The sequence below is a fragment of the Mesoplodon densirostris genome, chromosome 7 (genome assembly GCF_025265405.1).
Source record: "Mesoplodon densirostris isolate mMesDen1 chromosome 7, mMesDen1 primary haplotype, whole genome shotgun sequence".
Taxonomy (NCBI): Eukaryota; Metazoa; Chordata; class Mammalia; order Artiodactyla; family Ziphiidae; genus Mesoplodon; species Mesoplodon densirostris.
In genome coordinates, this window is record NC_082667.1 from 111833496 (window position 1) to 111905584 (window position 72089).

General features: G+C 40.4%; 1 protein-coding gene across 7 annotated transcripts; it reads right to left on the reverse strand.

Annotated features, from left to right (window-relative positions):
- Positions 1-10677: 10677 nt before the first annotated feature.
- Positions 10678-46690, reverse strand: DDX6 (DEAD-box helicase 6). 7 transcript variants are annotated; one of them, XM_060104005.1, is made up of 14 exons: positions 46530-46690; positions 42798-43272; positions 40069-40132; positions 38995-39099; positions 29657-29786; positions 28286-28432; positions 27060-27154; positions 25501-25623; positions 24889-25017; positions 23361-23477; positions 19808-19871; positions 16962-17063; positions 16274-16480; positions 10678-15266 (listed from the first exon to the last, which is right to left on the reverse strand). In XM_060104005.1, the coding sequence occupies exons 2-13, from the start codon at positions 42995-42997 to the stop codon at positions 16305-16307; spliced, it is 1452 nt and encodes a 483-aa protein (XP_059959988.1). In that variant the 5' UTR covers positions 42998-43272; positions 46530-46690; the 3' UTR covers positions 10678-15266; positions 16274-16304. The 7 variants fall into 7 exon arrangements, with proteins under 7 accessions (XP_059959988.1, XP_059959990.1, XP_059959991.1 ...); XM_060104007.1 differs by lacking the exon at positions 46530-46690 and adding an exon at positions 46034-46108; XM_060104008.1 differs by lacking the exon at positions 46530-46690 and adding an exon at positions 45818-45906.
- Between the last annotated feature and the right edge of the window lie 25399 nt (positions 46691-72089).

Sequence of the window (72089 nt, forward strand, 5' to 3'; positions counted from 1 at the left end):
ACCTTGTTGGTTATCTATTTTATGTATAATAGTGTGTATATGTTAATCTCAAACTCCTAATTTATTCCTCCCCCCAATTTGCAGATTTTGAACTATCCTTGCATCCTGGGATAAATCCCACTTGATCATGGTGTTTGATCCTTTTAATGTATTGTTGAATTTGATTTGCTAATATTTCGTGGAGAATTTTTGAATCTATGTTCATCAGTGATATTGGCCTGTAATTTTCTTTATTGTGGTATCTTCAGAATTTTATTTTTTACATGGATCATACAGTATGTACTCTTTTTGTCTAGCTACTTTTACTCATCACTGCTATTTTGAGATTTGTTCAGGTTGTTTTGTGTATCAATAATTCATTTTTATTGCTGAAAAGTTTTCCATTGTTTGGGTATATCACAATTTGTTTATCTATTTACCCATTGATGAATATTTAGGTTGTTCCCACTTTTTGGCTATTACCAATAAAGCTGTTGTGAACATTCATATACAAGACTTCATATGGACAAACACTTTTGTTTTCCTTGTGTAAACATGTAAGAGTAAAATGGCTGGATCATATGGTAGGTGTATGTTTAACTGTTTTTGAAAACAGACTGGCAATTTCTTAAATAGTTGTACAACTATACATTCCCACAAGCAGTGTAAGAGAGTTCCAACTGTCTTTTAGATATTAATATTAGTCATTCTAATAGATGTGTAGTAGTAACACATTTAATGTGATTAATGAAAATGTTAGGTTTACATCGATCATTTTGCTACATATTTTCTATTGTTCCATCTGTACTTTTGTACATTTAAAATTTTTTCAGCCTTTTTTTGAATGAACTGAGTCTTATTTATGATTCCATTTTATTTCTTTTTTTGGTTTATTAGCTATAACTCTTTGGTTATTTTAGTGGCTGCTTTAGTGTTTACAGCATGCATCATTAAAATGATCACAGTCTACTTTCAAGTGATATTATACCACTGTAAGTGTTGAATAAGAATCTTACAATAGTATGCCTCCATTTCCTCTCTTCTGACTTTCTGCTATCATTAGCATATATTTTCCTCTTACATGTGTTATAAATCCCACACTACATTTTTATTATCTTTGTTTAACTATCAATTACCTTTTAAAAGTATTAAAATACTAATTAAAATATCTTATATGTTTACCCATGTAGTTACCCTTTACAGTGCTTTTTATTTCCTTTGTGTAGATCCATATTTCCACATGATATCATTTCATTTTGGCTTTTCCCTTTAACATTTACTACAATGTGGGTCTGATGGTGATGAATTCTTTCAGATTTTTATGTATAAAAATTTCTTAAGCCTTTATTTTTGAAATGTATTTTAATGGGTATAGAATTCTAGATTGACATTTTTTTTTCTTTCAGTGCTTTCAAGGTGTTGCCCTACTGTCTTCTGTCAACAATTCTTTCTACTAAGAAATCTACATCATTTTTATCTTTGTTCCCCTGTACATAATGTGTCTTTTTTTCTGGTTGCTTTTAAGATTTTCTCTTTATCATCGGTTTTGAGCAATTTGATTATGATATACCCTGTAGTTTTCTTCATATTTCTTGTCCTCAGAGTTCATTAAGCTTCTTGAATCTGTGGGTTTATAGTTTTAATCAAATTAAAGATTTGGGGACCATTATTTCTTCAAACATTTTTTCTATTCCTCCCTCCTCATCTCCTTTGGAGACACCTGCTACACAGATATTAGGTCACTTGAAATTGTCCTATAGCTCACCGAAACTCTGTTCTCTAAAATATTTTTGAATTTTGGATAGTTTCTATTGCTATATCTTCAAGTTCATTAATCTTTCAAATCTGCCATCATTCCCCTCCAGTATGTTTTTCATCCCAGTAATTGTAGTTTTCATCTCTAGAAGTTTAATTTGATTTTAAAAAAATGTTCTTGACTAGCTAATTCTAATATCTGGGTCAGTTCTGACTTATTGATTATTCTCTATATTATGGGTCCTATTTTCCCTGCTTCTTTGCCTGCTTTCTTGTTATTAATCAGCTGCCAGACATTATGAATTTTACTTTGGGTGCTGGATTTTTTATATTTTTATAAATATTATTGAACTTCTTTTCTGGGAAGCAGTTAAGTTATTTGGAAAGAGTTTGATCCTTTTGGGTCTTGTTTTGTTTGTTTGTTTGTTTGTTTTGCAGTACACGGGTCTCTCACTGTTGTGGCCTCTCCCATTGCAGAGCACAGGCTCTGGACGTGCAGGCCCAGCGGTCATGGTTCACGGGCCCAGCCACTCCGCGGCATGTGAGATCTTCCCGGACCGGGGCATGAACCCGTGTCCCCTGCATCGGCAGGAGGACTCTCAACCACCGCGCCACCAGGGAAGCCCCTGGGTCATGTTTTTTAAGGTGTGTTAAGTGGGAACATATCAGTACTCTTTCTAAGTCTAATTATTCCCCATTACTGAGGCAAGACCTTTCTGAGTACTCTACCCAATGCCTCATGAATCATGAGGTATTCCAGTCTGCCTGGTGGGCACAGGCAGTATTCCCAACCCTGTGTGAGCTCTGGGCACTGTTCCCACTAATCCTTTCGGGTGGTTCTTTCCATGGTCTCAAGTAGTTTCTGCACATGCTTGGGCAAATCAATACTCAGCTAAATACTCAAGGGGGACCCTCTGCACATCTCTGGAGTTCTCTTTCTGTGCAGCTCTCTCCTCTCTGGCACTCTGTCCTGTGGTCTCCATCCTCTTGCTCTTCTCAGAATCTCAGCTCTGTTTCCTCAACTCAGGTAGTTTGCTGGGCTCCACTTGGGTTCCCTTCCCTGCATCGTGGCTGGAATACTCTCTCAAGGCAGTAAGTTGGGTGATCGTAATCATAGGGCTCATCTTGTCTTTCTCATTTTCAGGTTTCACTGTCTTTCATTGCCAGGTGTCTAGTGTCTTAAACTGTTGCTTAATATACTGTCCATTGTTGGCTGCTTTAGGAAAGGGAGTAGATTTGGCCACCATTACTCTGTCTTGGCAGGAAGTGAAAGGCAGAAGTCCTCTTCTCCCACTCCCACTGGCAAGTTCCTAATTGCATGTTTATAGCTTTTAATTTTTCTTCCCCTATATGGTCTATGGCCCTATGTTAGCCAGAGTTAAATCAAGGAAGCAGAACTACAATGGATATTACAGAATGAGGAATTAGGCTTTACTCCAGTGGTTCCCAGTGTATGCTCCCTGGACCAACAGCATCAAGCATCAGCATTACCTGGGGATTTGTTAGAAATGCAAATATCTAGGCCCCACCACAGGCCTAGAAGCTCTGGGGGTAAGACTCAGAAAGTTGGTTTTAGTAAACCCTCTAGGTAATCCAGATGCCTGTTGAAGTTTGAGAGCCACTGCTTAACATAATTGGAGGAGAGACTGGGGAAGTAATGGTCCAAATGAGGGTGTTAAAAAACCAAGGGAGGGCTTACCTGGTGGCGCAGTGGTTGGGAGTCCGCCTGCCGATGCAGGGGACGTGGGTTCGTGCCCCGGTCCGGGAAGATCCCGCATGCCGCAGAGCGGCTGGGCCCGTGAGCCATGGCCACTGAGCCTGTGCGTCCGGAGCCTGTGCTCCACGGCGGGAGAGGCCACAGCGGTGAGAGGCCCGTGTAACGCAAAAAAAAAAAAAAAAAAACCAAGGGAAAAATCACTAATTGGCTTTCTTAATCTCTAGTTTGGGTGAACTAGTTAGTGCTTTCAGGGAAGTCTGGAAGTGAGGCACATCAGCTGCTGGAACGGGATCACACAGGGAATTGGGATAGAAGACCATGGAAGGCCGTTGTCTCTTCATAGCTACGCTCTGTGAATTCACAGCCAAGTGGTCTGGCAATAGGTCTGGGTTGCTATTGGTCAGTAGAGCTAGCAATAAAGAAAAAGAGCTGGACATAGAGCAAGAACAAGGATGTGCAGCAAAAAAAAGAGCAAGGGAAACCTGGAACTTTCTGGCATCTCTCTGTCTCTCCTCACCTCTGACCATGATGACCTTCAGATTGTAATGCCTGCTGCTTCAGTTTCACCTCCCAAATGTTGTGCAAATTTTCTTTTGGCCAACTCTGATCCCGAGCCAAACAGGGAAGGGGATTGTGGGAAATTTAATTTTAGCTTAGTCAAGTTAATACACTACAAATATACCAAAGTCAACTTAACAAGACAGGAGATTCTAGGAAATGTAGTTCCAGATTAGCTAAATGGACAATTAAAAAACCCACAACATTCCATCCCATGTTAATATGACATTCAGTCACACCTGTTTTACACCATATTTAACTTCCAAAGTAAAAAATCTGCAAAATCATGCATCTGATTAACATACTCCTGTCCATCAAAAAATTAAAAGCATGCTAACCATCTCCCAAAAGAGGATACACATTCCTATATGTCACTTTATTTTCAGGCGATGTTCAAGCCTTTTCTAGTGGGTCAAAACCCTCTTTGTTATCTATAATACATCTTATCTTAGATGGTAGGAGAATGAGATGAGAAAAAAAGAGAACTAGTTGATACATACCTGACAGATTTATAATAAAATAAGGAAGAAATACTCATAACTATTATAGTCCTCATTTCTACAACTAGTCATGTGGCCATAAATGTTATCTATAAATTCCTTCTTCCTTCTTCCACTACCCATTCCATATTTCCTTTGCCCTCTGCAAATACCTTGGATAGTCCTGATTCCTTGCCTGATGGAATGACCCAAACCTTCATTCCTGAAGAGTCTGGACTATTACTAATCCAGCCTGCGCTAAATTGTTGTAGTTTTCCATTAACTTTTATCACTTTATATGGTAGTATTAAGAGCAGCCCCAGGAGATCTACTGCACTCCAAAGTCTTACTTACCTCTTTGTGTAATCACAACCCAATTTCCCCTTTCAAATTAGGATCAATAGTCACAAAGCAGCCCAATTGTTCGTTAGCATGTGAAGCCCAAAGTAGGCAGAAGCCTGGTGTGGCAGGCTCAGTTTTGAGTTTAATAGAACTTCTGCTAAGTTCTCTGGAGGAAGCATTTCTCTCTTGGGGAATTAAGACCTCTGGGCCAGCAGAACCCAAAGTTGCCTTATGACTTGATGAGTCAGGCAATGTCCAATTCATCAGGGGTAACTCAGGTTGCACGGTGACTTGGTAATGCCTGGTGGTCAAGAGTTCAGTCTCTACTAAGGCCCAAGAGCAAGCCAGAAGCTGTTTTGTTTTTTTTAAAAAATAAATTTATTTATTTTTGGCTGCATTGGGTCTTCGCTGCTGAGCGCAGGCTTTCTCTAGTTGTGGTGAGCAGGGGCTACTCTTGTTGCGGTGCACGGGCTTCTCGTTGCCGTGGCTTCTCTTGTTGCAGAGCATGGGCTCTAGGCACGCAGGCTCAGTAGCTGTGGCATGAGGACTCTAGAGCGCAGGTTCAGTAGTTGTGGCACATGGGCTTAGTTGCTCTGCGGCATGTGGGATCTTCCCGGACCAGGGATTGAACCTGTGTCCCCTGCATTGGCAGGTGGCTTCTTAACCACTGTGCCGCCAGGGAAGTCCACAGAAGCTGTTTTTCAAAAGGGGAATAGTTTTCTGCAGAGGATAGCATAGCTTTTTGCAAAATCCTAAACGTCTGTGCTGTCATTCACCTACGGGAGCCTGCCAAAAGCTCTATACAAGCATCACTATCTGCCACAGACACTTTGAGATCATTGGATCTGCTGGATCATAAGGCCTAAGTGGCAGAGCAAACTGTACTGCAGCTTGGACCTGCTGCAGAGCCTTCTCTTGTTCTGAGCCATTGTTAAAAAAGACAAAAACTCAGATTTTTCAGCAAACGACTTGAAGTAATACACCCAAATAAAGTGTATATTGCCTTCAAAATGCAAAGAGGCCCACTAGGCATTGTATCTCTTTCTTAGTGGTAGAAGGAGCCAGATGTGGCAATCTGCCCTTTACCTAGAAAGGGATATTGCAACATGCCCCAGTTTATTGAACCCCTAGGATTTCACTGGGGCGGGCAGGTCCATGATTTTTTGGTGGAATCTATTTCCTATCCTCTGGCGTGCTTGAATTTTACCAAAGTATCCAAGGTAGATGCCGTATCCTGCTATAATGTAGTGGGCCAGCGTGATGATAACCTGTAGAATTCAGTGATGATCTGTCTCTGTAGATCAGCTAGAGAGGTAATAGAGCCCTGACACAGACCAATAAAGTGTGTTGCTGGTCCTGCCTGCTGAAAACCAACTATTTCATACAGTCTTTAGAGAAAGAAAGTGTTCACTATATCAGTAGCTGTATACCAGGTGGCAGGGAATGTGTTGATTTGTTCCAGCAAAAAACACACACATCTGGAACAGCAGTTGCAACTGGTATCATCACTTAAATTTATGATAATCCACTGTCATTTCCCACAATCCATTTGTCTCCTGCACAAACCAGATATGTGTGTTGAAGGAAGATGTAGTAGAAACCACCAATCTTTTTTTTTTATTATTATTTATTTATTTTGGCTGCGCCGGGTCTTAGTTGCAGCGTGCGAACTTAGTTGCGGCGTGCATGTGGGATCTAGTTCCCCAACTAGATGCAGGATCGAACCTGGGCCCCCTGCATTGGGAGCGAGGAGTCTCACCCACTGGACCACCAGGGAAGGCCTATAAACCACCAATCTTGCATCTTTTAAATCTTCATTGGTGGAACTAATCTCTGCAGTCTCTTCAGGAATGTGATATTGGTTTTGGTTCACTACTTTGGTAGTTAGAGGCAGTTCTAGTGGCTTCTACGTAGCATTTTCTACCATAATATTATTCCATGGGTCAGGGAACTAATTTGGTGATTTTGCCTGTTTCTGAGGATGTCAATTCTCACTACGCAATCTAGACCTGGGTTTGGGGACCCAATATGTCAACTGTGAGATGGACCCAAGCCAAAACTCCATGGATCACTTGACCTCCATAAGACTTTATTCTGACCTGTAGCATTTTGGGCCCCCAGTAGTCCTCAAAAGTCTAGTTATTCCCTCTTCCCCAATATATAGTCACACTAGCAAATGGTCACAAGTCCTTTTGAGGAAGGCTTCATTTTTATTCAAGAGGCTCTGTGTCAGCTAACTGTCTCGCACCTGGAAACTTCAGAGATCAACAGACTGGCTCAAGTCAGATTCTGTTCATTAGATCCAGAGATCTTCTGTGTATACAAATCAGGTAAAACTTTAGAAGGCTGCCATCTATTTCAGTCCTAGGGACACAGTAACCAATTAGCTAAGGACAAAGCTATCTACAGATAAGGAACCCTCTTCAAAACTCCCAGGGAGGCCTTCTTGTTCTGTTTGTATGTTAATTGCATGTTCATATTTTTAATCTTATGTATGCAGTTGAGGCCTTTTCTTTTTTTTTTTTACCCCATGCCAAAAACAAGTTTTAAAAGGCCTACCACTTTTATGTGTGTGTGTGGTTGGTGGACGAAAGGTACAAGGAAGTTATTATTTTTTTTAATTGAAGTATAGTTGATTTACGATGCTGTGTTTCAGGTATACAGCACAGTGATTCAGTGATACATATATCTATAGATATAGATATGTAGATAGATATACTCTTCCAGACTCTTTTCCCTTAGAGGTTATTACAGAATATTGAGTATAGTTCCCTGTGCTATACAGTAGGTCCTTGTTGGTTATCTATTTTATATACAGTAGTGAGTATATGTTAATCCCATCCTCCTGATTTATCCCTCCCCACCTTTCCCCTTTGGTAACCATAAATTTGTTTTCTATGTCTGTGGGTCTATTTGTTTTGTAAATAAGTTCATTTTTATCTTTTTTTTAGATTCCACATATAAGCATATCGTATGATATTTGTCTTTGTCTGGCTTACTTCACTTAGTATGATAATCTCTAGGTCCTTCCATGCTGCGGCAAATGGCATTCATTCTTTTTTATGGCTGAGTAATATTCCATTGTATATATGTATCACATCTTCTTTATCCATTCATCTGTTGATGGACATTTAGGTTGCTTCCGTGTCTTGGCTATCATAAATAGTGCTGCTATGAACATAGGGGTGCATGTATCTTTTCTAATTATAGTTTTCTCCAGATATATGCCCAGGAGTGGGGTTGCAGGATCATATGGTAATTCTATTTTTAGTTTTTTAAGGAAACTCCATACTGTTCTCCATAGCAGCTGCACCAATTTACACTCGCACCAACAGTGTAGGAGGGTTCCTCTTTCTCCACACCCTCTCCAGCATTTATTATTTGTAGACTTTTTGATGGTGGCCATTCTGACCAGAGTGAGGTGATATCTCATTGTAATTTTGATTTGCATTTCTCTAATAATTAGTGATATTGAGCATTTTTTCATGTGCCTTTTGGCCATCTGTATGTCTTCTTTGGAGAAATATTTAGATTATCTGCCCACTTTTTTTTTTTTGATGTTGGGGGTAGGAGTTTATTAATTAATTTATTTATTTTTGCTGTGCTGGGTGTTCATTTCTGTGCGAGGGCTTTCTCTAGTTATGGCAAGCGGGGGCCACTCTTCATCGCAGTGTGCGGGCCTCTCACTATCGCGGCCTCTCTTGTTGCGGAGCACAGGCTCCAGACACGCAGGCTCAGTAGTTGTGGCTCACGGGCCTAGTTGCTCCGCGGCATGTGGCATCTTCCCAGACCAGGGCTCAAACCCGTGTCCCCTGCATTAGCAGGCAGATTCTCAACCACTGCAACACCAGGGAAGCCCCCTGCCCACTTTTTTTTTTTTTTTTTCCTTTTGCGGTATGCGGGCCTCTCACTGTTGTGGCCTCCCCCGTCGCGGAGCACAGGCTCCGGACGCGCAGGCTCCGGACGCGCAGGCTCAGCGGCCATGGCTCACGGGCCCAGCCGCTCCGCGGCATATGGGATCCTCCCAGACCGGGGCACGAACCCGTATCCCCTGCATCGGCAGGCGGACTCCCAACCACTTGCGCCACCAGGGAGGCCCCACTTTTTGATTGGATTGTTTTTCTGTTGTTGAGTTGTATGAGCTGTATGTATATTTTGGAAATTAACCCCTTGTTGGTCATATCATTTGCAAATATTTTCTCCCAGTCCATAGGTTGTATTATTGCTGATTGTCACAGCCCCTTGATTTCCCTATGCCTCGACCTTTACCTGCACTTAATCCCATGGTACTACCAGTGAAAATCTGAATTGTGATGCCACTGTATACCATGAATTATTCATGTTCCATCCCATCCACCAACCCCCATAAGGAGGTTATCATTGAGCTCATCAAATATAACTAACCCAATCCCAGAATCTCATTTTAAGAGTCTGTTTCCTGGGGCCACTTCTGGTACCAATTACTCTGTCTGGGTCCCAACAAGAAACAGATGGCATAGGAAAATTTGAGGAGAGTTTATTTACATCTGGCCTATTTACAAAAGCATGGGTGTAGGGAAAATCTACCAAGGGGAGAGGATGGTTACCAGAAAATGGAGGGAGACAGACTCAGCAGCAGAGATCTCCAGTTGAGAAACAAAGCAGCTAGAGGCATCTTATGGGAAGGTTAATTAAAGGAATACAAACTCCTCCCTCACTCTTTTTGTAATTTCCTGAGGGGGAATCCCTGGTGAGCAAAGCCAAGTGGGAGCCAGAGAGCCGAGGAAATATTTACATGGTTCATACAGGTCAATCTCTGGAGACAGTAAACTGAGGGAGGGTGGGACAAATCCAGAGGCAGAGAGATAGCTGTATGCTGTTCCGCGATTAGATTAACAGGATAATGGAAATGCACCTAATGAACTAGGAGCAAATAACTGCCCACACAGCATCTACAAGAAAAATTGATCTTCGGCCAGACAGTACACATCCGTTCTTTGCTCCTTAGATGAAAAGGTTGATGGCATGTCTGTCGTCTCCCTACATTTCTTCAGTGTACTGTAGTGAAAGAACTGAATTTACAAATTTCTTGACTGCTGTAGCTTCCTCTATTTTGAAATCAGGTCATGAGTCCTCCAATTTTGTTCTTTTCCAAAACTGTTATGGCGGTTTGCCTTTCCATATGAATTTTAGAATTATCTTGTGGCTATCTTGTCAAAAAGCTTGCTGGGACTGACTGGAAGGAAATACTCTGAACCTACAGATGAAACTGGGGAACTGACAAAAAGAGGTGTCATATTCATGGATTGGAAGACTATGTCTTCAGGCCTGATTTCTCTCATCAGCACATTTTGCAGTTTTCAGCATACATGTCTGGAACATTATTTTGTTATACTGAATGAAGCATTTCTTTTGGGGTGGGGGGTGAGGATGCTGTGTCCAGCTTTGTGTCTGGATTTCTCCAATTATTTAGGTCTTTTGATTTCTTTCATTAGTATTTCTCGGTCTCAGAATACAAATTCCATTCATATTGTTAATTCCTAAGTAATTTTTGTTCAACTTTCTAAAATATCTAAACAATTTCTAGGAGGTGACTGACTACTGGCAGTCCCCCGGACATACTGTGGACCAACATCTCTCTCCTTTCCAACTGATTATCTGTTCTGTGTTTAGGCTATGAAAACAGAGAGAAATGCAAACGGTGGGACAATGAAGGCGGCTGGACAAAGGTGCTCGCCTAATTTATTCAGAGTAGTAGTGCTGAGAATCTTACTGCTTTACCAGAATGTGAGTTAAGTAAAAATGACTTCAAAGCCAAGTATTCCTAAACTGCACAGCCTGATGCTAAAGACACACCACACACACATCTGAAGTTCCAGTGGGCTTTTATTGTGATAAAGTAACAAAAATCAGGATTTTATCAACCAGCTTTTAACTTTATAAACTCAGCAGACACTCTGGTCCATATATGTGTACATACAACATAACACATTCCAACAAAAACAGCCCCACTGGAACATTTGCCAATTAACAGAAAGCCAATTTTCCCTTTCCCCGAATGTTTTCAAAATTGAGTCCCCACTGTTCACTTCTCAGTGGAACTGGTCCCTTGTGGCTAGGGACATTAAAATTCTATCCCATTTTGTACTAAACAAAAATTTTTTTTCAAGTTTTAATTTTGTTTCAAAAAAGGGACTAGCGACTTGGTTTTCTCCAGGGACCCTCCCTCACAACCACTGGGTAAAGTACAGCAGCCTGTACCTTAGCAATCGAACCCTCCCCCTCCCCCCCCCCCCCCCCGGCCCAGTATTGTCTACTGGAGAATTTAAACACACTTCTGTTGGAATCTGTCAGCTACGGAGGGGCAGAATCCAGGTGCCAGGCTAGCGCCCTCTTACCTCATGAACTGTTACAACCTTTGGACACTGAACTCTTTACCCCAAAGATGAGTTTTTAGATCAGAAAGGAGAGTGGGTTTTCTTTGGAAGTTTTAAAAAACTACCTTTAAGGATATAAAGTACAACTATAAGCTCACCGAAGTCCACTTAAATTCACCAAAGGTGACTGACGTCAGCTCCCACGAGGCCAATAATTTTGCTTGACAAAGGTTATTTAGCCAGAAAATGATTCCACAATAACAGCTTAAGAGACACAGAACGTTGAAAAAGGAGCAAATTAAAATAACATGGCTTGGGGCTTCCCTGGTGGCGCAGTGGTTGAGAGTCCGCCTGCTGATGCAGGGGACACGGGTTCGTGCCCCGGTACGGGAAGATCCCACATGCCACAGAACGGCTGCGTCCGTGAGCCATTGCCGCTGAGCCTGCGCGTCCGGAGCCTGTGCTCCGCAATGGGAGAGGCCACGGCAGTGAGAGGCCCGCGTACCGCAAATTTAAAAAAAAAAAATAACATGGCTTAATTCCCAAGAACTTATTTCATCTTTTTGTTACTCATCTATAAGGTCAGGAGTGTGACTAAAGGCAGGTTCTGATGAGGTTATGAGCTTCCAAAGTGTTTCTAAATCCTTAGTGCAGATACCCTCCCTTTTGGGGCAAAGTAACCTCCCTCCCACCCCTATTAAAAAAAAAAAATCAAGTGATCAGAATGAGATGTTTTGATTCCAACAATTTACACTCAAGGCTTTGTGCTGGCAAGTTGTCTGGTTCTAACCCCAAAGCATGATGACCTCTAACACAAAGCACATGGCAAAGGAAAGATGCTCCCATCTCATTCTGAAAACAAATATTGATAACCAATTGCCTCCCCCCTCCCCCCAGTCTTTGGGGCCAACCCATATTATGATGCTGGGACGAACTTGAAAATAATTTAGAGATTATATTTAGGTTTCTCTCTCCCTTCTTCCCATGGAAGATCATTTTAGAATAAACTTATTCCATTCCATTACGAAGGGAAAAGGCAAGAAAGTTTCTCCATCGGAATGCAAGGAAAAGAGAAGGACAGAGGCAGCAAGCTGTGTACAGCCCACAACCCATCACACAACTGTATAACCACTGGTTAGAGCAGGTGCTGAATGTAATTTAAATATTAAAAATAGGGCAAATAGTTTTCATCCAAATAAACCAGTGGAAAAATATTATCATTACTTAAAAGAAACACCCAATACTGCAAGGAACACAAAAACAACTTCCAATAGTAACAATGCTCCTTATTGTAAGGGCGATTAAAAAAAAAAAAAAAAAAAAAAGACTAGGCTTTGACCTAGTCCTTTGAGCATCTTTCCATTTAACAATTCCTATTCGAGACAAGCACCAGAACTGGACAGCTGCCTCTACAAGACTGTGTCCAATAGTGGTGTCCCAGATAGTTTTAAGTGCCACTCCTCATCAGAGGCTGTACTTCAGTAATACTTACAATTTAAAGTCTGTGCTTTTAGAAGGACCCACAGGCATGTGGCACCAGGCAGAGCACAGTCTGAGGATGGCAAAAAAGACTGCGCTGCTTAGTCACCCACACACTCTCTAGCGAGACACAAAATTTCATCTGTGAGCATTCCTTGTTTTTCTTCTATAATGAATGATTCCTCTCATCTCGCCAGAGGTGGGGGAGAAAGAGAGAGCTGCATCAGTACAAGGGCAAGATTTTTGGTCAAAAGTTTATGCCTTTTAAATCCCCTCCCCCCACCCCTCCCTGGAAAAAGGTTACTTCCTTAAGTAGGCCTTGTATTTAGTAACCAACATTGGCTGGATAGACACATGTGGCTTGGCTACCAGATAAATCAGTTATTCTTTTTGGGGTTTGTACTGTGCAGCTCTTGCTACAGTTTTTAAGGAGTTAGGGCTATGTCTGACCAGGAGGCATCTGCAGGATTTTGATCCTCAAGGAATTTTGGGTGAGTCACAATTTTGCTTAGAACTACGCAGAGTCAAAAAGCAACTCTGAATAACTGATTTCTTTTTCCAGATGAGTTAAGCATGAAAGTTTATGCAGGACACATCTTGCAATATTTTAGGGTTTTGGAAAACAATGGCATATGGAAATAAAATTTTTTTAATTTTATTTTTTCCTTTTTCTAAAAAAAAATCCTAGATGCCTCCTAATTGACCTAGTACACTGGGTTAAAAGGGAATTAAAAACATTAAAAAAAAAAAGTTCACTGGTTTTGCTTCATCTCACTCCTTTTGCCTGGACATCAGGCCAAACATCAAGCATGTTGGGAGGGGCACAATTTAAAGCAACACTATTGACTGTAATGCATTTGCCAGCAATTTACAATGCAAAATGACAGATAATTCTTCTCACAAAGCAAGAGGATGGCAAGCAGCTTTCTGTAGCATCAAAGTTAACAGCTCTCAGGGGTTGCCCATTCCTGCAAGTTTATGTATCAAGGTGGGCAGAGGGCAATACACTTACACAGTACAGGAGAAGATCCACAGAAAGTAAGCCCCAGAACTGCTAATCTTACCACAGCTGGTACTGGCTAATATTCTGAAATGCAAATCCATGCTTTATACATATACTGCTCAAAGAAACTGCCACTCAATCAAACTGCCACACTGCAAGGCAAATTATTCTTTGTCCCCTTTTGTTGAGCTTAAAAAGTTTCTCAAACTTTTAAAAGGGGGGGAAGAAACATTGTCAGAGAGAGCGTCTCAAAAATAACATCTTGAATTACAGGTCTCTGAAGCTTCCTTGCTCTCTCCATCAGGCCTCCTCCAAAGGTACTGTATGAGACGAAGTGTGGCAGCAGTGATCCCAGACTTCTGGGTCCCTTTTCCAACAGAGGGTGTCCCTGTAGAGGTCTGCTCTCTACAGTAAGAAGCCAAAGTACTTTTTTAGAATTTAGTGTTGCGGAAAACTGAGCCCCTCTCATCTTAGCTGCTCCCATAATCACTCTAATCCCCTTAATCCCAGCAACCTTCATCCAAAAAAAAAAAAAAATATATATATATATATATATATATATGTATATATATATATGAACCCAGAAAAAAACCTATTTACAAAGTTTACACAAGTATACACACCCAATTTTCTATGGGACACGCTTTGCCACAGAGGAAAGAGGGTCAAAGGCTCTGACATGTCTACACATCAAGTGCCATAACTGCTACTGGAGGCGTATGTAAACCAGTCTTTAGTGTTCTGCTATAGAGCACAAAAGGCTTGTCATATGGCTCCTGCAATGATAGACTGCTCTTTCCTTTGGGAGCGATGATGTTGCATCTACTCAGCCCAGAAGAAATTTTTACTTGGGATTGTTTTTTTTTTTTTAAATACATGTATTTACAGTGCGGATGAACTGCAGTTGCATATCAACTCCTCCACATAAAGAAAAAGAAAATGGTGTTTAACATTACTAATACGTTTCATCTTCCAGCCCTGGGCTTCAGTATCGGGTAGAAAGGGAAGAGAGAGACTTCAACTTGAAACCAAAACAGAAAGACAAAAATTTTAAGAAGAAAGAAAAAAGAAAAAAACAATACTACTGTTGATTCCTTGGGCTGTGTCTAAAAGATGATATTCTGAATGGTCTCATAGCATAAGGCACTTTGCACAAATAAGTAATAAGCTCTTCAGGCTTAAAAAACGGATGAGTAACCAGGGAGAAGTTGAAATGCACTCAAGAGTCAGCTGTTGGAGAATTTTGAAATCGCAGACAAGCTTGTGTTCATCAAGATTCTTCTCTTTTTAGGGTTTCTCCCCTTCTCTTCTTTCTCCTCCTTCCTTGTCCCCATTCCCCAGAAAACATTTTTTAAAAACCAGCCGTTAGTGCAACTAATGTTCAGTCAGCACACAGTGCAAACAAGTGGAACAAAAAAGGTAAATTCCTTTTCAGCTTTTTTCTCTTCACCAATTAAAAAAAAAGAAAAAATGTCTGAGCTCTTTTAAGTCTTCATAGTTCCAAAATAAAAGAAGATGAAAAACCCACAAAGAGAAGAGCATCCCCCCAAAATCGATGTGTCACAGATCCAAACGAGCCTTCTGTAGTTTATCAAAACCTAAAGAAAAAAGAAGCCTAAAATTAATGCCATGAAAGCAATATGAACTAAGATACATAGGTGTTCACAATCCCCATTCCACTGCTCTCTATAACAGCTTCTACTGAGCCTGTCTGCCTACTATAGAATCCACTCAGGATTAAGAAATTTCTGCTATGTATCCCAGAGACAGAATGAAATCCTGAAAGTTCTGGTAACAGGCAGCAGTCTCTATGACAATTAAAAACAAAAAAATTTTTTTTTAAACTGTACATGAACTCAACAGCCTGCCAATGTATTAGCAAACATGGGCTAGTTTTATATTTGTCCAAGGGTTTTGTGTTTGACATTTAAATTAGGATAAAAAGGTTAAAGTGAAGAGAGTAATTTGAAAAATCTAAAAATAGTAACAGGTAGAACGTTCACTGCTGATTTGGAAATTATCAGCTCTCAAATTAAATCAGATTTTCCTTAGAGGAATGTAGGCTGTTTTAGAGGTTTTTCCCTATGTTAAGCCTGGTTTTAAGCATTTCTACCAGAGCCCAACAGTCACCAAAAGATGAGAAACCATCTGCAGGAAACCAGAGCGGGCATTTAAAATAAGACAGTTATCATTATAACCTGATTACACCTTTAGCAATAACATTTTACAGGTAATTTAACATAATTTATTAAGGTTCCCATTAGAAATTAAGAGTGAACACTAACAGAGATGACCGATAAAGGAAAAGAGCAAAAATATTTTCATATTCAAAACTGCTAAGATTCTTTTTTGCTTCCATTATTTTAGAAGCCTGAATTTGTCTTAAGTACTGCTCACATACTACATTACTTAGGAAGACTGTATTCAAGTGAACCGCATTTATGGATTCTCCAATAAGATCACAACTTCAACAGACATACTTCCTGTTTACTGTCATTTATGCCAAGAGGTACTGCATCCTTTATTGCTAATTATATATCATGGAACATCAAATTTCCCCCAGGAAAGAGGACCTTGATTTCCTTTCTTTAAACATTATGCTCACTTTGCTATTTTGTCGGGTACACACATGCTTGTTAAGGTTTCTCATCTTCTACAGGCTCGCTGTGGTATTCTGCCACATACAGGCTCTTGTCAATGTTACTTGGGATAGGTTTGATTTCTGTTCCCAGCTGCTCCTCAATACTTTTCAGGTTGAAGCGATCATCATATGTGATCAAGTTGATGGCTAAGCCAAGATGACCAAAGCGACCTAACAAAAACCAATTTTAATTAATAAAACAGTTAAATATGGGAATCAATGTGCAAGCACTAGTCTGTAAGTGGCAAATCCATACAGGATTTATGTTTTTGTTCAGTGCCATTCTGAGTATATGAACCCATACACACATTACAACTTCAGGTTTCACAGCCTAAAGTAGTACTTCTATTTTACCTTTTTCAAATGAAAACACGGGTGCTCATTTCTGTCAAAAATTGCCAGAATATACATACTAAACAGTACAGTTAGAAAAGTGAGGTTCTCATTTGTGAATCTTAAATTAAGCATAAAGTTACTGTAACTTTTTAAAATAAATGTTCTGGAAGAATTAGAAATTAATTTGATACATCAAACAACTAAATTAGTTTTAATTCACTGTTCTAACTGCTACCACACTCTACAAAGGAACAAAATTTAGTGATTAAACTTCTCAAACAACTTCCACGAAGAACATCTCCTTCCTTTTCCTCACCTGATCTTCCAATACGATGGAGATAGGTCTCTGCCAGCTTTGGGAAGTCAAAGTTTATTACCACATTCACAGCTTGTATATCAATACCTCGGGTAAACAAATCTTAAAAAAAACAAAACAAACACAAAACTCCATTATATCCTTCAATTTGGTGCCATAATACTCTTTAACATATATTTCTAATGTAACCTAAGCTTCATTCACTTCATCAGTAATTCAAAAGCATTTGCAAATTACTGGCATTATCTGTCATGCACATTACCATAAGCAGCTTTCTGCTCAACAAGTTACCTTTTCCCAGTCCTGTAACAAAGTTTTTAAAAAAATGGTCTAAAGTGACTGTGCAAATCAAGGATGACTGATAAGCTATACACTCATAAATGAATCTCAGGAGTATAATTTTCTTCAGTCTATTTCTGAGTATTTAATCCAAGGTTAACAGAGAATTATTTTTGAAAATTTTGTTGTGTAACGTTAGAATACTTCTAAAAAGACATAATCCTCCAGCAGTAATTATTTATGCTTTGTTTAGAATTCATTCATCCCCTTCTGCTAAATGATTTATAACAGGTCTGAGGTAAGCTAATATGCAAGGCTATCCCTTCTAATTCTTTACTAGTCCCACAATTATTATGCTAATTTAGACTTTGAAAAATACAGGTAGAAATAACTATTATAGGCTAATAACTAGGTTTCCCTGCATCTATCAGCTCCACACTTCAAAATAATCCATGGTCAAATATTTCTAAAATACTGCTTTGAATTTGTGACTCGTTATTTTAAATTGCCTCCAGATAAAATTTAAAACTGATATTCAAGGTCCTCCACTCTATACTCTGGTCCTAACATACGTCTCTAACACATCTCAAACCTTCCTCTCCACCAAACTTGTCCACTATACTTCCTTTTTTTTTTTTTTTTTTTTTGCGGTATGTGGGCCTCTCACTGTTGTGGCCTCTCCCATTGCAGAGCACAGGCTCCGGACATGCAGGCTCAGCGGCCATGGCTCACGGGCCCAGCCGCTCCGCGGCATGTGGGATCTTCCTGGACCGGGGCATGAACCCATGTTCCCTGCATCGGCAGGCGGACTCTCAACCACTGCGCCACCAGGGAAGCCCCACTATACTTCTTTAAACGTATCTCCTTAGCCATCTATGGATTACTTTTTATACCAGTCCCCTAACTTAAAATCCCTTCTTCTCCAAGTCTGAAACTCACCTATAGCTTAAATCACAATTTCATCTCTTCTCCGATCACCTCAGCTAGTCACCTTCCCTCTCTTAGGAAAATTTAGGATCATTTACTGTACATACCTCACACTTGCAAATTACCTTTACTCCCTTCTAGATCCAGCCCAATGCCTGTTTTTGTAAATAAAGTTTTACTGCCATGTGGCCATGCCCATTTGTTTATATACTGCCACAAGTTTATAACTTGTAACAGAGAACATATGGTGTGCAAAGTCTAAGGTATTTACTGTATGACACTTCACAGAAAAAGTCTGTAGGCCCTGCCTTAGGTTCTTAATGTTATCTTTTTATCTCTGATTAAACAACTACTCCTTGAAGAGAGGAGTGGTACTTTGCATATATTTATTTATACATTTTATACATAAATGTTATTCAGTACTTATTTAACAACATATTACCCACTGTTCTGAAAAATCAGAAAGAAGCAAGCATCGGCACTTCAAAAACTTATCTGGGGCTTCCCTGGTGGCGCAGTGGTTGAGGATCTGCCTGCCAATGCAGGGGACATGGGTTCGAGCCCTGGTCTGGGAAGATCCCACATGCCGCGGAGCAACTAGGCCCGTGAGCCACAACTACTGAGCCTGTGCTCCGCAACGAGAGGCCGCAACAGTGAGAGGCCTGCGCACCGCGATGAAGAGTGGCCCCTGCTCACCACAACTAGAGAAAGCCCTTGCACAGAAACGAAGACCCAACACAGCCAAAAATAAATTAAAAAAAAAAAAACACAAAACTTATCTGAGGGCAGCCTTGCAAGTAATGCTTAAAAATAAAACCATGTAACCACAGCAGTAATTCATATCAATGTGTGAGTTCTATAAGTACTAAGAACTCTTTCTAGAAAACAAAAAAGTATTTTTCATTCTCAAATAAGGAAATGGTTAATGGCAAATGGCACCTTCTGTTTGTCTATACAGTTGACCCTTGAACAACTCAGGGGTTAGGGTCTCACAGCTGAAAATCTGCATATAACTTTGCAGTTGGCCTTCAGAACCCACGCGGTTCTTTATTTGTGTGTATACCTCAAAAATTAAAAAAAAAAAAAAATCCAGGTTCTTCCCTCTATCCAGAAGTCTAGTTTAGATTATTAATCTAGTATCAATACTAAGACTATATTTCCAGTGTAGAGATGGGAGGCTACTGAATCCATTTGTTTTGTCTGCTCTGACTGTCCACCTGCCCTGCCCCAGTTTGTTTTTCTTCACAGTGAAATATACCAAAACATAAACTGGTCTGATTCTGGCAAAAAATCCCAAAAAGGCCATGATAAACACTTCTAAAACACAGTTTCTTAACATAATTCATTTTGTGTATGCTATATATAATTCATTCCTGTATGCTAAAACTATTCAGAAAATACACAAACCCCAAAACTGGTTTAAAAGGCAGAGATGAGGTATGAGCGCCAGAACAAGTCTTCTGCAGTTTCAGGTATAGAACCTAATTTCAAAAGTTAACTACAGCTCATTCTCAACTTCAGAAATTCTAGAAATGATAGTAGAGCGAGCTGGACTATGTCACAGGCCTCACTGCATGATAGGATAGAGAAAGAGCAAAACTAAGAAGAAAAACTATGCATAAACGAAACAAAATACTTACCAGTGCAAACAAGATTGCGGCATAAGCCATTTCGGAAGTCATGAAATACACGATTCCGATGTTCCTAGGAACAAAGTAATGCATTTGATTTGATTAAAACTCACACAAGCCCCCAAACTGCCATGATTTTTTTCTCCTACCCAAAGTTCTTTATACCCAAATTATTTTTTACATGAATGAGAAAGGAGCCAAATTCAATACACATAAATTAAAAACAAAACGTGAAAATAATTAACCATAAATTAGTTTCCCATGGGAATTAATATGAATACGTGTGTATATGTTACTTATTATCTCAATTCTTAAAGGTATTTTTCGGGCTTCCCTGGTGGCGCAGTGGTTGACAGTCCGCCTGCCGATGCAGGGAACACGGGTTCGTGCCCTGGTCTAGGAAAATCCCACATGCCACGGAGCGGCTAGGCCCATGAACCATGGCCGTACAGCCTGTGCGTCCAGAGCCTATGCTCCACAACGGGCGAGGCCACAACAGTGAGAGGCCTGTGTAACCGCAAAAAAAAAAAAAAAAAAAAAAAAAGGTATTTTTCTTTTTTGCTGGAGTGGATTTTTAGTGAGAATTTTCACCATACTTCTAAAATATTTCAAACAAAAGATGCCAAAAGTTTGGCTTGACCAAAACATCTACTATTTACCTTTTCAGTTATTATATACAAAAGCTAAAAATAACTACTTTCCAATTAAAAAACAAAAATGAAAATATACACTGACTCTAGCAAAAGCAATAAATCTAGCATCTGGCAAACTGGTCTTTCTTTTCAACACAATGTTCTTCCATTCTGAAATATTCTCTTCAATTTAATACATTCATTTCCTGTAATAATTTTAATATTAGGGGCCTACATTAAGGTATCTGATCCATGACACTAAGCTTCTTTGAAAACCATATGTGAGTTAAGTTCTTAACCCGTTAGCCTACAGAAACTTTCTTATGAAATTTCACGTCAGCACAAACGCAAAATGTTGTCTTGTGATAGTTTTGAATTTATTTCCTGTTGAATTAAGTGCTGAAATATAGATTGCATCCTTTTCTAAAGGCAAATAGTAAAAACAGATGTACCCGAGGAGGTACACAGCAAAATCAGAACCTTCTGCAATGATGGAAATGTTCTGTATCTGTACTTTCTAAAACTGTGACTGCTAGTCACATGTAATGCGTCACTTCAAATGTGGTTAGTGTGACTGAAGAACTAAGTTTTATTTTTTTAACATCTTTATTGGAGTATAATTGCTTTACATTGTTGTTAGTTGCTGCTGTATAACAAAGTGAATCAGCTATATATATACATATATCCCTGTATCCCCTCCCTCTTGCGTCTCCCTCCCTCCCACCCTCCCTATCCCACCCCTCTAGGTGGTCACAAAGCACAAGCTGATCTCCCTGTGCTATGCGGCTGCTTCCCACTAGCTGTCTATCTTACATTTGGTAGTGCGTACCTGTCAGTGCTACTCTCTCATTTCATCTCAGCTTACCCTTCGCCGTCCCCATGTCCTAGAGTCCATTCTCTACGTCTAGGTCTTTATTCCTGTCCTGTCCCTAGGTTCTTCAGAATCTTTTTTGTTTTAGATTCCATATATATGTGTTAGCATATGGTATTTTTTTCTTTCTGACTTACTTAACTCTGTATGACAGACTCTCAGTCCATCCACCTCACTACAAATAACTCAATTTCGTTTCTTTTTATGGCTGAGTAATATTCCATTGTATATATGTGCCACATCTTCTTTATCCATTCACCTGTTGATGGACACTTAGGGTGCTTCCATGTCCTGGATATTGTAAATAGTGCTGCAATGAACACTGTGGTGCACGATTCTTTTTGAATTATAGCTTTCTCATGGTATATGCCCAGTAGTAGGATTGCTGGGTCATATAGTACTTCTATTTTGTTTCTTAAGGAACCTCTACACTGTTCTCCATAGTGGCTGTATCCATTTAAATTCCCACCAACAGTGCAAGAGGATTCCTTTTCTCCACACCCTCTCCAGCATTTATTGTTTGTAGATTTTTTGATGATGGCCATTCTGACCGGTGTGAGGTGATACCTCATTGTGGTTTTGGTTTGCATTTCTCTAATGATTAGTGATGTTGAACATCCTTTCATGTGTTGTTGGCCATCTGTATATATCTTCTTTGGAGAAATGTCTGTTTAGGTCTTCTGCCCATTTTTGGATTGGGTTTTTGTTTTTTTTGATATTGAGCTGCATGAGCTGCTTGTATATTTTGGAGATTAACCCTTCGTCAGTTGCTTCGTTTGCAAATATTTTCTCCCATTCTGAGGGTTGTCTTTTCATCTTGTTTATGGTTCCCTTTGCTGTGCAAAAGCTTTTAAGTTTCATTAGATCCCATTTGTTTATTTTTATTTCCATTTCTCTAGGAGGTGGGTCAAAAACGATCTTGCTGTGATTTATGTCACAGAGTGTTCTGCCTATGTTTTCCTCTAAGAATTTTATAGTGTCTGGCCTTACATTTAGGTCTTTAATCCATTTTGAGTTTATTTTTGTGTATGGTGTTAGGAAGTGTTCTACTTTCATTCTTTTGCATGTAGCTGTCCAGTTTTCCCAGCATCACTCATTGAGGAGGCTGTCTTTTCTCCATTGTATATTCTTGCCTCCTTTATCAAAGATAAGGTGACCATATGTGAGTGGGTTTATCTGTGGGCTTTCTATACTGCTCCATTCATCTATATTTCTGTTTTTGTGCCAGTACCATACTGTCTTGATTACTGTAGCTTTGTAGTATAGTCTGAAGTCAGGGAGCCTGATTCCTCCAGCTCCGTTTTTCTTTCTCAAGATTGCTTTGGCTATTCAGGGTCTTTTGTGTTTCCATACAAATTGTGAAATTTTTTGTTCTAGTTCTGTGAAAAATGCCATTAGTAGTTTGATAGGGATTGCACTGAATCTAAATTTTAAATATTGTTTAATTTTAACATTTATTTAAATTTTAACTCTCTTTTTTTTTTTTTTTTGCGGTATGCGGGCCTCTCACTGCTGTGGCCTCTCCCGCTGCGGAGCACAGGCTCCGGACGCGCAGGCCCAGCGGCCATGGCTCACGGGCCCAGCCGCTCCGCGGCATATGGGATCCTCCCAGACCGGGGCACGAACCCGTATCCCCTGCATCGGCAGGCGGACTCTCAACCACTTGCGCCACCAGGGAGGCCCCAAAATTTTAACTCTTTTAAATTGCCACATGTGGCTAGTGATTACTGTATTAAATACTAGCCCAAATCTAAGAATATGGGGAAGGAAGGGAATAAAATCTCACATTTCTATTATGCTTGGCAACTTACAAACTATTCATTCATACATAATCTCAATCTTCCTGACAACCTTGTGAGGTATGAATATGTACTATTACCCCTGTTTGTAGTTAGAAAACCTAACCTCAGAGAGGTTAAAATGAATGGTCCTTTGCCTAAGGAATAATTTATTCTCAAACTCAGGGCGTTTGGAAGAGCATTAAAACAAAACAAAATCCAAGAAATACTAAGAAAAACGTTTTTAAAAAAATCTATACAAGTTCAAGTTTTATACTCACCTGCCTCATTTTAGCATGGATATAGAAGCAAGAATAACCCAGTTGAGAAATCTTCTTGGCTAGCAATTCAACTCTCTGAGAGGAGTTACAGAAAATGATCGACTGGTTTATCTGAAGCTGAGCACAGGGGGAAAACAAAACAAAAGATGACATAAGGAAGGAAAACAAAAACCTTCATTAACTTTGCCAAATCTTGAAAATATCATCTAAGACTTAGAATCTCATGATACAAGAGAGATGCAAAACTGTAAAAATTTTAAGTACTATTCATTTACATAGTAGTTGAAGATAATTTTTATTGTAGAGCAAGTTTTATTGTAGCAGAGTATTTTTCATAAGGGCCGCATAATTGCCAACAGGAGTAAACACAGCCAATTCTCATTACTTGAGGTAGTTATGTTCTATACAGTTACTGGAAACACTGAATTACTGAATATAGGACCACTGCTTCCAGGGGAAATACAGGGTTAGGTTCCTGTGAGGAACACTTAACTGCTTCATCAACGGGTCAACAGATAACCTTGTTTTATGTGTGTTACTGTTTGTTTGTTTGTTTTTTTCCCCTGCCACACAGCTTGCAGGATCCTAGTTCCCTGACCTGGGATCAAACCCATGCCCTCTGCAGTGGAGGCGCGGAGTCCTAACCACTGGACCACCAAGGAATTTGGCTCAAATAGTGTTACTGTTTAAAGACACCTTATTTACTCATGGCCCACAGCTCTGTAACTCATGCCTTTATGAAGTTTATCTAATACCTTATCTCTGCAAGGCACATCATTCTTCTTGTACTTAGGAGCGCTGGACAACACTTCAGCACTATGCCTAGGGGCCATTTAAAAGAGTGAAATCAATAGAAAAGCACAGAAATGTGGGAAATGTGGCACTAAATAGACTGTGAAAAGGGTGTTCATTTATAGTATGAGCTGAAACAAGAAAGCAGGGGGAAACCGCATGAGGTCTCAAATTCTTCACGTATGTCTGCAAATGACCTCAAGAGCACCTGAGTACTGACTTCGCGGTGACAAGGAAATTTTGGCAAGTAGGCGAATTTGCAAAAACAGAATCTGCCTACAACGGAACAATTATAATTACTGAGAATAATGAGGATTATCTGTAACTAAGGTCAACTTATTTTAGAATCAAATTAGAAGTGCCTTGACTTGACAATCATACAGTATCAGCTTCAGATCAACAACTCAAACTACCTTTAGGAAAAACTAAGGAATTTTTTTTACATTGAAAATGCTGAGAGGGACTTCCCTGGTCGTCCAGTGGTTAAGACTCCGTGCTCCCAGTGCAGGGTGCCCGGGTTTGATCCCTGGTCAGGGAACTAGATCCCGCATGCTGCAACTTAAAAGATCCTGCATGCCACAACTAAGACCCGGAGCAGCCAAATAAATAAGTATTAAAAAAAAAAGAAAAGAAAAGAAAAAGAAAATGGTGAGAAAACTGATACAACTGTTTGTTTTACTGAGGTTAAGTAGTAAGTAACGGACAACATTCAGCCGCTAAAGCCTAACAGACTTACCCTGGAGAAAAGTGTGTTGAGGCAGTGTACTTTTTGGCGCTCAGTTACATATGCGTAGTACTGGGTTACTCCCTTCAAAGTTAGCTCCTCCATCAGGTTAATCTCATAGGGTTTCTGCAAATGAGAATTCTGAAAAAAAGAAGAGTCTCATATTTAAATGAAAGCAGAGTCTATTTCTTAAACTCAGAATATATCCTCATACATTTCTGCTTGATAAACTCTTACTTTAAGGGATGCAGCCCTCTTTAAAACGTTATTATCTGTCATGGAAGAAGTAAATTACCACAAAATGGGAGATATAACATTCAGATATACAGCTAAGTTACTATTTTGTACTTTAAATATAGAATTATGCTGTAATCAATTTATCTAGCATCAATGGCTATGTCAGTCTGACACCAAAAGCTAAGTGAACAAATAAGAATCAAATTACTTTTGTATCTTAAAAAAATCAGTTAACTTATGAACAACAAACCTTAATTGATCAGCTGAAGAAAAAGCCCAAAACTTGAAATCAGTGTAATATAGATTAGTAGTAAGATGTAATTATGGATAAAGATATACTCATGGACAACAGAATAGTACTGCTTCCAAGTACAGGTTTATACTCACCATGAACTTCTGTACACTAAGAGGGAAAGTAGCAGAATATAATAAAATCTGTCTGTTTTTAGGTAGCGTGAGAATAATATCCTCCATTATCTGCACAAAATCCTGTGACAGCAACTTATCTGCCTGCAGTACAAAGAGAACACGATCTTAAACACAATGAAATAATGTCTAAGGTCTTTGGTTAATAAGGCATCATCCAGCAAGTTCATGGAATGCTCCTGGTTGTAAACAGTAAGTCCTCTACAACACTGCATAGTCCAAAGGCACCAAGACACATTACCGGTGATTCAGAAGGGGAAAAGTCTGTAATACTCATCTTCCAAGGAAAAAAAGTCCTAGACAGATATAATCCTTGTTCCCATAACAAAATTTTAATGTGACTTCCATTACAGAGACATTATGGTATAGTGGTTAAAAGTACAGGCTGCAGAGTCAAACTACCTGGGTTTAATTAGCTTATTAGCTATGTTGGGAGGTTTATTAACCACTCACTATTTCAGTTTCCACAATTTAAAAATTAAGATGTCTTCTTACTGTAGTAACTACTTTATAGGACACCTACCTTATAGGATTCTTGCAAAAATTAAATGAAAAAAACATGTAAAGCACTTAGTGCTAGCACGCAGTAAGTAACTAATAAATGTGCTCTCTCATTACTCAAAGATAAAAACTTGTTCTGAATTAGATCATGACGAAACTGCTCTAGTAATCTAAAACACAGACCAAACAGGAAAATAACTTTAAAAACATCAACACTGATTTCATATATGTATAAAACACTGCTAGGTCCTAAGGATGCAGAGCTGAATAAGTTCTTAAAAGGCACTTATAACCTGGTGAGATAACACATTGTAACAGAGACGAAAAACCAAACAATACAAAGTTGTATGTTAAATGAGGGGTCAGAGACATTACATGCTTCTTAAGATGAATCACAGAATGGAAAGAGACTTAGAATGAACTTGGCTTTGAGATTATTCAACAACTTCTCTTACTGAAAAATAAAAACCTGGCTTTACTAAGAAAAAGACACAAGGCTGATTTAGTCCTATAAATTCCTACCATCTATTGTTTTTAAAGGGTAAAACATGTTTTATAAGCAAATTACTTTGAACCGACAAGAGTCATGCATTTATTAAAAGGTCATAGGGACTTCCCTGGTGGCAGAGTGATTAAGAATTTGCCTGCCAATGCAGGGGACATGGGGTCGAGCTCTGGTCCGGGAAGATCCCACAAGCCGCAGAGCAACTAAGCCCATGTGCCACAACTACTGAGCCTGCGTGCCACAACTACTGAAGCCCGTGTGCCTAGAGCCTGTGTTCTGCAACAAGAGAAGCCACCGCAATGAGAAGCCCACCCACCGCAACGAAGAGTAGCCCCTGCTCGCCACAACTAGAGGAAGCCTGCGCACAGCAATGAAGACCCAATGCAGCCAAAAATTAAAAAATAAAATAAAATAAAAGCTCAAAAACACAAAGAGGTTATGCTTCATTCACTGGCAGTTATGAACAAAGCCAGAGTACTACAGAATAGTATGTTTCCAAATGAAGAGACATTACCTCATCCAATACTATCATTTGGACATGATCAACTTTTGCTACTCCTTTCTTGATAAGATCCAGGATTCTCCCAGGGGTAGCTATCACGACATGCACTACACAAGATTAGAAAACATATTTTCGTTAATTTTAGTTGGGGCAAAAAAGATATAGTAAAGGTTTATATCATATATTTTATCAGAAATACTGCTGTAGAGGTAGGAATAATACAAAGAGGCAAAGATGTGTTTTAGAATATGGATTTTCATTTCATCTTTGGTTGGCTAGAGAATACCTGTTAGTTTCACTGCTACATGGGGGTGGGGCTACAACTTTCCAAATCACCTGCTCCAAATAAGGGGCATACTTCCTTGTCTTGGGGCAACCCCCAAGGAAAAACAAAAGGTATGCCAAGCTTCTGATACAGTAGCTTGCCTTTAATCTAGATCTATGGTCTTCCGAAGACTGTAATAAGGATCAAATAAAACAATCATTTTAAATAACAGGACAGCACAAATAATATAGTAATTAAACTAATCAAATGATAATCATATATAAAATTTTGACTAAAATTCTATGTATAATTTTATATAAGTGGATTTCATTCTTGCTGTTTTCTTTTTTCACTAAATAATGTATCATGGAGAACTCTTCATTAAAAAATGAATACAGGTCAGCTTCACTCTTTAATGGCCGTGTGGAATTCCCTTCAGACTATACCCAATGTATTTTAGCCGAACTCCCGACATTCAGGTTGCTCCAATTTTTTCATTACTACAAACCATGCTGTAGTAAACAACCTTGCATTTGTCCAATTATTTCTTCAAAAAAAGATTCTTAAAAATATACATTTATAATTTTGAAATATAATGCCAAATTGCCCACCACAGAGATTATATCAATTTATACCCCCATGTTGCAAGACAGCCAATTTCTCCACAAACTCACATTACTGGTTACTAATTAGCCTTGCCAATCTGAATTAACCTTGTCAATCAGATAGGTACAATATCACTTTACTGTTTTTATGTGCAATTTAAAAAATTACTAGTAAGGCTGAATATTCTTTCAATTACTAAAACAATTTGTTTTTCTGCTTGAATGAAATGGTCATTTCCTTTATTCATTTTTCTACTGCAATGTTTGTTTCTTATTAATTTAAAAAACAATTTTAATAAGTTACTGAAAGGAAACACCTGTATGTGGAATTCCAGAGAGCCAGCCACCTTACATCAATCATTTCCTACCTGTATCATCAAGCCTCATTATGTCATCCCGTAAATTGGTTCCTCCTGTGGTTGCCATCACTTTAGCCCCTCCCATGTGTTTGCTGACCTGGATGCAAATTTGACTGACCTGTAGAGCAAGTTCTCTAGTGGGAACAATCACCATTGCTGGAAAATAACAAATAACAGAGAAAACAGAAAAAAAAACAGCATATATTAAGAGTTTAAGAAGCTACAGAAATACTTTCCCTTGTAATTAAGACACTCAAATGAATAAATTTCCTTAAAAAAAAAAAAAAGAGAGAGAACCTATTATAGTGTTCCAGGTTTAGACTCTTCCTCAGTAACAATGCTATACAATTCTTGTACTCTTCTTAGTTACAAACCCTTAAAGGGTTCTTTGTCAATTATTAGCCCAAAGTTCATTAATATTTTAGTAAGAGAGTCACTAGTCAAAATACCCAAATAAGAAACTCTTGCCGCCCAGTTCTATTTATATCATACGAAAGTAAGTAACAGAGAGATGGCAGAAATAATAATTATAGATCAAGAAAGCTGGGGAAAAAAACAGCTGAAAATTTAAGAAAAAGCTTCAGAGATGAAAACTTAACTCTATTAGCTTACTCTGGGTACAGTTATGGAAATTTGTTTCTTCTTTACTGCCTAACCTCTTAAAATCCCCAAACCACAAGGCTTTTTTTTTAAATTTTTTTAAATTTATTTTTTATATATTTATTTTTGGCTGTGTTGGGTCTTCGTTGCTGCGCGTGGGCCCTCTCCAGTTGCGGCGAGCAGGGCCACTCTTCTTTACCATGCGTGGGCTTCTCATTACAGTGGCCTCTCCTGCTGCAGAGCACGGGCTCTAGGCGCACGGGCCTCAGCAGCTGTGGCTCACGGGCCTAGCTGCTCCGCGGCATGTGGGATCTTTGCGGACCAGGGCTCGAACCCATGTCCACTACACTGGCAGGCAGATTCCCAACCACTGCACCACCAGGGAAGCCCAAACCACAAGGCTTTAAAGAGAAAAAGTTCATGTTTCTACAGGGAACTCTGCAGACACACAGCTGTCACAAGAAACATTTCAGTTCCATAGTTTGTAAGTATCTATGTCAGATAATTTAACTTCTCAAGATCTTAGCTTTTCCTATCTATAGGACAATAATCTTATTTTGCCTATCTCACTGGAATGTTGTCATAGCTGTGTAATATGTAATAGAACTCTGAAAACTATAAATCTCTTTAAAAAGTTAGGAATCATTTTTACAAGACAACCAGGCCAAAAACCGTGAAAAGGATAAATACGAATTCCAGATTATTTAAGTTCTGACTAAAAAAAGATGGTACTAGCTCAAAGATTTAAATCGCCATTTACAGTTTAAACAAACAACTAACCTTGTATATTGTCCTTCTTCAGGTCTAGCCGTTCAAGTAAGGGAATGAGGTAGGCACCGCTCTTGCCTGTTCCGTTTTTTGCTCTAGCTAAAATATCCCTACCAGATAAAGCAATGGGAATGCTCTCCTCCTAGAAGAGATAAGACAATGCAAATTACTTGTGAATAAAAACAGTACATAAGCAAATTCTTCTCTAAAACACACTGAAAGTATACACAGCTCTTTGGTATTATTTTGAAGTATTTTACAAGAATAAGTAGAGACCAAATAAATCAGAAGGACCAGTCCACATCACCATCAGTATCAACTGACATTTACCAGAACTGCTTATAAAACACATACTCAAGTAATAAAAAAAACTGTATATGTAAGTCTGCATGTGCAAATGTGATGTCTAAGGAAGCTGAGCATCAACAACCAAGACGAGTAACTTGGGCTAACATCATGAATACACAGAGGAAAAAAAGCAAAGGACATTTCACAATTAAAAACTGGAGGAAAAGACAGCACAAACAATATTCAAAGGAAAGACTGTAATAAGATATTCTGAGACTAGTAAACCAATTTGACCACAATGAAAAATTGTAGGTTGGACAATTTATCCCTACACAAAACAGGAATCAGCTGGAAAAGTTTAACCTCGGGTCCTATGATTTTTTTTTAAATCGTATTACATATGTCCAATGTCTGTCTCACAGCCAACTTCTGTCCTGAGATGTGCTCAACTGGAGTCTCAACTCTATTCCAGTTATCTTGATCCATGGTCACATTGCCAAGGCTGACTTCTCGTTTTCATATTTGGCTTAGTTTGTCTTATGTGTTTTGCAGAAGATAATATTTCTTATTAGGACAAATTTCCTAGACAATAGCAAAGGATTCCTAACAATTACTAAATATTAAATACACATATATGGAGAGAAATTTAAAAAGTAAAACAGGTATAAACAGAAAGGAAGCAGAACATTTCAATTTCTAAAACTAAACGTTTTAATTTCTAAAACTAGAAAATTAGGAAAATAAATTAGGAAAAGAGATTCACAATCACTAAAATAATTAGCTGTTTCTGTGCTTGAGCTAATGATCAAAACAAGTATCTCTAGCACTTTAAAACTGTTACTGAAGGACTTCCCTGGTGGCGCCGTGGTTAGGAATCCGCCTGCCAATGCAGGGGACACGGGTTCGAGCCCTGGGCCTGGAAAATCCCACATGCCTTGGAGCAACTAAGCCTGTGTACCACAACTACTGAGCCTGTGCTCTAGAGTCCATGAGCCACAACTACTGAGCCCTCATGCCACAACTACTGAGCCCCAACTACTGAGCCCTTGTGCCACAACTACTGAAGCCCACATGCCTAGAGTCCAGGCTCCACAACAGGAGAAGCCACTGCAATGAGAAGCCTACACACCACAATGAAGAGCAGCCCCCGCTCGCTGCGACTCAACGCAGCCAAAAAACAAAACAAAACAAAACAAAACACCGTTACTGGAGAAATATCTAAATCATAAGCATCACGACTTTCATTTCCCACCATGACTCTTATTCTAGAACCCCAATCACACGGGTTAGATGGGTTCCATATGGTCAGAATAACTAACATAGCTGCCAGAACAACTCCGAAAATGATTCAGTGACAATACTCTATTATCTTGTTCCTACAGCCAGTATTAAACAGTCTGCTTATTATGTATGGTAAAGCAGGTCAAAGAAGAAAACCTTGGTTTTGACCCTTTGCTCTTAATCTCTTCCCTCCTACTTTGAGTCAACTCTATTAACCTTTTGTTGACCTGAAGGCCCATTATCCCCATGCGTTCATTCTCTTCTATGGTTTTTAAACAGGCTACCTGCATACTACTCAGTTCTACAGCAGAAAAAAAGGCTAGGTAGTCTCCCAGTGACTTCCTGAATCAGGTTCTTTAAAAGGATAAGACTTCTGGAAACCATAAACAAGACGAAAAGACAACCCTCAGAATGGGAGAAAATATTTGCAAACGAAGCAAATGACAAAGATTAATCTCCAAAATATACAAGCAGCTCACACAGCTCAATATCAAAAAGACAAACAACCCAATCCAAAAATGGGCAGAAGACCTAAATAGACATTTCTCCAAAGAAGACATAAACATGGCCAACAAACACATGAAAGGATGCTCAACATCACTATCAGAGAAATGCAAATCAAAACTACAATGAGGTATCACCTCACACCGGTCAGAATGGCCATCATCAAAAAATCTACAAACAATAAATGCTGGAGAGGGTGTGGAGAAAAGGGAACCCTCATACACTGTTGGTGGGAATATAAATTGATACAGCCACTATGGAGAACAGTATGGAGGTTCCTTAGAAAACTAAAAATAGAACTACAATATAACAATCCCACTACTGGGCATATACCCAGAGAAAACCATAATTCAAAAAAAAAAAACAAAAACACATGCACCCCAATGTTCACAGCAGCATTATTTACAATAGCCAGGACATGGAAGTAAGCTAAATGTCCATCAACAGAGAAATGGACAAAGAAGATGTGGTACATATATACAATGGAATATTACTCAGCCATAAGGAGGAACGAAATTGGGTCATTTGTAGAGACACGGATGAATTGAGAGTCATACAGAGTGAAGTCAGAAAGAGAAAAGCAAATGTCGTATAATAACGCATATATATATATATATATATATATATATATATGGAATCTAGAAAAATGGTATACATGATCTTATTTGCAAAGCAGAAAGAGATTTGGACGTAGAGAACAAATGTATGGATACCAAGGGGGAAAGGGGTGGGGAGGGAGGGACTGGGATTGACACATATGCATTATTGAAACTATGTACAAAATAGACAACTGATGGGAACGTACTGTATAGCACAGGGAACTCTACCTAATGCACTGTGGTAACCTAAACGGGAGGGAAGTCCAAAAGGGAGGGGATACCTGTATGTGTATGGCTGATTCATTTTGTTGTGCAGTGGAGGCTAACACAGCATAGTAAAGCAACCATACTCCAATAAAAATTAATAATAATAAAAAAAGATAAGACTTCTGAATGAAGTAAGACAGGGCAGAATTAGACTGGGGGTATCCTAATTCCTATTTGGGGTTTATCTTTTGACTTAAAGGCCATTCATTGACTTCTATTCCTCTACCCTGACAGGACTTATGCTCTACAGAAACTGTTTAAGGATAGGACTTTAACAAAGTAAGCTAGTCTGTAAGTTAAGATGCACTGTATTTCATCTCATATGGTGATCAGTATGATTAGCAGTCAGGAAATCCAGTATATCTACACCGTCTCTTACCACTGTTTGCTAGGAAGATTAAGTAATATGAAGCAAGAGAATTCAAGTCCGACTCAGACAGCTTTGAAACCCAAGAGGAAGTCATGGGGAGCTGCCAGGGAGAAGAGAAGGGAGGAAGGAAGCTAAATAATTTTTAAAAACTTACTGTGATGGACACTATGCTTAGATACTTAACGTTAATTATATCCTTTCAAGTTAGGTACGTTTTGTTTTACAACTGACAAATGGATCCTCGGACTGTTTTACCGAAGGTCACAAAGCAAGAAATGCTAGAACCAGGATTTGAACTTCGGTTTGCAAACAGAGAAATCGGTACCTCATATACCACTAAGTACAATGTACAGCCATTTTGGAAAACAGTCAGGCAGTTCCTCAAAAGGTTAAAGAGTTACCATATGAACCAGCAATTCTACTCCTAGGTATATACCCAAGAGAAATGAAAATATCTCCACACAAAAATTCGTACACCAGTGTTCAAAGGAGCATTATTCATTAACAGCTAACAGTGGAAACAACCCTACAACTGAAGAATGGATAAACCAATGTGGTATAGCTATACAGTGGAATATTATTCAACAATAAAAAGGAATGGAGTACTGACACATGCTCCAATACGGATGAGCCCTAAAAACATGCTAAGTCAAAAAAGCCAGTCACAAAAGAGCATATATTGTATGATTCCATTTACGTGAAATTGTCCAGAATAAGCCAATCCATACAGACAGAAAGTAGATTAGTGGTTGCTTAGAGCTAGGGGAAGATGAAGGGTGATTACTAAAGAAGTTTCTTTTTGGGGTGATGAAAAAATGTTCTAAAACTGACTGTTTTAGTTGTGTGACTGCACAACTGTGAATATACTAAAAAACAATGAATTGTATACTTAAAATGTGTGAATTGTGTGATTTATACCCTAAGGCCACCAAAAACAAAACAAAGCAACCAAAAACAAAAACAAAACCCACCAAAAACCAAAAAAAACAACACAAAAACCAGAAACAACCCCATGACCTTAAGGTCTGATTCTGCCACTTTAGCTCTCCAAGGTCCATGTTCCACTGTAAGGTCTAGGGACTGAGCCAGTATGTATTTATTGTGTTTTTATAACCCTACTATCCATTCCCCTTTCTTAGCAGCACCCTAACCTTCCTCTTGAGGAATTACATCCTCCCCACCCCAATAGATAGTCTAGCCAACTTCCTCAGCTAAATGGAGGACAATGACTGAAGTCAGGCTGGCTGAATGCTCCCTTCTAAGAACTCAAATTGCTATAGTGCATCCTATAACAATTTACAGCTTCCTGAGCCCTTTAGGGTTGCCTTGGTTCTTGGCCAATGCCAAGTGTGTTTCTCGAGACTTCTCCCTAATCTTGTGAATTCCTGATATTCAATAAATTTCCTTTTGCTTAATTAAGTTAACCCAAGTTGGTCTCTGTTGCCTACAACCAAAGAATGGGATACCTTCCAATTTCCTAGTACTGAGAGGCATTTTACGAAAGTATAGTGCCTGAAAAGGCTCCAAATGGCCCAGCTAGCTGCTTTTAGAGTAGCTGCTTCTTTTTACTTCCTAGGACCAGTTGAATTTAAGAACCTTAATTTCAGGGGAAAAAAATATGGGTACTGTGGAGGAGGTAAGCAATGGTTAAGACATCTACTGCTACCCAGAAAAAAAGGAGACGGAAGATAGTAATTTCAAAAAGAACATCTCCAGCTTAAGGAACACACCCCAATTTTACCATAGTAACCAATGAAGACATGCATTTAAAGACTTTGAGAATATAGGAAAATAATTCTTTTGGCAATAAATCCATGTTAGCAGGAGGAATGAATTACAAAAGGATTAAGAATGCTCTAATTCTTAACTATAAATTTAATAAACGACCAATTAGACTTGGTTAACAAAATAATTTCTCAAAATAATTTAACATTCCTGACTTGATATGAAATTTGGTTGCCAAAAGAAGCAACTTCCATGTTTCCCTCAATAATGAACTACTTGCCATTCCATCATCTTCTTACCTAAAAAGTCTTCAAAAGTTGTGCCTAAGGTCTGGAAGCAGCAAGAGCTGTTACCAATCATCCCCAAGTTAATACAAGGTTTCTCAATGTTAAGCAGAATAAGACAGACTCTTAGGTCCTCCAAAGAAGTCTCTATTCCTGTAAAGCTAGGCCTCAGAATGGCATGGTTATGCTACTGGGCACAGCATTCAGACCTAGAACTAGAATCACAGATGGCTGTACCAAAGATGTGTGGAAGCAATCTGTAGTATACCTGGTTCCAGCCTGTCAGTGTAAAATTATATCGTCTCAAAAGACTTTAAGTGCCTCATTTTCCAAGCTTATAGCCAAAGTGCAACTAAGTCAGATCTCTTCAAAAAGATTCAAATGCATATGACACCCATCTGATCAAGAGGATTTTATATCTGGAGAGAAAAAAAATGCCTGGATAAAACTGTAAAACTAAGTACTATAAAGACAATAGACACGTTTTAGGAAAAGAAAAAAACCAACAACAAAAAAGTGAGGAGAGAAGGTAGACAAGAAGAGAATAGAAGAATGCCAGTCACAAGGTTGGATTTTACTAAAGGACTTCTAGATTTCTTTTGGTTCTAAAGTCCTAGTATTTATGGTTTGTTACACTGAATGATTCTAAGAAGCATGTTATCTTGTGTTTTCCATGGATTCTCAGGCAAAACAATAGTGCAGGAAAAAGCAATGTGAATGATAGTCTCAGGTATATAGAATAATACTTTATATTCATACTCTGTTTGCTATTTCAAAATACACCTTCGAGCATTGTGGATTCGGTTCTAGATCAGTGCAATCAAGTGAGTCACACAAATTTTGTTTCCCAGTGCATATAAAAGTTATGTTTACACTATACTATAGTCTATTAAGTGTGCAGTAGTATTGTGTAAAAAAACAATATACACACCTTAATTTTAAAAATAATAACCATCATCTGACAACACAGGGTTGCCACAAACCTTCGATTTGTTTACAAAAAACAAACAATAAAAACCCAAACGCAGTATCTGCAAAATACAGTAAAGCAAAGCACCATAAAACGAGGTATGCCTGTACACGACCTTCGATCCTCACAATAAAAACTCTGTGAGGGAGATCATTTCTACTTTACAGAAAAAGCTAGATGGTAGACTGGCTAAGTGGCTGGAGAGTTAATTATCTATATGCTATACCAAACTGAGAATGCACATAACAAAGTGAATTTTAAAATTTAATACAAAGGTATGAAACAGGAGTCAGCAAGGGTCCGTTAAGAATTAACTCTGCTAAATGAACCCATCTCCTTTTTTGATAAACTACTACATAAAATAAAACCCCATAACACTTATTGGGCATTTGTCACCTACTAGCCACTGCAGTAAGGATACTAACATGAATTACCTCACTTAATCTTTACAACAACCCCACGGTATACACTATTATATCAATTTTATAGGTCAGAAAGCAGAGGCTTCGAGACATTTAAATAATCTCCTTAGAAAGGAGTGGAGTTGGGATTCAACCCACGCAGCCTCACCGCAAAGACAGTGCTCTCAAACACTTCTCTAGACTAAGTTCGCTTACAGATATCCATTAACCATAATTCCAACAAAGCAATACAACTGAGGGCCTATTTCCTGCCATGCACCTTGCTAAGTACTAGAGATACAAAGTTGAATGATACAGTAGAAGTTGAATGATACAGTAGAAAAGTGCCCATGTTTCACTCCTATAGATAAAATAGATTAACATGAACTATATTATGGAAAAGTAGATTCCTAAATATTTTTGATATCTGCACTCAAATTGCCTGATGACGTATAACTTTATCTTGATACTTTCTCTAACCACAACAAACTCCTTTCAGTTTGTCCACAAAGGCACACTCTCAACCCCAGGCAATCACCATTCCAGTGTTCCCCACCTGGAACATGGATCACTTCTGCCAGGTTGTTCCATCTTCCCTAGTAGCTACATATATGTGCCCATTACATTACACTGAAATTACCTGTACAATAAGCTGTCCTTTCCACCAGACTCTGAGTGCAGGAACACTATTTATCTTGTTCATCATAACACCCTCAGGGTCTAACACTTTCTAGGTCACTTGATACATGTTTGTTCAATGAAAAAGTACTCAGTGATGTCATAGAGTTTGTCCTGAGTACAGCTTGGATTCAACAGCTTTAATTTATGTGAAGACAACAAACACATTTATCAAATCTGTACATGTGTAACGCATGTTTAGGTCTACAGGCATGTATGTGTATACATACATATATTTCCTTGCTCTTTTCACTGAAAGAGTGCACCTAGTGCTTAGATCTTGGTCCCTAATACTACTCCCCACTAACTGGAATCAGAGTTCCTTGGAGAAATAGCTGATTCTGAGGCTGGGGAAGGGTAGCTCTACAGATAAGCTTGATATCATGATATACCAAAAAAAAAGGAAGTGCTCAAGAAAAACGAAGGGGGAAGGGAAGGGTGAATAGGTGGAGCACAGAGGTCAGTGAAACTACTCTGTATGATACTATAATGGTGGATACATGTCATTATACATATGTTCAAACCCACAGAATGTACAATACCAAGAATGAACCCTAATGCAAACTATGGACTTTGGGTGATAATGTGTCAACACAGGTTCATCAGTTGTAACAAATATTGCTCTTGTGGGGAATGCTGATAATGGGGGAGGCTATGCATCAGTGGGGGCAGGGATTTATGAAAAATCTCTTTTGCTCAATTGCTATGAACTTAAAACTGCTTTATAAAATAGTCTATCAGAGGAAAAAAATGAAAGAGGCACATTACAAACACAAAGGAACCGGCCTGAAGGAGCTCACACTGGCCAAATATGGGACAATTCAAGCACAAAAATACCATTAAAGGGACTTCTCTGGTGGCACAGTGGTTAAGAGTCTGCCTGCCCATGCCGCAGAGCAACTAAGCCCACGCGCCACAACTACTGAGCCTGCGCTCTAGAGCCTGTGTACCACAACTACTGAAGCCCGTGCGCCTAGAGTCTGTGCTCCGCAATGAGAGGCCACCACAATGAGAAACCCGTGCACCGCAACGAAGAGTAGCCTCCCCTCACCACAACTAGAGAAAGCCCGTGCACAGCAATGAAGACCCAACGCAGCCAAAAATAAAAAATAAATAAATTTATATATATATAAAAAAATACCATTAAAAAAAAAGTAATTCATGAGTCCACACTGATAATATATAGATACATAAGGAGGAGTTAGGGGGAAATTTTTATGAAGAGTAGTATATCTGCATTGCCTTAAAATGCTCCCCAAAGACTGTTTATTAGTTTTAAGGTGGTGGTGGGGAGCAATAATTATACAGTAGAAAAATCAAGACACCACTTCGAAAGGGTAATCAAAATTAAAATCACCCTTGAGGAATAGATGAACACTATACCTCCAAATGTGACTTCTGCAGTATTCTGGCTAAGAATGCGTAACTTGAATCTAATCACATGGAAATATGAGACAAACCCAAAATGAGGAATGTTCTACTGGAGGAAAAAAAAAAAGGGGGCCATATTTTTAACATGTCAATGTCATAAAAGACAAAAAAAGAATAGGGAAATGCTCACTACTAAAAGAGATGTAACCATTATATGCAATACCTGATCCTAGGATGGGTCCTGTACGGAAGAGAAAAAAAATGCTTTAAGACAAAATCTGGGGGCCAATTAAAAATAATACTATAAATGACAGATGAGATAGAAATATTGCATTAAAGTTAGATTGACTGAACATAACTGTACTATGATTATTCAAGAGACTATCCCTATTCTTAGGAAATACACACTGAAATATTTAGAAATAAAGGGCCATGATTTTGTAACTTCCCATTTAAAGGTTCAGAAAGTGTGTACGCCTGTGTGTACATATATATATGTGTGTGTATACAAACTGGAAAGAATTGTTGTTTCACTGTATCATTCCCGCAGATCAAAAAGTGTGTAACGCTTAACTCATAACATTATACATATGATAAAAAAGGGAAACATACCTGAATAGGAGATGGCTTTTCCCAGCCCATTTCAAAAATTCCCATCAGCAACTCCCGTTTCAAACAGTAATCTTCAAACTCATTTCCTTTTGTGGAGGTCACATCCTGGTCAAACAAAAACAGACAAACGACATCAGAAGAATGAGGTACAACTGGGTTTCTTTGGTAATTAGCATGCTTAATAAAGGGTTTGAGAGACTAATTCTTTACCCCATTTAAAATATAAATATATGCATATTAGTTCTGTCTTGATCTATAGTTCAACTGAAAAATAACCACTCTCTTTAACACACACAAGCCATTTAAAAACTATGTTTTGGGGAAAGACCAGCCACCCTGTGGTCATTTTTCTCTAAGGACTGATGGAATACTGTTATTTCTATATAAGTATCAAACCACAAGATATGAAGTCAAACCCTAGCTCCACCATGCACTGCCTACAAATATCCTAGTCTAAACCAGGGTTTCTCAAGTCCAGCACTATTGACATTTCGGCCAGAAAATTCTTTGCTGTAAGGGGCTGTTCTGTAGCATCCCTTCAGCTGTGATAACCAAAAATGTCTCCAGCTATTGCTAAATGCTTCATAGGGGACAAAAACTGCCCTTGGTTGAAAACACTGGGCTAAGAGAACTAACCTCTCAACTTCAGTTTTCTCATCTACAAAATGTGGACAATACCTACCCTGAAACTTACTGTGCTGATGGAAACAAGAGAATTTTGAGAAAATGCCTTGAAAACCATAAAAGCGTCCCACAAGAGATAAGATATATATACGTATAAACACAATATTTAATATATAAATTATATATTAAATACTGTATATATAGTAATTATTGTATTGTATACTGTATATTAAATATTACAGTATATATTACAATAATGTGTATACATACACATTATTACTAATTCCTCCAAATAGTGGAAATTTTGGGCAACTCATCATACATGAGTTATACAATTTCAACCACTTCGACTTACTTAAGAGTAAACACAGTGCCTGTTATCATTAAATAACTACTTCACTTTTAGAGTTTCCGCATAATTTTTCCACTTGAATGTTACAACCAACTTACCGAAGTTTTGATTCTTAGATCCTTTGGAGGGAGTTTTAAAGTCTTTTTCCAGTCATCACCAGGTCTAGAGAGAATACAGTAAAATTGAAGTAACAGAATTCACAGCATTAGTATTCTAAAATACAAAGATAAGTCATCTCGATTATAATTCTAAAAAGCACACTAAGTTTAATATATTGCCGTTTACTTAAGAATACAGGTAACAAAAGAGATAAACAATTTTAGAAAAACTGTTTTCTTACAAAGCACAACAATCTAGGGAGAATTTTAAAAAATCAAGAATAGAAGGGAGTAAGGTATCCATCCTCTTAAGAGAAGCAGAGTTGTATACAGTCCAACCATTTTCAGAACTAGTAACCCATATGTTTTGTTTGACCTATATAGTGTGTGTTTTAATTTAAATTAGTGGCCAACATTAAAAAATTAGGAGATTTTGTGTAAAGTCCAGATTCTGGATTTTCTTGAAAAAACCTGAAGCTTTAGCAACACTGGTTCCAAATTTCTGCATGGCAACAGTTTGATAGAGCTTAGTAAATAGAGTTTAAAATCAAGTGGTTGATGCCTTTTAATAGGGCAAGTACCCTCTAATCTGGCAGTCCCCTATAGGCATCTGAGTTTGTAACTCTTGGTGACTAGTAAAAGGCAAGGAATCTATAAAGTTTCAGACGAGTTCAAGCCCTGACTCTTCTACATATTAGTTCTATGACCTTGGAACAGTTACTTTTCTAAACCTCCATTCTCTCATATATAAAATGGGATAAAAATTACATAAAATAATTTCTATAAAGCACTCAGCACAGTGCCTGGCAAAAGAAGAACTCGATATTAGCTGCTAGTAAACATCTCTCTTAATCTTTTTTACTGGGGATGCCTGAAACCATGAAAGAAAATAACAACGAAAACGTAATAAAAAATTTTCTTTTTGGTCAGGTAAGAACTTCAAATAATATAATACCCAAAGCATCTAACAGAAAAAAGACTGTCAATAAAGCAGACAATTGCTTTCAACTGTGTCTTTAAAATAAATAAGCTTTCACTGATTTAACTGTAACAACTCATATAATTAGAGCACCCCAAACATCTCAAGAGTTTTGATTTAGAAAGATAAGCATATTATTTTGCTTAAACCTAGGTCCCACATAATCCAAGATACTGTAACACAGGGAACTATCTGCTACCAATCCAAGGGTACTAAAGCCTTTCACCCCAGTCTATACCATAGCAAAGTTTGGTATAAACAAAAATGTCAATTGAACATCCTAGTAAGCCAGCTTGCCATATTGCCAAATTCACTAAATAGTGGATAAAAATGCGGGAAGATACAACGCAAAATCTGCCTACAAAAAAAATTTATAATCTTAGGAGGTTAATTTTTTTTTTTTTTTTGCGGTACGCGGGTCTCTCACTGCTGTGGCCTCTCCCGCTGCGGAGCACAGGCTCCAGACGCGCAGACTCAGCGGCCATGGCTCACGGGCCCAGCCGCTCCGTGGCATGTGGGATCTTCCCGGACCGGGGCACGAACCCGTGTCCCCTGCATCGGCAGGCAGACTCTCAACCACTGCACCACCAGGGAAGCCCCCAAAATTTTTTTAATGAGAAAATAAGTGATAGAGATAGGTATTGGAAGAGCTCTGAGCCATGGGATCTAGAAGTCTTCATAGAAGAGATGACATTTAAACTGAGATTTAAAGATCCACAGAATTGAAAAGAAACCATTAATCCTAGGAAAAGCAAAAAAAAAAAAAAAAAAAAAAAAAGGTAAAATCCACTGTTGTCTCAAATCAATTCTGTTGGAAGTTAGGGCTATTTTTCTTTAGTAAGTACTTTTTAAGCATGGAAAAGATCTAGGTTGTAATAAAACACAAGCTTTGGTTCCTTGAAAGAGTTTTATCATCTTATGAAGATTTCTAGAGGTTAAATCAGCTTACATGGCTAGATTTTTAACAAAGACAAATCTCAAATGGGTCAAGATTCTTGAATGTTAATTTTCTATTAACTGATTCTTTGGAGTCAGTTACCACTCAAATACCTTAAAGTGTATACTTAAAGATGACAGCCTACACACTTTCAAATTTAAAAGAAAAAATATTCCATAGTAAGATGAGGCTCTTACGTTTTTAAAAGTCGTCAAAGGGGTATGGGACTATTCAGAGATGTGTTTACAAGAGTTCAAAATCCTGAGTTCCCTATGACATAAACTGCTTGTTATTTTGTGTGTGTGTGTGTAAAAGGAGGAGAAAGTGTATTTGAAAAGTAAATAAATAGGGCAGAAAAGCAAAGTGTCATAAACTAAAAAAAAGTTATGGATAAATTTTCTATGAGTATGCTTGAAGTTCAGAAGGCTGGGCAAGCCTTTAAATTTAAAATGTGAAATTGGCTATAACTGCCATTCAAACTAGGATAAGGTCAACTTCTAACACTAGGGAAAAAGCCATACTGGCAAAAAGAAGATGAATCTGAGCTCATTATGAAAGCCAGAAACGTTTCAAAAAATTATACACAATTAATATATATTAATCTGTGCCTGTCTGTTAGTTACTTAATAAACCTGAATTAGTTATGAAAGAAACACATTCTTCTATTGCAAATACCTGCTGGCCATAAAACAAAGTCATCTGTCCTCTATTTGCAATCAAAATGGTTAAACTAAGGTATACACAAAGTAGTCAACAACTAACAAAATAAATCTCCTTTGGTCCCCCAAGTGTGTTTTTTATTCTAACACTTACTTAATAGTGGTGGTCATACTCTGTGCTTGCTGCTGAGTGCCATTATTGATTGTGTTGGTGTTTTTCAGCTGGTTCATCTGTTGCTGTGTCTGTGTGCCCCCTCCTCCGGGGCCACCACTGGGCTTCACAGGGCCCCTCAGCTGACCATTTTGACTGGACAGACCCATTATAACAGGGTTCTCTGTTCTGGCCGTGCTCATGCTGTATTAATTGTAAAGATGTCTCTTTCAAACTTCAAAACTTTTGAAAGTCAGTAGAGAAACTGTAATAACAGTTTATTAGGCTCTCCAAAACGAAGAGATAAATATAAGTCTTGCTCAATATATGAGTCCTTTATTGCAATGCAGGCAAGCACCTGTAAGTCTCTGAACGGTAAGCAGCAGTAACTTGCTCTCATGCACAGAATCAACTCTTTATTTTTTAATAAAGCCCTCTAACAAGGTTGAGTTATATATCTGAATTCGCTCACTTCAGTCTGAAACAAAGAAAAAAGTTAAATTAGCAAACAGAGTAAAATTAGAAAAAAACTTTTTTGTTTCCCTTTTAAAGAACTCCTTTAGAAGCACTCTCCTCTTTTAAAGAATTAAGAATATAGCTGCACTGAGACCAAATCACTAGCCAAGCTAGGAAAGACACAAAAAGATGAATGCCTCAAAAACCAAACCTGCACCGAGACCGATCTCAAACATTTTAAACTGTCAGTTCAAAGCAACCCAGAGAATACCAAGTAGAAAGATACTGTGATTAAGTTAGCATTAGTTGTCAAATGACAATCTCTTCCCTTGTTTCCTCCCAGATGAATTCTCTGAAGTCCCTGCCACCTCTTAAAGTCAATGAGTCATTACACTCAATTGCATTACAACTCAATGAAGTATCGCACAACTTAATGTAAATCTACAAATGAACAAGGCAAGACAATTCATTAAATTTTTTTCTGTTTCTGACAACTGAGAATCCTTGAAGAGTTGAGCTTTTGACTTCACCTTATGCTTTCAGAAGAACATTTATGCCCTTATGAATTTCAACGACAGCAGTTAAACTTTATAAAGAAAAATACATTTTTTCCCTTTAAAACAGTAACTGAAGCAGTCAAGGGATATAAATATGTCTACATGTCAAAATCTTCTGCTTGAAAAACAGCCAAGAAAACCTTTAGCTACCTTAATTAAATCTAAATACTAAAAAAACTGCTACGTTTTTAAACATAACACTTTTCAAAAAGTATATCCCAACTTGAAGTAGCATTTTTTTAAATTACAAAAACACAAAAAGGAAATTACCTGTGTTAAAAAAAAAATCTGTGAAAAGCTAAAGATACTAGTAACTTTAATCAAACTTTTCAGGAAACCCAGAGTACTAATTAAGTTAATTAAAAAAATTTTTAAATTATTCCCCAAATAAAATTATTTTTAAAGAAAGTAAATGAAAACGTAATTTAAAAGCCAGGGGGAAAAAGGCCAGAAAATAAAGGGCTACTCTGTTTGCTTGTTCTTTAACTCCTTTACATTTCTTACCAAATATACACTAGCTTATTAATTAGCGTTTCTGCCTTACACCCAGGTTTCTCAAACAATAAAATTTTTAAAAAACCAACTTTTTGATGTCTTTTTTTTAACTGAAAATAAAGTTGCTCACAAGCAAATCCTGATTATCACGTACACAAAGCTGTATATTTCCAAGTCTCCCAGAAGCTGAGTGACCTCTTAAGCAGAGGGTGGTTAAGAGCCACCCAATTTCAGTGCAAGGTAGTAATTGGTTTCCTCTATTGACAGGTTTATATTATGATCAGCGATATCACCTACTTCATACCAGAAGACTTACTTATTTGCGAGCACTAAGAGGATGAAGGTGGCAACTTCTAAAAATTAAATGATATCATTACTGTCCATCATGCACGTAAGACCTCATACCTCCCTGCATCCAAAATGTGACTATGTGATAACTGCTCCCCTCTTAATTAAGCTAAAACCAGCATTGTAGCTCTACGTCTCAGGAAAAGAAATATTCCTCCTACCCCTTCCCAATTTAGATTTGCAAGTTATATTTCTACATTTTCAAAAATACTAACGAAACAGAGACGAGTTGGGAGGAACCCCTAGCGGAGTTAATTACAGCACTTCCCAGATTGTAGTTAGCAATTGACAGTTTCACACCCAAAACAGTATCGTCATCTCCAAAAAGACCTTTTTGTGTGCGAATGCAGCGCAGTTTCTCTAAGCTTGGTCTGCAAGTTGGAGTGACCGTTCTATTTTCAAGGGGTGAGGGGACTGTGGAAGAGAAAGGGGAGTGAGCGATAAGGGAAAGAAACAAGCCAGTGATTTGAGCCCCATAAACGTAGGCAAATAATTTCTTGTTTCCCTCTCCTTCAACAGCCCCCCCCAAAACCCACACACTTCGAGTCAGCTCCCTGGGCCCATAAACACAAAAGGGTTGGGGCCCTGCAATCGTATCTGCGCAACAAGAGCAGGGAACCAGCTCCGCGGGTAGGAAACAATAGGGGCTCCCCCAAAAGGCCCCAAAGAGAAACCCTTAAGTCAGACGGCCCCTCGTTTCCTCCATGACTCTGGGGCTCCATAATCACCCCCTTGTTATCGACCTGCAAGGCCTTACTCCGTCAAGCAGCCGGTCCTCTTCGAAACCCAGCCTTCCGCTACTGCATATCCCTGCCGCCCCCTATAGGGCCGCCTCGTACCCTATAACCTCCACGATCTCCCTAAGTCCTTGCCGCCCCCTACGATCCCACCTTCCCTCGTCTCCCACAAAGCTTCTCCGAGGAATTCTCCCGCTCCTCCTCCGGACCCCGCCGGGCACAACACTGCTCTATCCCACTCCTCCCAGCGCCCCCGCCCCACAGCTGCCGCCCGCCTTCCTCCCCCGGGCCCGACCAGGCCTCAGGCCTCCGCCTCAGAGCGCCCCCAACGCCGGCCGGGGGAGGGGGGACTCCCCGCAGCCCCCACTGCACCGCCGACCTCCAACCCCTCACCTCACCCCACTCCTCGCGGCTCGGGCTCGAGTCCTACCACTGAGGCCACTCCCGCTCTGTACCCTCGGTCCTTTATTGTTGACTCGAAGCTCCCAAAATGGCGGCGGCTCCTTCCTCCTCGGAAACCTCCGCCCGCCCCCACCCGGCCCCTCGCTTCGGCCGCCCCCCGCCCCGCCCCCCGCCCCGCTCCACTCCTGGGGTGTGTGGGCCAGCCTGCCGGCGCTCGCCCGCTCCCCGGGCCGCCCAGCCCTACCTCCGCCGCTGCCCGCTCTCAAGGCGCCGCCGAAGCCGCCGCCCGGGCCGAGCTAACTCGGCTCCCCGCCCCCTCCCTGGCCCGCAGCACCCCCGCCCCTTAGCTCTCCGCATGGCTGCCGCCGCGACTCCTCCTCCGCGCAAGATGGCGAGGGCCCAGCTACAGCCGCTGAGCCCGCCACGGTGCCTCTGCCTCTCCCGCTTCGTGGCAGGAGAAATCCGGGCCGAGGAACCTCCCTGAGGCGAAAATGGAGGGTAGTGCTTTCCCACCGACTGGGGGCCCGCGGGGGCCCAAGTTGAGGGAAGTTGAAGGGAAAATACGGGTCCCTTTCTGAAGAGAAAGGAGGGCTGCTTTTTCCACAGCTGAGGAGAAATGATCGGGGAATGGTGGCTGGGAAGAGTCCCCCCAGAATGGATGTCGGGGGCTTGGGACCCGAGGAGGATCTGCTTATTCCTGACCAAGGACCGGGTAGCGACTCGGGGACGGGAGAGCTGACCTGACATCTCCCGCGGGCCCGGGAAGCTGCTGCAGGACCAAGGGGGTCGCGTCCGTTCGAGCCCCTCCGGGGCGCGCCTCCGTGCAGGAACGCGCGGAACCAGAGGTCCGGAGGCGCCGGCACGCGCCCGGTTGTGGGACCGGAAGGGGGGCCGGCCGGGACCGGTGCGGTGGGGAGAACCGGGGAGGGCGCGGGGCGGGGGACAGGGGGCGCTGTGCGCGGGTGGGTGGGGGCGGGGTGGAGGACGCTGTAGGAGGATTGGGCGGGGGTGGGGTGCTGGGTAGCGGGGGTGCTACCCGGGCCGGAACCCGGGAAGCGAGCTTCGGGAAGGGGAATGGGAGACTGGGGCAGCGATCCTCCTCTCTCGGCCCCAAAGGGCAGTCCTCAAAGAGAGGGAACCAAAGAGGCCGAGCCTCCCCCGAAGGAAGGAAACGCTGCTAAGGAGTCAGTTATAATGGTAATAGGAGTTGTGTACGGAAATGGGCAGAGGACCGAGGGTGATTCTCCAGCCTGACCCTCATCAGAAAGACACTTATGTATCTGTTCCCATAAATACTTTCTATATCCTAATGTCTCCGTTTATCCTTAACAGAAATAACAGGAATGCAATCTTGTTCCAGGTAAAACAAAAATCGGAAGCTAGAAAGTTATCTAGGTCAAGGGAAAATAAAAACCTGGGTCTCACTCAGTTGACAGACAATATACAGGGCAATGACGGGGCCATATGTTGACAACAGAACTCCGACCCACAACCTCTGCTGCAACCAACACGAGAAGCCAAACCACAGCCTCTGCAGTGATCAGCTTAGAACGGGCAGGAGTCGGTCATTGACTGCCAGCTTCCCAAATTTTTGCCCCTGTTACCAACTCGGGACCAATCAGAGAAAGCCAAATATATTTCCCCCCCCCCCAACCAATCACGTTAGACGCCCGGCTTCTAGTTAGCCCGCCTCCAGCTTCCCCGAGTTAACCTCCAATCAGAGCATACCCTGAAGCCTACTCCACCCACCCCACTTTTTTTTTTTTTTTTAAACACTGCCGGCCTGTAAGTCCCAAGCTGAGGGAAGGTGGCTGCCTCCCTTGCTGTAGCAAGCTTTGAATAAATAGCCTGTTCTCACTTGGTGGTCTTTGTTTATTTACACACAGCCAATGGAAAGGTGGTAGAGAAGTGTGAAAAGGCTGTTCTTGAGATTTAAAAAAAGTTTCCTTTAACAGTTTTTGAATTAAATTTGTAGCATGGGGGGCTTCCCTGGTGGCGCAGTGGTTGAGAGTCCGCCTGCCGATGCAGGGGACACGGGTTCGTGCCCCGATCCCGGAAGATCCCACATGCCGCGGAGCGGCTGGGCCCGCGAGCCATGGCCGCGGAGCCTGTGTGTCCGGAGCCTGTGCTCCGCAACGGGAGAGGCCACAGCAGTGAGAGGCCCGCGTACAGCAAAAAAAAAAAAAAAAAAAAAAAAAAAAATTTGTAGCATGGGGTCTCCCACCCAGCTTTTTAAAAACCCACTCAGCTTAGGGAATAACCAGCATCTTGTGCTCATCCTGGTGAGAGCATGGCTAAGTGGTTCTTTAATAAAATGTTGAGGTATGAGGCCCCACTGCCTTTCCATGTAGCAGGAATGTGGAGGGAGTGGGAGGGAGAGGAATCTAAGGATTTAAAATAGGCCACAGCCTGTCTCGGTCTCTTTCCCTAGACCACTAAAAAAATGAGACCAGCCAAAGAAGAAAGTTTTGTGTTCAGAAATAAACTTTCAAAGGGGGCCTGGTTGAAGTCATGACAAAATCCAAAAGTGAGGAGGCCACCAAAAGTAGAATATGGTGTAGCTGCCTATTCTCACCTAGGAATCCTGCCAGGGCTAACACCTTTAAAGATTCTGCATAATGTTTTAATAAGATAGTCAGATATCCTTCCAACTGAGTTATTTATGTCAGTCCTTATCAGTTTTCTGGTGAGAAGTATGGATGGTATAGAATTAAACTATGAAAACTTGGATCTTGGTTCAATTTTAGTGATTGATGGATCCAGTATTCAACTATCTCAATACCGTTTTTTCTCCCTAGTTCAAACAGATTAACAAGAACGATAGAAAATATGACACTTTAGAAATACAGATGAATTATTTGATAATACACATAGTATCCTTATATTTATAAAATGTAAATTTAAAAATATTACATAAATCCAGCCCTTTGACCTTACTGAATATAATGGTTTGGGTGATTCATGGTAAATATGGTTTCTGGAGAGCGTGCTATCCCCAGTGAGGTCACCTAATAACTGTAGTAAAGTGTTTCCCAAAACATATTGGTCGTTTTCACTTTGTTTTTACTCACTCTCACTTCCCCCACCCTACTTTTTTTGAACTAGAAGCTGTTAGCTAAAGTGTTAGGCCTGGATTGTTGGCTGGCTCCTAGAGATTCTGTCTGTAGGAAAGATATCTTAAAAAAGAAAAAGATTCACAAATAGAGTTGAGGTTTTCAGTATCTGTTTAAAACACAACAGGATACGTGTGTGTGTGTAAGAATGAGATGTGACTAAAAAATACTACTTGGAATTCGATCACAATAAGGGTCCTCCCAGCGAATATTGTTTGCCAGCCTCACAACCTATCCTCGGTTATTTAGCTAAAAATAACTAGAAGAAAAAAAAAATCACAGGTTAATTTACATTTGATTTCAACTTCAGTTTATAGTGTTTAGAATCTAGAATTCCGAGTAATTTGAACCTGGAATATATTCATCTGTGATGCTATCTTAAAAACACAAATATTTTCAACAGGCTAAAATGGATTTCACACTTCTGACGTTCTACACGTTTGTTGTTGTTGTTGTTGTTGTTTTGCGGTACGCGGGCCTCTCACTGTTGTGGCCTCTTCCGTCGCAGAGCTCAGGCTCCGGACGCGCTGGCTCAGCGGCCATGGCTCACGGGCCCAGCCGCTCCGCGGCACGTGGGATCTTCCCGGACCGGGGCACGAACCCGTGTCCGCTGCATCGGCAAGCGGACTCTCAACCACTGCGCCACCAGGGAAGCCCCTACACGTTTTTTTTAAAGGAAACATAATAGCTTTTTTTTTTTTTAAACTCAAACTACAAGCAAATGTGTTCATTACCTAGAAGAAAAAAAGTTCGCCACACCACATCCTCAAGAAAATGATTATGTCACACCTGGCTAAGCTTTCTAGTACAGCATTTCCCCTCCTTCACAATTTGCGTATAATGTTCTGATTTTCCAAAAGAAAGTTCAACAGATAAAGTTCTTTTCCAAATATGCTTGAGCAACATCTGGTAATTACTAACCAAGACTAAAGGCTAATGAGCCCAAGGAGCCAAGTACCATTTTCTTTGGACTTCAGAGCAGATAAAATTTGCCTCTTCAGTTTATATACCTGAAGAAAATGAAGCAGCGTCAGCCTACTGAGGGCTTAGTAAGACATCCTCAGAGAGGTGCAAGTACTACACTGAAGTTAATGCCTACTAAGCAGATGTCTTCAATCTCTGAGAGACCACACCGGGCACATTTTGTTGGAATAAATGTTCCACTTCCAGAGTAAACTCAAGTTGAAAAGTAGGAAAGCAATATTACAAATAAGGAGGGAAGTGAGTGGGTTAAACACATTTTCCCCAAACTACCAGGTTTGGTTCACAGAATTTATCTTCCCTTTGACAGATAACATCTCTCCCTTCCCAGGGTACCACAACCAGCTAGCTAAGCTCACAAGGTGTCTTTTGGCCTCATCAGGTCCCAGCATTATTTGTGCTCTGGTCATCATTCAGAGAATTCTAGCTATTCATTTCGCCTCTTCAGTTTTCCTTACTGTGCACCAGCAATTTTAATTTTCATTAATTTGAAAACAACGTGCGCTGGGAAGACACTGAAATCTGGAAACTAGTTCTTTAGGTATAAATTTAATTTGGTCTACTCAAATCAAGAAAGAACTGATACCGTCCCCATTGAAGATGGCTTGGTGCTCTTGGGTACTTTCTGAGTTAGGTCAGGGACAGTTGCAAATGAGTGATGTTGATGGGGGTCCCTGGCAATCCTGTGGAATTGTCGTGGTGTTGGTATGTGTACGGTGCCTCCTTTGTACCCAGCACCTTGTAATAACGTTATATTTCTGAATAACCTTTTCTGCAGGGGTAGCAACAATCATGACAAAGTGTCCAGCCCCACTTTCCAGCCAGTAGTCAATCTGCAGAGCCTTCTATTGATCTTTGAACATAGAACTGTGATCTTAGGTACGAGCCCTGGAAAGACAGCTTAGAGCTGAGGAGTGGGCAGTCTGCAATCCTGAGTGCCATGGGTGGGTTAAGTCACATCTGTGGCTACCAGGACAAGACAGGTAACAAAGGAAGAAAAAAGTATTTCAGTGCAGAGGTCTCCTCAGTGATCTTCCTAGCTCTTTATCTGCTTGATAAATTTTAAGGTTACTCTTTATCACATCAACCACCTCCTAAATAACCCCTTAGTATCTCCCAGTTCCTTTTTACCACATGGAGTCTACATTCCATTGACAGATTGGGCCTGTCAGTGTGCCTATCCAGTCTGATTTCCCACTCTCCCTCCAATGCTCGGGACCCATTCCCTCACCTTCCATTGTTTCCCTCAGAAACCCTCTCATCTCCTTTCCTCGAGGCCCATCTCAAGCCCATTCAAACCCAGCAGATTCCTACAGGCTCTTATCTTCCCTTCGTCCCACTCCCTCGTTCCTGCCCAACCAGAGCTCAGGTTCTAGAGTCAGTCAGATCTGGGTTCAAATCCCAGTTCTGCCACTTATTAACTCCATAAACTTGGGGACCTTTCTTAACTTCTGAGCTTCGGTTTCCCCGTTTATAAAATGAGGATAATAAATGAGGACCTAGAGCTCTGTGAGAGTTAATGAGAATTTGTATAAATCACTTTATTTTTGCAGTTGGTAGACAGCACTCAAAAAAATTATGTGGTGTTGCTATTATTATTTTATCGACTTTCATCTGAACCTCTGCTTTTTCTGTCAGATTAGACAATCTGTGGTTGGCCAATTCTTTTCCCCCAACCTCTATCACCTCTTACTTCTTCAGCCTAGTGCTTTACCAACCTCAGTAAACAAGAGCCATGCTCTAATTTCACAGCTTCCGCTCCAGAAAAGTTGGTGCTGGAGAGACCCCTGTAACCAGGCTGATTGGCTCAACAACAAATTCCTGCTCCCATACCTCAGCTGAGCCCTTTCTGAGGCCCTCGAACCTCTTTCTAGTGGTTCTCAATCAGGGCTGTTCATTAACAGCAACACAGGCACTTTTGAAAACACCAGTGCCTGGGCCCCATCCCAGAGGAGTTAAATCAGAATCTTTGGGGCTGGGGGTCCAGCATCATTTTTTTGTTTTAAGGCTCCCAGGAAGAGCCTAATATTCAACCAAGGGTGAGAACAGCTGTTGGACAAATTGTTTCCCACGGAAGCGTTCCAAATATTTTCTTCTATCCATAAGCCCACCTTCAAATCAAAGATGTCCCATAGAAGCTTCACTGACTTTCCACCTCCCTCGACAGACTTCTGTTGATCCTGTCTTGGAGGCTGAAGTATCACACCTCCTATCTAAGACTATATTCACCTTTACATCTATTGCTTTTTAAATAAAACATTCTATCGGTAACCCCCTTTCCCTTACATTTTTGATATCTCCCTCTCTACTGGTTCTTCCCCTTAACCTGAAACTGGATTCCTGCCCAGGTTTTTCTCGATTCTAAACAACAAACAGAAACAATCTTCCCTCACTCCCATTACCTGCTGAGTGTGGGGTGGGGGGAGGAGTTAGCATTTACTGAGGGCCTCCTAGGAATTGGCACTATGCTAGGTGACATCCTAGCGTAAATCCTACACGTTCTTGCTCTGGGGTATCGCTTCCATCTCTATTTCTCCAATATCACTGCCACTGTCTCAATCCAGGAGCTTTTCTCTTGCTTGGACTATTTCAGTAGCTGCTTGGATTTCCTGCTTTAACCTCTTCCCCTCTCTAACCCACCACTAGTGCCAGAGTAATTTTTCCAGTCATACCACTGTTCTGTTCAAGACTCTTTAATGATTCTCTACTACCTACAGAATAAAACTGAAATCCCCTCATCTCTCTTCACACTAAGTAGGAGGCCCCTAAACCTCCTCACCCCAAACCCCATGAGTGGGAGGTTGGGCCTGCTGACCTTCAGGTCACTGCTGAGATAAGACCATTCTAGTGATTTTTTTTTTCTTTTTGTCTTTCAATTTCTTGATTCTTCTCATTATTCAAGTTTCAGCTGAAATGTTACTGCCTCTGAAATGTCTTCCCACTAAACATGCTTCTTCTTTTTTTTTTCTCTCTCTCTTTTGGCCATGCCATGCGGCTTGTGGAATCTTAGTTCCCCAAGCAGGGACTGAACCTGGCCCTCGGCAGTGAAAGCGTGGAGTCCTAACCACTGGACCGCCAGGGAATTCCCCTGGCCATGCCTTTTGAAGTAGTCCCCTTCCCCCCTCTCTTTACCCCCTTAAGCTACCTGAAATTATGTTGTTTACATGCTTATTGCCTGTGCCCTCCCTAGCAGCAAGCCCAAATTATCCATTTCTAGCACTGGGTTTCGCTGATTCAGCCCCCTGGCTCCTTTGTGCTTGGCCACTACTTCAAGCTCTCTCCTTTGCCGAGGTGATAACAACCTGGATTGTTCAGAGCAGTCTGGGTTTAATGCCTGGGCTGTTCCACAGTAATTATTAATAGCGCTCCTGTTTATTCTCAAAAGCATCACAATTTGGACAATAAATTATACAGTCACTGTTGTTTAAAGCCCTGTATCATAGCCATTTGTACACATGTCTTATTTCTAAGCTCAGTGAGGACAGGAACAAAGTCATGTTCCTATTTCTTTCATCAATAACACCTAGTATTTTGTATAAATATAGTAAAAGCTCAGGAAGTGTTTGTTGAATAAGACTGGATGATACATTAGAATGAGATCACGTATGTGAAGAGTCTAGCACAATATCTAACACATTGTGTGTTAGGCTAAAAAAAAGTCCAATAAATGTTACTTTCCTTTGCCCCCAGTTGACTCCAAATGTCATGTCTCCCAAGCTCTTTGATTATAGACTGTGCCACACCATTTGGTACCCAGGTACATACTAGCTAGTTTGCTTTTATTGAGTTTTTTGTGATCTTATTTCTTCTACTAGACTGGAAGCTCTTTTTTTTTTTTTTTTTTTGCGGTACGCGGGCCTCTCACTGCTGTGGCCTCTCCTGTTGCGGAGCACAGGCTCCGGACGCACAGGCCCAGCGGCCATGGCTCACGGGTCCAGCCACTCTGCAGCACAAGGGATCCTCCCGGACCGGGGCACGATGCGTCCCCTGCATCGGCAGGCGGACTCCCAACCACTGCGCCACCAGGGAAGCCCTAGACTGGAAGCTCTTTGAAGGCAAGTATCATGTCTTATAATTCTCCATTCCACATAACAAAACTAGTTCATATTTATAAATTGGGTTGATAACTGAGATGCTCAATACTTATTGGCTGGTAATTTGTAGGAAACAGTGAAGTGATGACAATGGTAGGAAATATCAGGTTAGGTGCCCACAGTCAGTGGCACCAGGGTCAAAGGTAACCTTCCCTATTTGCAGATGCACGCCCCTGTGTTCTTCCAGCCAGCAAAAGGAGGAGCTTCAGATATCTCCATCCTAACAATTTCAGTAACGTTTTCAGGGTACAGGTTCAAAAGATCAAGTAATGGTTATGCAAAAGCATAGTGTCCTTTGGAAGTAGGGGAAGAGTGAAAACTATGCATAGTGTTGAGATCTAACTTTGGAATAAAAGGACCTTGAATTCCTAAGCTATTTAACCTCCCTAAACCTGTTTTCTTATCTGTAAAATCAGGATGATACCTCTGCCTCTGGGGTGATTATGAGAAGAGTAAATGAGAAATACATGTAAATTGCTTAGCATAGGGCCTAACTCATTGTAAGCCTCAATAAACAATAGCTATTTTTATAGTGAGTGATCTAGGCAGCTAAAGGTTTCGATGCTAAAGGTGGGGTAGCTAAAAATATAACTGCTATCAAATTTTTAGTTAAATCTTGTTTCTAGTGTCAATGACAAGCTGTAATTCTTTACTTGTTCATTCATTCAACCGTTTATTCTTTTGTTCATTTATTCACCATTCATTCATTTATTCTATACCAGCTACACAATAAATGCTTATTAAATGCTGTTGAATAAGGGTGAGGGGAAGAAAGAAATAGGTGGAGAGATTAAGAGGTACAAACTTCCAGTTGCAAAATAAATGAGTCATGGGTGTGAAATGTACAGTGTGGGGAATAAAGTCGATAAGGATGTTCTTTGTATGGTGACATACTGTAACTAGACTTACTGTGATCATTTTGAAATGTATAGAAATACCAAATAACTATGTTGTGTAACAGGAACTAACATAGTGTTGTAGATCAATTATACTTCAAAAGCAACCAACCAAACCCATAGAAAAAGAGATCAGATTTGTGGTTACCAGAGGGGCAGGTTGAGGGAGGAGGAATTGGATGAAGACAGTCAAAAGGTACAAACTCCCACTCATAAGATAAATAAGTACTAGGGATGTTGTGTACAACATGATCACTATAATGAACACAGCTGTATGGTATTTATGAAAGCTGTTAAGAGAGTAAATCCTAAGAGTTCTCATCACAAGGAAAACATTTTTTTCTTTTTCTTTAGTTTTGTATCTATATGAGGTGATGGATGGTCACTAAACTTATTGTGATAATCATTTCATGATGTCTGTAAATCAAATCATTATTCTATATACCTTAAACTTATACAGTGCTGTATGTCAGTTACAAATAAAACTGGAAGGAAAAATAAAGCGTACAATTAAAAATGTTGAATGAATAATAGAGTAATAAGTAATGTGTGGGGATGCAGACATTTTTGGAGATATGCTCTCAATGATATCTCTGGATGAGTATAAAATGCCCTGTGACTAAGGTCAGGACATCATGCTGGTTGCTGAAGGCGCAAATCCCGGTACTTCACCTACAGAGACCACAACCAAGAATATATAACATTCCTTCAAGTCTTCTAACCTATTACTGACTCACAGCAGATGACTGCCTCCTGCTGCGTGGAAAAAATCAAGGTCACAGAGCTCAGTCTTTTTCAGTTTCCCTTCTCCACCTCTAGACTCATCTTCCAGAGAACCTGGCCTTACCTCCTTCCCTGACATCCCTTCCCTCCAGTACCCCAGGCAGAGTGAAGCACTCCCACCTCAGTGCCACCACTGTGCAAATTTCTATGACTGTGCAGATCCCTTGCTATCAGAGTTAATTTGGTTGTAGGTTTGCCTTCACAATGACTGGATCTATCTATGCCTTATTCTTTGTATGTCCAACACCTAACATAAGGCCTAGCATTTGGTAGGTGCTCAGTAAGTGTTTATTGAAAGGGCTCTTGGACTTCCCTGGTGGCGCAGTGGTTAACAATCTGTCTGCCAATGCAGGGGACACGGGTTCGAGCCCTGGTCTGGAAAGATCCCACATGCTGCGGAGCAGCTAAGCCCGTGCGCCACAACTACTGAGCCTGTGCTCTAGAGCCTGTGAGCCACAACTACTGAGCCCATGTGCCACAACTACTGAAGCCTGCGCTCCACAAAAAGAAGCCACTGCAATGAGAAGCCCGCACACCACAACGAAGAGTAGCCCCTGCTCACCGCAACTTGAGAAAGCCCGCGTGCAGCAATGAAGACCCAACACAGACATAAATAAATAAATAAATAAATAGTTACACAGTATGGCTCATAATGGACAAGGCAAATGTAAAACATTTCGATGATCACAGAAAGTTTTCCTGAAAAAAAAAAATCCTTCCAAAAGAATTACATAGTATCTCAATTTCTACTTCCTCAGCCTAGATCCTTCCCTCATCTCTTATATCCAATCCATCACCAACCTCTAAAATATTTCCTGAACCTGTCCACTCCTTTACCCCATTGCCTCCGATCTCAACCAGACAGAATTGTCTTTCACTGGCCTGTTTACTGCTGTTGTGTCCTAACTTGGGCTCCCTACTTACTCCTTGTCTTACCGCAATCTATTTTCCACACAGACGTAGTGATATTTTTTCATGTAAATGAGAGCATCAGTACCCTTCATTGTTAATAGCTTCCCAATATGCTGAGAATATGCTCCCAATTCCCTGCCCTGGTCTGCAAGGACCTACATGATCCGAGTCCTACCTGCCCCTCCTACTTCAGTTCCTGCCACTCTCCTAGTTGCTCATTGTACTTGAGCCACAGTGGCCCTTGGAAGTTCTTTTTGTTTTGTTTTGTTTTTGTTTTTTATTTTTATTTTTATTTTTTGCTTTATAACAAATTTAATTAGTTATACATATACATATGTTCCCATATCCCCTCCCTTTTGCGTCTCCCTCCCACCCTACCTATCCCACCCCTCCAGGCGGTCACAAAGCACCGAGCTGATCTCCCTGTGCTATGCGGCTGCTTCCCACTAGCTATCTACCTTACGTTTGGTAGTGTATATATGTCCATGCTGCTCTTTCACTTTGTCACAGCTTACCCTTCCCCCTCCCCATATCCTCAAGTCCATTCTCTTGTAGGTCTGTCTTTATTCCTGTCTTACCCCTATATTCTCCTTGGAAGTTCTTAGATCAGCTAAACTCCTTCCCACCTCAAGACCTACTGTTTCCTCTAACTGAAGCACCCCTCTCCTCTTCTTGCACAGCTGGCTTCTTGTTATTCTTCAAGTAAATATCATTCCTCAAAGACCCTCCCGCACATACATACACTGTGTCCCCTATCACAGGACAATGTATATTGTCTTCCCCCTTGTATCCCAAGTGCCTAGTACAATCCCTAGAGCAAAGAATATACCAAACAAACATCTACAAGTGAATACTGTACACGATTGAGTGCCCTCACTATTTTTGAGTGCAAACTGTCTAGCTCTTCTGATTCCTTCCTTTTTTTTTTTTTTTTTTTTTTGCGGTACACGGGCCTCTCACTGCTGTGGCCCCTCCCGTTGCGGAGCACAGGCTCTGGATGCGCAGGCTCAGCGGCCATGGCTCACGGACCCAGCCGCTCCGCGGCATGTGCGATCTTCCCAGACCGGGGCACGAACCCGTATTCCCTGCATCGGCAGGCAGACTCTCAACCACTGCGCCACGAGGGAAGCCCTGATTCCTTCGTTTTAACTTGCAAATGGGTATGACTCCCCAGACAAAAGACAGACTAAAGACTAAAGACTTACCCTAGACTTTCTCTTCCCCTTGCAGCTGCAGCCCTGTTTGCTTCTTCCCTTACTTTACCAAAGAGTAGATTGTCTGTCTAGACCTCATCAACTCCCACTCTGTGAAACAGCTCTCACTAGTACCATGAATGACCTCTTTGTTTTGAAATCCACAGACATATGCTCCAGTTCTCAGCCTACTTGACCTTTCCACAGCCATACTTCCTCAATTTGGTCTGCAGAACACCAGTCCCTAGAGTTGCTCTGGTAAAACAGTGAGTTCACGTTCCTCCTATTAGACGCTGCTGTAGTACCCTGTGTGTCAACTCTGTAGCATGTAGCTCAATTGCAGTTAATTTGTTTAATTAGTTAATATCTGACTTTTCTGAGAAATGCATGTTCTTCAGGGCAGGAACCCTTATCTGTTTTGTTGCTGAATAGCCCCATAATTCCAGCACGTAAAAGATGTTTAATATTTGTCGAACTGAAAGAATGAATGAATACATTTCCCTCTGGGAAATTCACAGTGTTAATATGTAAATGTAAAGTCCTGCAACAGAAAAAAATTGTTTAAATTTGTTTAGCACACGATTTTCCAAACTCGATCACCAGTTGCTCTCTTTGCTCTCTCACGTTCCCAGTAGTAGAATACTGTCAAACATCCCAGGGGAGTTCATAAAACACACATGGGAACACGTTACTCTCCAGTGTTAGATATTGTTGAGTACCCACTATTTCTCCATATCTTCCTTCCTTGGCTCCTAGGATTCCACTTTTCCTGGTTCTCTTTCTTGCTTTGAAGATGATCTCACCCATCATGAGGTCACCAGGCATTTAGTGTGTTGATAACCACCAAATGCATAACCCCCAGGCTTGTGTCCCCATCTAGTGACTAGGTACATCTATTCTGGCTGCCTCACTAGCCTTTCATTCTGACTGTGTCCCAACATCCCTGCCCTTCTTGTATTGTGTATCTTGGTTAATGGTATCACCTGACATCTAAGCCAGAAACCTAGAAGTCTTAACCTTCATTCCTTACCCCTCTGAATTAAATTGATCAAATTTGTTTCAGAAATACTGTTTACAGCTTAGCTCCTTTGTCTACACCTACTGCCATTATCTTGACGTACACATTTATTATCCATTGCCTGAATTATTGCAACAGTCTTCAAGTCTGCTTTTAGAACTGGCTTCTTGAAACAATTTTTTCTACATCGCTCCCCAGCTTGAAGATTCTGCTGGTTCCAAACTTCCATAGGGTAAAATCCAAGGGTCGTAGATTGGCAAACAAGGTGCCTTCTCCCAACCTCTCCAAACTTAGCTCCCACCTCCGCTCTCTCTTAATATCCCCTTTTCCTTCCTCCTCAAGGCCTCACCTGTACAGAAATTCAGCTGAGCTTAAAAAACATTAACTGTACTCCACTATGTGCCAGGCCTGACATTTGACTCTGGGGGAGCAAATATGAATGAAAAGGAATTTACACTCTAATAGTAGCAAAGATAAACACATTAACAAAATAACATAATAATGCATTCTATAATAAAAACATGTACCAAGCTTTAAAATAAGAAAATATGTACTAAGCCTAAGAGGAGTACAGGGAGTAATTAATTCTCCAAGGGGGTAGGGATGCAGTGTTTCAGGGAAGCTTTCAAGATGAAATTCTGAGCAAGATGCTGAAAGTTGAGTAGGAATTGATCAGGTGGACCACGGATTAAAGAGCATTACTGACAGAGTCAACAGCAGGTTGACTAGGATGGGGAGTGGGGTCCAACAAGTAGCTTAGGTGTGTAGGTGTGTGTTGGGAAAAGAAATGACTATGGCTGAGGCTGGAGAGCCCCTCAGGAATCACTCTATAAACAGCCTGTGTCAAGCATTGAAGGTTATACATTAACCTACAGATTTTGAAGATGAGGGTGACTTTATGGGACTATAGGAATATTACTCTCTGGGAATTCCCTGGCAATCCAGTGGTTAGGACTCCATGCTCTCACTGCCAAGGGCCTAGGTTCAATCCCTGATTGGGGAACTAAGCTCCCATAAGCCGTGTGGTGTGGCAAAATAAAATAAAAGGAATATTACACTGACAGCTGAATAGAGTTGGATTTTTGAGGGGCCAAGGAGATCATTTAAGAGGTTCCTCATCATATCTCATTTAGGCTACTGAAAACACCTCCTAACTGATATCCTTGGTCCTTATAATCCATTCTCTACCCAGCATGAGGGTTGACGAAGAGAGACAGATTTGGGAGATCAATAGTAAGTTAAATGACAGGACATGGGAATAGATTGGATGTGGGGAAGAAAGGTAAAGGAGGACTTCCCTGGTGGTCCAGTGGTTAAGAATCTGCCTGCCAATGCAAGGGACATGGGTTTGAGCCCTGGACCAGGAAGGTCCCACATGCTGCAGAGCAACAAAGCCTGTGCGCCACAACTACTGAGCCTACGCTCTAGAGCCCACGAGCCACAACTACTGAGCCTGTGAGCCACAGCTATGAAGCCCGCATGCCTAGAGCCCATGCTCCACAGCAAGAGAAGCCACCACAATGAGAAGCCCACACACCGCAACGAAGAGTAGCCCCTGCTCACCACAACTAGAGCAAGCCCGCGTGCAGCAATGAAGAACCAACACAGCCAAAAATAATAAATAAATAAATAGATAGATAGATAGATAGTTAATAAAAATAAATTTAAAAGAAAAAGAAAGAAAGGTAAAGGAGGTGGAAAGAATGACGTCTAGGTTTCTAGGCCTGCAGACTTGGGAGGTTGGAAGCAACAGCCACTGTCAGAGAGAACCTAAGAGGAAGATTAGGTTCATGGTGGGGATGGTAAGGGATACTTTCAGAGATTGCTAAGTTGAGTACTGAGTTTGACATGCCTCTTGGGCATTGTCTTAATCAGTTCAGGCTGCTATAACAAAATACCATAGTCTGAGTGGTTCATAAACAACAGAAATTTATTTCTCACTGTCTGGAGACTAGAAGTCTGAGATCAGTGTCAACATGGTCAGGTTCTGGTGAGACCCTCTTCCAGGTTGCAGACAGTTGACTTCTCATTGTATCCTCACATGGTAGAAAAGAGAGCTAGCTAGCTCCCTGGCATCTTCTTATAAGGCACTAATCCCATTCATGAGGACTCCACCTTCATGACTTAATTACCTCCCAAAGGCCCTACCTCCAAATACCATCACATTGAGAGTAGAATGTCAATATATGAATTTTGGAGGGAAGCAACCATTCAGTCTATTGTAGGCATCTATCTGGAGATATGGAACTGAAAGTCAGAGGAGAGGTCAGAAGTGGAAAAAGGAAAAATGTCTTCTTCATAGAGGGAGAGTTAAAACAACAGGAGTGGGAATGATGTCCCAGGAAAGGTAGGTGGGACTGAGGCAGAAGGACGTAGGATAAACTCAAGGAAGAGAACATCAGGAGAGTCAGGCAGAAGAAGAGGATGTGGCAAAGAAGCCTGAGAAGAAGAAACAGGCCAAGGATAACAAGGAGAAAGTGGGGAGAAAGGGAGAAGGAACTTCAAGAAAGAAGTAGTGGGACTTCCCTGGTGGTACAGTGGTTAAGACTCTGAGCTCCCAGTGCAGGGGGCCCAGGTTCAATCCCTGGTCAAGGAACTAGATCCCACATACATGCCACAACTAAGAGTTCGCATGCCACAACTAAGGAGCCCACCTGCTGCAACTAAGGAGCCTGTGAGCTGCAAATAAGGAACTGCCTGCCGCAACTAAGACCCGGCACAACCAAATAAATAAATAAATATTAAAAAAGAAAAAAGAAAAGAAAGAAGTAGTGCCAAGTGTCACAGAGTTCAGCAAGATGAAGACCGAAAACTACCCTTGGATCTGACAATTACAAGGTCATTGATAACCTAGGCCAGAGCATTTTCAGTAGAGTACTGGGCAGAATATAGATTTCAGTTGGATAACACTAATGTTTATTGAATGTTTATTATCTGCAGGCATGTGCTAAGTGTTTTATATCAATGATCTAATTTAATGCTCACAGAAACCCTCTGAAGTGAGGCAGGCTCTGTTATCTCTTTATATGCGCAAGGAAATTGATGCTTAGAGAGATCAAGCTCCTTGGGTTACTAATAGCAAGAGTCAGTTTGGATATTAATCCAAGTATTCTGACAGTAAAATCCACACTCTTAATCACTATTCTTTACCCTATCTTTCTTTCTTTCTTTTTTTCTTTTTTTTTTTTTGCTGTACGTGGGCCTCTCACTGTTGTGGCCTCTCCCGTTGGGCTCCGGACGCACAGGCTCAGCGGCCATGGCTCACGGGCCCAGCCGCTCCGTGGCATGTGGGATCTTCCCGGACTGGGGCATGAACCCGTGTCCCCTGCATCGGCAGGCAGACTCTCAACCACTGCGCCACCAGGGAAGCCCTACCTTATCTTTCAAATCAATGGAAGGTGAGGAAGTGGAGACAGGTCTTTTAAGAATCTGAGCTGAGTAGAGGAGAAAAATAGGGTGATTCTGAGAAGGAAAAATAGGGCTGACAATTATTGTGAAGGCTAGAGCATGTTTATGTGCTCAGAGTGATATGTATTAAAAAAAAATAGAGTGCTAAATACTGATAAGGTAGTGACTTCTCTATATTCCCTGTAGGGGATGTGTGGTAGCACAGCAAGTCAGTATCTGGTTTTTCAGTATGTGTTGGACAAATGAATCAACAGATGACAGTGAGCAGGATGGTTTGAAAGTAGAGGGGTTTTCAGAGAAGGTGGAAGGACAATGGTTCAGAGATGCCAGATAAAATACAAGACACACAGTTAAAAATTAGAATCTCAGATAAGCAGAGAATAAGTTTTTAATATAAATATGTCTCAAATATTGCATTGGGGCATAGACAAGAAAATAATTTCTTATTTACCTGAAATTCAAATTTAACTTGGCTTCCTGAATTTTTATTTGCTAAATCTGACAACCTTACCTGGGAGAAGCTATGGGATACCATGAGAATGCTGTTCTGTCTCCTGGCTGTGTGCACAACAGATCATGAAAGAGTGAGTGGACTACTTACAAGGGGACTGTGAGAGAGCAAGTGCCTGGGGCAGGCTAGGACTCGTCCAGGAAGGCATGGATGGCTGTTTCCTGAGACTAAAGATGTAGCAACCTAAATGGTTGGGAGCAAGGTTTCAGGATCAGGCAGACTTGTATTTGAATCCTGGATCTGTTGCTTAATAGCTATATGATTTAGGTCACGTTTCTTTATTTTTCTGAGACTTAATTTCCTCACCTAGAAAATGTGTATTATCATGATAATAATATCTACATCCAGAGTTATTGTGAGGACAAAAGGAGATCGTGTGTGTGTGTGTGTGTATGATATATAAATATCTATGTATTTATATATAGCTTATCCCAGGGCCTGACCTATCATTAGCTACTAAATAAATGTATTTATTAATTCAGAAATATTTTTTGGGGTCTCCTATGTGTCAAATACTGAGATACATTTTGGAGATAGAACAATAAACAGGTAATTAGAATACTGTGTGATAAGTGCTATTATAGAAGAAGTAGACAGAGTTCCCTGCGAGAGCCAGCAGGAGGGGCAAATAACTGGTAGGGCTCCCCAAAGGAAATTATGTCTAAATTGAAACTGAGGTGAGTCAGAATTAGCCAGATGGATGGGAAGGGGAGAATGAGAATAGCACACAAAAAGCCCTGAGGCAAGATGCAGTTCGGCAAATTTGAAGTAAAAGTATTCAGTAGTTCAGATTGGCTAGAGAACAGAGTTATGGGGAAAGATGAGGCTGGAGAGAGGTGAGCAGGGCCAGATCATGAAGGTCTTGTAGGTCAGATAAAGAGTTTGTAGTTTACCCTATGGCAATGGAAAATTGTTAAAGCAGGGGATCAGAAGCTCAAACACCTTTAGGGGAAGGCAGGTGGCCTAAAAAAATGTCCTAGAGGAAGTGATGGGGCCTGTAAAGACTTCCAGAGTACACACTCACCTGAAAGCATTCAAATTTGAATTTTAAAACCATGGCCCTGGGAAAGTGGTCACATTTGTATTTTAGAAAAAGAAATTAGATGCATAAAATGGAGCTAGACTAGAGGCAGGAAGATCAGAAGGTAATCCAGGTGAGAAATGAAGGTTTGAGTGAGAATCAAGTGTTGAGGGAGAGAAGTAGCAGGTTCTAGAGACATTTAGGAGGAAGAATCAAGAATTTAGCCTTGGGGATAAATTTGATGTGTGGCTAAGGGATGATGAAATAAAATTCATATTTTATGGATGGCATGACAAGGAAAATTTAAACATAAAACTTTCTTTGTCCATTTGAGCCTCCTCCTTCCCCTTTAGTGTGTATCGTACATCTGCATTAACCAGACTTCCTTAGGAGATAACATTCTTTCTTGATCTCATCAAGGGTCGCAACTCCTTGGGAGATAGCCTTGCTTCTTAAACCTTGTAAGGGACCACCCACAATCTGGATGTGTATTGTCAATAATACCTCATTTAATGTAGACCCTTCTGTCTCAAAAACTTATATAACTGTACTTTGACCTTTAACGGGCTGAACAATTCTCAGAGCTTTCTGAGAGGCTGTTCCCAAGTTGTAATCCTCAATTTGGCTCGAATAAAATTTTCCATTTCTTTCTTAGATTGACGGATTAATTTTTTGTCAACAGGGAGAAGTCAAGATTTCTTTATTACTGTTATTGTTGTTATTGCAATGAGGATTGTATAGGACACAGTGAAAGAGATGGCAAAGAGGTCAATGGTAAGAAGAACCAAACAGAAAGAAACACAAAGAAGTAAAAGGATGAAGGATTAAAAGAACACGCAATCCAAAAGAATTGTATTTGGGCTTTTGACCCTCGATACTGAGTCATGAAGGCAAATTAAAAGCCTGAAAGTTCAAATTGGAGTTCCAGTAAGAGATGCCAGATTAAACACGCACTTAATTCCACTTCCTTTCAAAACTCTACTCAAATGACAGAAAAGAGACTTTTAAAAAACACTTCTTAAGAACAAAGAGGACAGGAGAGGAGATGAATGGTAACCGAGTTAGCAGAGCCAGGAAACTTGTGTCCTAACTGACAAAGAAGGCCAAGAAGCAACTATATTTTCACCCAGAACTTTCAAAGGCTCAGGAAATGCTGACACGGGCACCTCTGGAAGTTGCGGTGAGAAGGAACTATAAACAGGAGATTGGTTGAAAGTCCGGTTAAAATACTGTTAGATATCCAGACCCCCTCGCTGACTCCAAGCTGCTGGGCAACTGCTCCTCCCTCTTCCCTCATTCCAACAGAAAGTTGGAGGTTTAGTTTCTGGAGCAGATAAAAGAGATAAGACCTAAAGGTGTAGCCTTTGGATGTTCCTCAGTGAAATAGCCCTGCAAGATCAGTAAAGTACCCAAATGATAAGCAAACACCCCCTCCACCTCCCCCCACAGACAACCAAGAATCACTAGGTATCTGAGAACGTCCTCTTATATGAAAGAGAGACCAAAACAAACAGAAAAAAGCTACTTAAAGAAAACAGACTAGGTAGAAACCTACTTCCTATTTTCCTCTCTTCCATTCCTCTTGACTAATTTAGTCCCAAAGCCATTAGGTCGGCATGAGCAAGTAGGTTATCTATGAGGGGCTGGGGGAGTATTAGAGCAAGGTGAGCAGGACTTCTGTGGGATGGGGGTCAGGAGTGGTGGCACTGGCAGCCAAGTGTGGGGAGTTGGAATCTAAATAGAGTGACAAGGAATCCACACAGGTATTGAGCCCAAGTGGGATAAAGAAAATATTTGCAGAGGGAGTGGGAGTGGCAGCAGCAGTAACCTACCAGTGTATTAGAGCCCAGATGAGTCAAAGAGGCCATCAGGCATTGAGGGGTGGGTGGCAATAGCCCCAAGCTTGGTGTCAGAGCCTGGGCAGGGCAAGGAGGGTGTCTGACCAGGGGAAGCAGAGGCAGCTATACAGCTCGGGAGGTCAGAATCTGAGCAGAGTAAGGAGTCATGTCCACAACCCGTGTGATATGTTGGAGCCCAAGTGGAGGGAAGATAGCATCTGTGTGGGGTGGGAGGCTGTATGTGACAGTGGCCCAAAACAGGTTATGGGTACCTAAGCAGAATAAGGAGAACAACTGGGATCCAGGGGAGGTGAGTGTCTGCAAGTGGGGCTTTGGATACACATATTCTCTAGCTTCATCCACTGAGAGAGAGCTTGGAAACAGCATTACTCCAATGGCAATGAACACCTCTACAGCCCAAATCTTAGTCTCTAAATACCATCCTCTACTAAAAGAAACCAGGGACCCTTGGAGAAATGATTGATTCCAGGGTTGAGATAGGGAAAGTACAAGATAAACCTGGACCACGTTTCTGTGTCAGAAATAAAGAGGTGCTTAAAGAGTGATGGAGACATATCAAAAGAACCTAGAAGGAGCTTGATGGGGACTTTCATTAACAAAATTTGAGCATCAAAATATATAATGATAGGGCTTCCCTGGTGGCACAGTGGTTGAGAGTCCGCCTGCCGATGCAGGGGACATGGGTTTGTGCCCTGGTCTGGGAAGATCCCACATGCCACGGAGCGGCTAGGCCCATGAGCCATGGCCGCTGGGCCTGTGCGTCCGGAGCCTGTGTTCCGCAATGGGAGAGGCCACCACAGTGAGAGGCCCGCGTACCACAAAAAAAAAAAATATATATATATATATATATATATATGCATACATATATATAATGATAGTCAAAAATCATAATCCATTGAATAAAATAGGAAGCTATATGTCCATACTGATATAAAAAAAATGAATAAATAAGTGAATGGGCAGAAGAGAAAATTTTACCTTACTGTAGAATGACAACGAATAAATTAAGGAATAATAAATTGGAAAATCACCGTTTGGCAACCATCATAGTAAAAATTCATTCAGCCAAAAAAACTAATGAGTAAAAGTTTGATGAGGAGCAGGATATATACACAGTTTCAAAGTACCTCCTCACAAAATTCTTACTAATTACATGGGGCAAAAGAGTAACTTCACAATGGAGAAACCTAGCAGACACCACTTAATCAAGTGATCAAAAACAATCTCAATAATAGGACAAATTGAAACCATTTATTACCTGATAGGAGGCAATAAAAAGAACACAGCATCACTTTTATGCTATTCTTGCCCCCCAAAAGCATAACCTGAATTCAATCATTAGGAAACTCAAGATGAGGGACATTCTACAAAATAACTGGCCTGTAAAAAAATTGTCAAGGTCATGAAAGCCAAAGAAACAGTGGAATAATTGTTCTAGACTAAAAGAAACTAAAGAGACAGGACAATAAGTGCAATGTATGGTCCTAGGTTGGATCCTTTGTTATAAAAGGGAGCATTGGGACAATTGGAGAAATTTAACTGGGGTGGTCTGGGGATTAGATGACAGCCATGTATCAGTATTAACTTGCTGATTCTAATGATTTTGTTAGGTAGAAGCATGGCCTTGTTTGAGGAAATACATACATACTAGTATTGGTGATGATGGGTATCATGTTGGCAATTTACTCGCAAATGATCCAAGAAAAAATTTCTTTAAACTATTCTCACAATTTTTTGAAAATTTAAACTTCTTTCATGATAAAAAGAGAAATTAAATTAAAAATCTATCACTAATATCCTCAGAGAAATAAGAGGATCAAATTAATGAAACAAGAATAGTATGTTATAAAAAGAAACTCATAAACAAGAAATAACTGTTGTAAATTAAAAATATGACAGCAGAATTTTTTTGTCTAGTTATGAGCTGTCACCATACTAAGATATTATGTAGTTATTGACTATATTCTCCACACTGCACATTGCACACCCGTGACTCATTTATTTTACAACTGGAAGTTTGTACCTTTTAATCTCCCTCAGCTATTTCTTTCCTCCCCCCCCCACCCCCTTCACCTCTGGGAACCACCTGCTTGTTCTATCCGTGATTCTGTTTCTATTTTGTTATGTTTTATTCATTTGGTTTGTTTTTTAGATTCCACATATAAGTGAAACCATACAGTATTTGTCTTTGTCTGATAGCAGAAATTAAAAAAAAAAAAATACACAACAGGAAGTTTACAAGACAAAGTTGGGGAAATCTTACAGAAAAAAAAAGGACAAAGATAGATTATAGAGGGGTAAAAATCAAAAACAAAATAAGCCCCCAAATAATTGGATTAGACCAGGAGATCCAGATCTAAATAGGTACTCAAGAAAGAGAACAGAGAAATCAGAGAGGAGAAAGTTATTAAATGAACAATTAAAGAACATTCCCCAGGGGCTTCCCTGGTGGCACAGTGGTTAAGAATCTGCCTGCTAATGCAGGGCACATGGGTTCAAGCCCTGGTCCAGGAAGATCCCACATGCTCAGCAGCAACTAAGCCTGTGCACCACAACTACTGAGCCTGTGCTCTACAGCCCGCGAGCCACAACTACTGAGCCCACACACCACAACTGCTGAAGCCTGTGTGCCTAGAGCCTGTGCTCTGCAACAAGAGAAGCCATGGCAATGAGAAGCCCACGCAGCACAACCAAGAGTAGCCCCCACTCGCCGCAACTAGAGAAAGCCTGCAGGTAGCAACAAAGACCCAACGCAGCCAAAAATAAATAAATAAAATTTATGAAAAAAAAAAACATTCCCCAGAATTGAAGGACATGACTTACCACATTGAAATGTTCCACCTAGTGCCAGCACAGTGAATGAAAACAGACCCACAACAAGGCACATTACATCATCAAGGTACATCAGAAAATCAGGGATAAAGAGAAGAACAGGTCCCAGAAAGGAAACAAAATTCATCAAAAATAGGCCACATAGAAAGATTTAGGAGCAAAACTAATCAAAAGTAGGCCACAAAGAAAGACTTAGGAATCAAAATGACTTCAGACCTATTAGCAGTCATACTAGAAGGCAATGAAGAGATACCTTTAAAATTCTGAGGAAAAATTATTTACAACCTAGTATCCCAAATATAGTCAAACTATCAATGAAGTAGGAAAACAAAGACATTTTCAAGCATGCAAAGTCTCCAAAAATTAATTTCCCAACTACAGGAAATTGTAGTTGTATTCAGGAAGCTACTAAGGGATGTACTTCACCAAAATGAAGAAATAAATCAAGGAGGAAAACATAGACTGGAAAGTCACAACACAGAGAAAGGTGAAGGGAATCACAGGATGATGGTGAAAAGAGATCCTGGGCAGACACTGTGCAACTGGGGTCACAGCAACCAGTCTGGATTGGAGTGGGTCCAATGGCTCCTGGAGAGATGTTGCCAAATGAAAGCACTAGAACCCCCAAAGCACTTAATGTATTGAGTGAGGATGTAATGGTTGGGGGAAAGTTTGGAGATGAATTAGAAAACTAAGCATTCAAACAAACAAAAAGGATAACTATTAACTTCCGGGAAACAAAAAGTTTTGCAAGAAAGGAACACTAACCATAGTACATTATATGACTCACTTGTGAATAGCATTTACATAGCCTTAATGACTTAATAATCTTAATAAGACTAAATAACCAAAATTATGATATAATTATATTAGGGAAAGGGGAATGGCACATATAAACCAGTGGTGATGATGGTGGTGGTAGTGATGGTGTGTGTAAAAGAGAGATAAATCTTCATCTTCCATAATGGGGAAGCCAATAGATAATAATCTAAAACAGAAAAATCGGTAAGTAGCAGTCTAAACATGTTATTCAAAATATGCTGGAAAATACAAAGGAATCAGTTAAAAGAGTAAAAAGTGAGGCAAGAAAGTGGGGTGGAGGGAACAAGAGGCTACATTTTTTGTTTTTTGTAATAAGTCTTTCAGACTCTTTTCTAGAATGAAAACTAAAAAAATAGAAAGAAACCAAAAAATAGAAAGAGAGAGAGAGGGAATTGCCTGGCGGTCCAGTGGTTAGACGCTTTCACTGCTATGGACCCAGGTTCAATCCCTGGTGGGGAACTAAGATCCCACGAGCTGTGCGTGTGGCCAGAAAGAAAGAAAGAGACAGACAGAGAGAAAGAGGGAGGGAGAGAGAAAGAAAGAAAAGAAAGGAAGGAAGGAAGAGGGGGGGAGGAAGGGAGGAAGGAAGGAAGAAAGAAGGAAAGAAATAAAGAAAGGGAAGGAAAGAAAAGAAGGAAGGAAGGAAGGGAGGAGAAAGAGACTTTATCCATTGGGGAAAAATGTTCAAATTAAAACTCTGTTGAAAACTTGTTTTGAGAGTCTTTATTTTTGAAAATCTGTCCCCCAGGCAGTCCTGGAGCCCCCTACTGACTGGAATCTTTCATTGAATGGTGGAAGTTTCTGACATGCTGTGGGGTGCAGAAGATTGGAGTCTGGCCTCAGCAAATCTGTCCCCCAAGTGCTCACAAAGCATTGATCACCCCATGATGTCTTACTTATGGACCCTTTCTCAGAGCATACTTTCTCTTGTTTTATATGCAATTTTAACATTTTTGGCTATTTGAAAAGGAATTTAATATAGCAAAAAAAATTTTTTTAATTAAAAAAAAAGCTCCAGATTAAGAAATGTGAAAGTGTGAGAGTGAAACCTGGGTTGAAGTTCTTTTTCTATTTACAATGACGTGTATTCATTTATGGAATAAGTCATTAGTTTCTCAGCCTGTAAAACCAGTAATAATATCCCTATTACCTCAAAGTGTTGATGGGAAGTTTGTATTTGCCAGAATTCTTTTGGTTACAAATGAGAGAAACCCAGAAGCCCAAGTCAAGCCAGTTTAAACACAACAAAATAGAAACGAAAAATGGATGTGCATGGTGGAGTGGGTGCAGGCGCTCATACAAGCTGAAAAGTCCAGGATTCAGATGTTCAAACGATGTTGTTTGCAGGTCTATCTCCCTCCATCTCTCAGCTGTTTTTCTCTATGTTAGGATCTTTTCATAGACCATAAGACGGACCTGGGCAGCTTCAGGTTTACCTGATTTTATAGCATTAAGATAAACTTCAGATGAACCACTTTCTTGATCACCCTGACAAAAATCCTAGGACAGATTCAACAGGCCCAGCTAGGGACATGTGCCCATCCCTGAACCAGTCATTGGTGAGAGAGATGGAATATTATGATTGGCCAGGCCAGGCCCTAGGGTTATGACTGACAGACAATGATGTCAACTTCAAAGGTCAGATAAGCACTTTACAATTGCTGAAGGGTGGTTCAAATGTGACAATTATCATCTGCCTGTAGCAAATTAGAAACTGTATTATAAGGGAAGACAGTCTGTGATAAGTAAGCTCTACCCTAAGATCAAAGGGAAGTGGGCGCCAATAGCAGGGTAAGTGACAAGAAAAACTATAAGGGGACTACATAAAACCTTTAGGGGACTTCCCTGGTGATGCAGTGGTTGAGAATCTGCCTGCCAGTGCAGGGGACACGGGTTCAGTCCGGGAAGATCCCACACGCCACAGAGCAACTAAGCCTGTGCGCCACAACTACTGAAGCCCACACGCCCTAGAGCCCGTGGTCTGCCACAAGAGAAGCCACCGCAATGAGAGGCCCGTGCACCGCAATGAGGAGAGGCCCCCCGCTCGCCGCAACTAGAGAAAGCCCATGCGCAGCAATGATGACCCAACGCAGCCAAAAATAAATAAATTAATTTTTAAAAAAACTGTAGAAGTGCAGCATTCTGAGACATTTGGTGTACAAACAGTTTTACAAATTTTACTATACCCTATTGTTACCAGTTTAGAAAATTTTTGTATATGTTAAAAAATCAGTGCTTTCCTCCATGTTTAACTTGTCAATCTAGAATGACTTTTCTCAAAGTTCCCAGATAGCTGGTGATTTAACAGGGACTCTGTCCTAGAGGAAAATTAATCTCATAGGGAAGATGGTGTAGATTTATTACAAGACAGTATATTATGAGAACTAAATCAGTTATTTATACAATAAGCTCTTCACAATAATTAAGTTTTCACTTCCACTCTCAAACACAGAATATTGATTGGGTGGGTCTGTTGAAGTAGGGCAATACTCATGTTTTCATGTTAAACTTGCTTGGCCAGAACTTGCTACTCTAAAAATATACTCACTTTATCTACATATAGCATGTAAATACATCTCTCACAGGAGATCTGTGTTCAATCTTTTGAGTTCTCTTTTGCAGTTTCCTCAATAGTAGGGCATGTGTTGGTGGGACCTGCTCCTGGCAGCACAAAGCACAAGAAGGTTTTTCATGCTGACAGTGCTTATCACAGAAGATGAAATGTTTCACCCATTCTCCCATATCACAAACAGCTCTGACATTAGATCCACCAGTTTCTATAGGACATTCCAGGAGTTTCTGTTCAGAGTCAGATCTCCTCCCCAGCTGATCTGTATTGCATCCTATTAGGAATATC

What these genes read in the sequence shown, in the direction of transcription:
- DDX6 (XM_060104005.1), bottom strand. Translation starts at nt 42,997, where the DNA reads ATGAGCACGGCCAGAACAGAGAACCCTGTTATAATGGGTCTGTCCAGT. An exon ending in AAAAGCCATCTCCTATTCAG is followed by an intron (nt 29,787 to 38,994) that starts GTATGTTTCCCT and finishes TATCTCTTCTAG; the next exon opens with GAGGAGAGCATTCCCATTGC. An exon ending in CCGCAATCTTGTTTGCACTG is followed by an intron (nt 17,064 to 19,807) that starts GTAAGTATTTTG and finishes GTTTTTTTTAAG; the next exon opens with ATTTGTTTACCCGAGGTATT.